This window comes from Hordeum vulgare, chromosome 6H (assembly GCF_904849725.1).
Source record: "Hordeum vulgare subsp. vulgare chromosome 6H, MorexV3_pseudomolecules_assembly, whole genome shotgun sequence".
NCBI classification, from domain to species: Eukaryota; Viridiplantae; Streptophyta; class Magnoliopsida; order Poales; family Poaceae; genus Hordeum; species Hordeum vulgare.
This window is the reverse complement of record NC_058523.1, coordinates 441,702,380-441,774,468: the sequence shown is the minus strand read 5'-3', so window position 1 is coordinate 441,774,468 and position 72,089 is coordinate 441,702,380. Positions and strand designations below refer to the sequence as shown.

Below are 72,089 nucleotides of genomic sequence, written 5' to 3'. Positions count from 1 at the left end.
TCACCCACGGGCATTAGTGGCACCCGACGGGGTTTTCATAAACCTTTATTTGAACTCATCATTATGCTCATGATAATATGCTCTATCTTTACTTGTCAACATGGTATTAGCTTGACCCTCAAGGGGTAGGGTCAAGCTCAATGCGATGATCTTATAACTTTACTAGTCAACATGACAGTAGCATGATCCTCATAGATGGTAGGGTCAAGCTCATCATGTTTGTGCTCCGAGGAGCCATGTGAATAACATCACTATCAAGCAAGTGCTTCGAAGAAGCCTTCGGTACCATCACACCAGTGATGAACCGGCACTGTGATGTCATGCAACGGAAAAATACTTGCTCTTCTAGCATGCATCAATGTATGTGCTCAAGTCATGGTCAAAGGGCTTCTTGCCTTGCTCACGTAAGTCCTCGGGGTCTTCGAGGTCTTCCGCTTCAACTTCGAATACTCTGTCTACCGTCAACTATCATCGGAAATAACTATAGTAAGCCACACATCAAGCAGAAATAAAAGTGTTCTAAAAATATAAGTTTTATTTTTCTTGGACCTCTCTGGTCATAAGAAAAATACCTGAAGCTTGATATAGGATATTTGGATCATCAAGGATTTTTGAATGGATGGAAGGAAGGAATAGGTGACCATTGAAGAAGCCAACAGAAATCATTCTGTTAAAAATGAGTGGAGGCACCCATTTAAGAGAGAATGATTTTAGAAATTTTTAGGAAGTGGTTTCACTGGATTTGGAGTTGGTATGAATATTCTAGGGATTTTACAATGAGGAATAAATAGCAATAGGAGCTATTTATTTATTGCAACAGAAATAAGTCACACAAAAATGTTGACCAAGGTTCTAGAAATAGAGAATGATTTTAGAAGGCCCTGGAAGTTTGGATCACTCCATTTGGAGTTGATTTGCATCCTATGGGAATTTCCAAAGTGGAGTCAAATATGGGTAGATTTGGATTTAAATGAAAATGCCAAAAAAATGGTAAGGAAAATTGTGCAAGGCACATATTTGGATAGGCCTCATTTTTAGGATCCTGTAGAAATTTGAATCATCAGATTTGGAGTTAGAATGGATTTAATATGGATTATATAAGATTAATCAACATAGAAAATGGGAAATGGCTTAGCTTCGGGGCTATCTTGTGCCACCGGCGAGGGAGAGGGAATGGGTCGGCCTGCTGGCCCGGCCTTGCGTGTAGGAGGGCCACGCCGAAGGCGTACTCTGTCAAGCGCGCCTGCTCTGTGGGGTGGCGCCTCCGAAGGAATCCGCCTCCACTTAACGGCGGGCCCGGGCGCTGGCTCGCTGACGAGGGGGCCCCGCGTGCAGGAGCTTCTCCTACCTCCAGCACACATCGAGAAGAGATGTTGGAGGGTAGACCGGTCGCGGGAGGATCTCTCCCAGGCGGTTCTGGCCACCCCCCGGCAGTGCATCGGCCGTCGGCGCGCTCGGGGCGGTGAGCCGCACCCGTTCCCCTGCTCAGCACCTGCAGGGGAGGGCTGCATGAGCGCCGGTCGACGAGGCATACGGGGAGGCCGTCTATCCCTGGTTTCGGCACCAGGAGCGAAGGGGAAGGGCAGGAGGCGATGGGGAGGAGCTGCGGTGGCCTGAGGGGTTGCCGGCAAGGCGGAAGGAGGCGGGGGAAGGCTCTGGGCATGCCAGCTGGAGCTCTACCCCGCGGCCATGGGGAGAGGATGGAGCCCGAGAGGAGAGGGGCACGAGGGGCTCCCTGGGAGGAGAGGAAGAGGGTCTTAGGAAGCCAGATAGGCTCTCGTAAGAAGAGATAAGAGGGAAGAGAGGGAGAGGGAGCTCGGGAGCTCTCTGGAGCTTTCGGTGCATGGATGCCATGCATACCTGAGGGGACTTGGAGGATAGCTGATGGTGGGGAATGACTTGAATGGTTAACATGATGCTCTGAGACATGGTGGGGCAACCTGCTTCTACGGGACACGAGCTAGGGAACAAGGAAATGGTGCAGAGCACCATTAGTGCAGGCTGACAACGTGGTCACCATGGCAACCCGTGTCTACATGGTCCGAATGGCCAGTCAAACGTGTCTAGCACGTAGGGAACACTTGCAGCAAAGGAACTCTGGAGTTTGGCAACTAGTGAAGGTGGTATGAATGGCTGCTGACTTTGATTTAGTTTGTAGAAGCAAACTTAGTGCTAGCAAAACTAGTTTGCACAGGGAGTTAATTGGAGGAAAACCATGTCCAGAACTCTTGTTTATAGAAGGACTACAAGACTGCAAAGGTTCAGCTTAAGAAGACAAGTGTAGCTGGTACTTGCTATACAAAGCCACATTTCAGCTAAAAATGAACTTGAAGAGGTGCTGCTCATTTTTCCTACATGAGCATGCCATATCTTGGTTCTAAATGAAGCCTTGGCATATATCAGATGCTCTGGAAATAGTTGGGAGTGATAGCTTAAGCAGAAGTATGAGAAGAGAGGTAAAACAGTGCTTACAAGGGTGAAAATGAGAGAAACTTACAAAGGAACCTTCTCCAATAATTGACCAGTGGCCATGGGAAAGTTACTGGAGGTAAAATATGACTATGTGAGGCTGTGGTAGAAAGTTGAGCTCAAGGGTAAAAGTGGAAGGGGCAAAAGAAACCAAATTAGTGAGTGCACACAAGGTGTTTAATCTGTGGTTGGGCCACCAGATGAATTCCAATGGCTATGACAATAGGCTTGCACACCAAATTTCGGATTTGCTGGAGGATTTTTCCAATGTAGACTTGAAAAACCCTAGAAGTGGGCAGAAATGGGTTTCTTCTTAGAACCCTATTCAAATAAATTCCCACAAATCCAATATTTGGTGTAGGGACATTATTTGAGTATTAAGGAATGCTCAAAAAGTTTGAGGTCAATTGGACCAACTTTGTAATGTAAAGTTTGTCAAAGTCAAAAATCAACAAAGAGGGTTTTGAGGGTCTTAGGACAAGTTACTCTATTTTCCTTGATGTACCACTTGGTGTGTATGCCTCATTGGAGTATTGGAACATGTCCAAGAAATTTGAGCACAGTTGGAGACACTGCACAATGTAGAGTTGCTCAAATTTGATTCTGGACAAATAGGGTTTTAGAGTGATTAGGGGAGCCAAATCAACTTGGATTGAAATGAAACTTGGCAAGATCATCAATAATATCATAGATGACATGCTAGAATTTTACTGGAATTTATTGAGAATATTTCTTATAGAAATATTCCAAAAGCTTGAAATAAGCAGGAATGGTTTTGGAGGGGTTTGCCCAATATTTTGAACATGACCATGTGTTGAAACTCATAAATATGGAATAAATATATCCACTGAGTTTCCCTAAATTTTCGGAAATATTTTGAAGGCAATAAAACTAACTTTCCTTCATAGGAGACCATTTCTGGCCTCATAGAAGGGCTTTTAAATAAAATAATAAAATAACTTTTAAAATAATAATATGGTGGTTTTTGAAAGTCATTTTGATAATGGTTTTAAATAAAACAATTTGTGCAAAAGAAACTCCCTAATTTGAGGACTTGTAGTACAAACCTCATCTCAGGGGTTTGAAAGTTTAATTCAAAGAAAAGCTTTTTGGTGAAAATAATATTTGGTAAAAATAGATATTTATCCTAAACACATGGCATGATCATTAGGCAGGAGATCATGGAGTGAGGAGGTGATTAGGAGAGTGACAGGATCTATTAGGTATCAAACACAATCATGCAAACAAGCAAGGCAAACAAGAATCACTCCAAGTATCACAAGCATTCACAAAAAAAAATTAATTGGTCCTAAATTTTGAAATAAGTTAGTTAGTCAGGGAAGCCAAAAACAGGGTGTTACATTTGGACTAACTAGTAAAAATTGTGAGTGTTTTGTTGTAGGGGGTTTCAATAAATTTGCAAAATCGATTTAATTCAAATGATTTTCTCTAGAAAATATTGTGGATAAGGTTGCACACATGGTGCTCTCTGATTTTCTCATACCAATTTGATTTAAGTGGATGGCTATGGTGTGTTGGATCTGGATCTAACGGATATGGCTTAATAGAGGGGATCCTCAGGAGAGCTAGATCGTCGGAAGGGCTTGCCTGAGACGCGGGCACAACGTTGGAAGATGATGCCACTTCGGTAAGTGGTTGGGACGATGTTTCTAGGGTCTTCGGCATGACGGAGGGCATGAGACTGCGCAGACGGCCATGACGAAGACGACCGTGGCCTCAAGAGGGTCGTGGATGATGGAGACGAGCGGGGCGAGCTGATACGTCTCCAACGTATCTTTAATTTTTGATGGTTTCATGCTATTATCTTGTCAAACTTTGGATGTTTTGTATGCCTTTTATATATTTTTTGGGACTAACTTATTAACTCAGTGCCAAGTGTCAGTTCCTATTTTTTCCATGTTTTTGACCCTTTTAATAGGAGAATTTTAAACGGAGTCCAAACGGAATAAAATTTGTGGAATGATTTTTTCCATAAGAGAAGACACGCGGGAAACTTGAGAACCAAGGCAGGCGACGTCGGAGGAGGTCACAAGCCCACCAGGCCCAGCCTAGGGGCGGGCCTAGCAGGCTTGTGAACTCCCCGTGGCTCCCCTGCCCTAGGTCTTTCGCCTATATATTCCCTAAAATCCCAGAAAAAATCAGGAGATCATCAAAAGTACTTTTTCGCCGCCGCAAGATTCTGTCTCCGCAAGATCCCATCTGGGGCACGTTCTGGTGCCCTGCCGGAGGGGGATTCAGATACGGAGGGCTTCTTCATCCACACCATGACCTCTCCGATGATGCGTGAGTATTTCACCATAGACCTACGGGTCCATACCAAGTAGCTAGATGGCTTCTTCTCTCTCTTGTATCTTCAATACAAAGTTCTCCATGATCTTCATGGAGATCTATCCGATGTAATCTTCTTTAGCGGTGTGTTTGTCGAGATCTCATGAATTGTGGATTTATGATCAGATTATTTATGAATCTTATTTGAGTTTCTTCTGATCTCTCTTATGCATGATTTCATATCCTTGTAATTCTCTTCGAGTTGTGGGTTCTGTTTGGCCAACTAGATCTATGATTCTTGCAATGGGAGAAGTGCTTGGTTTTGGGTTCATACCGTGCGTTGACCTCACCTAGTGATAGAAGGGGTAGCGAGGCACACATCGTGTTGTTGTCGTCAAGGGTAAAAAGATGGGGTTTTCATTATTGGTTTGAGATTATCCCTCTACATCATGTCATCTTGCTTAAGGCGTTACTCTGTTCGTCATGAACTCAATACACTAGATGCATGCTGGATAGCGGTCGATGTGTGGAGTAATAGTAGTAGATGCAGAAAGTATCGGTCTACTTGTCTCGGACGTAATGCCTATATGTATGATCATTGCCTTAGATATCGTCATGACATTGCGCGGTTCTATCATTTGCTCGACAGTAATTTGTTCACCCACCGTAATATTTGCTATTTTGAGAGAAGCCTCTAGTGAACACTATGGCCCCGGGGTCTACTCCACACCATATTTTCAGCCTTACACTTTTTCTTCGTTGCACTTTCCGCCGTCATATTTCACTTTGCAATCAATCTTGAAGGGATTGACAACCCCTTTATAGGGTTGGGTGCAAGCTCTTTGTGTTTGTGCAGGTACTCTGGACTTGACGAGATTCTCCTACATGATTGATACCTTGGTTCTCAAACTGAGGGAAATACTTACTGCTCCTGTGCTGCATCACCCTTTCCTCTTCAAGGGAATACCAACGCAAGCTCAAGAGACGACAGAAGGTTTCTGACGACATAGCAGAAGGATTTCTGGCGCCGTTGCCGGGGAAGGACTTTTGTTGCCGTAGCAGAAGAATTTTTGGCGCCGTTGTCGGGGACGATCAAGTCAAGAACTCATCCAAGTAAGTGTCGCAAACTCATCTCTTGCATTTACTTTTTTTGCCTCTTGTTTTCCTCTCCCCCACTTCTGAAAAACAAAAAAATTAAAAAAAAATCTTTGCCTTTTCATTCGCCCTTTGTTCCCGCTTGCTTTCTGTCCTCTTGTCTGCCTGCTAAGACCGGCATGGCCCAACCAAGGGATTTTGACGCTGACTATGCAAAGTTGGAAGAGATTGAAACTAGTGTTAAAGGCTTCGTGTCTACACAGTTTGAATACAGCAGCTACTTTCGTAGATAACTGAAGGAGCAAAATTATTTTTTGGATTTTATGAGTAAAGAAGTTGATGATATGGCCAAAGAATTCCTTGCACTAGATTCTCAGTTTGCTCATCTTGAAAAGTTGGTAGGCCAGATTTCTGATAAACAGGCTACTTTAGTCAATAAAATGGCTGCTAAACCTGAAATTTGTGATGAGAATCACGAAGATCTTAAAGTGCTTGGTGTGACTCCCATTGAATCTTTGTTTTCTTGTGTCAAACCTAATGATGATGGGGCTGGATATGAATCCACTTTGGTTGAAAAGCGCCCCAATGATTCGGAGTCCATCTATCTTGATGCTAAAAGCATTGAAAGTGGAGTAGAAGATATTAAAACTTTGAGTAGTAATGAAATTACTACTTTTGATTTCAAGGAATTCAATTATGATAGTTGTTCCTTGATTGAATGCATTTCCTTGATGCAATCCATGCTAAACTCTCCACGCGCTTATAGCCAAAACAAGGCCTTTACCGATCATATCGTCGGAGCTATGATAAAATCTCTTGAAGAGAAACTTGAATTGGAAGTCTCTATCCCTAGAAAGCTTCATGATGAGTGGGAACCTACTATCAAAATCAAAATCAAAAACTATGAATGCAATGCTTTGTGTGATTTGGGTGCTAGTGTTTCCGCGATTCCAAAGTCTTTATGTGATGTTCTGGGTTTTAATGAGATTGAAGAGTGTTCTCTTAATTTGCATCTTGCGGATTCTACTGTGAAGAAATCCATGGGAAGGATCAATGATGTTATTATTATTGCAAATAGGAACTATGTACCTGTGGATTTCATTGTTCTTGACATTGATTGCAATCCTACATGCCCTATTATTCTTGGTAGACCTTTCCTAAGGACTATTGGTGCTATCATCGATATAAAGGAAGGGAATATTAGATTTCAGTTTCCTTTAAAGACGGGCATGGAGCACTTTCCTAGAAAGAAAATAAGATTTCCTTGTGAATCCACGATGAGGGCCACTTATGGTTTGAGCAACAAAGACGACGATATGTGATTTTATCGCCTTATGCCTAGCTAAGGGCATTAAACAATAGAGCTTGTTGGGAGGCAACCCAATGAATTTATATTTTTATTTATGTTTTGTTGCGTCCACACCATCATAATTCTGTTGTGATTTTGTTGTTTGTGTTTCTTTTTGTGTTTGAGCCAAGCAAAACCTTTATGACTAGTCTTGGTAATGGTTGTTTGATCCTGCTGGAAAAATACAGAAACTTTTCGCTCATGAGATGATTTTTCGTTTTTATTCAGAAAGAGGTTTTGAGTTGATTCTTTTTTCTTCTGGTTTATATGCCTTTTTCCCAGGCAGTTGTAATTTTTCATAATTTTTGAGGTACCAGAAGTATACGAAGTATACAGATTGCTACAGACTGGTCTGTTTCTGACAGATTCTGTTTTTGTTGAGTTGGTTGCTTGTTTTGATGAAACTATGGATAGTATCGGGGGGTACTAGCCATGGAAAAGTGATAATATAGTAGCCCAACACAAATATAAATAGAAATAAAGATTTCTACAGTACCTAAGGTGGTGGTAGTTTGTTTTCTTGTGCTAATATTTTCACGAGTTTATGTTTAAGTTTAGTGTTGTGAAGTTTTCTAGTTTTGGGTGATGTTCTCATGGACAAAGAGATAAGGAGTGGAAAGAGATCAAGCTTGGGGATGCCCAAGGAATCCCCAGCCAAATTCAAGGACACCAAAAAGCCTAAGCTTGGGGATGCCCCGGGAAGGCATCCCCTCTTTCGTCTTCAATCCATCGGTAACATTACTTGGAGCTATATTTTTATTCACCACATGATATGTGTTTTTTTTGGAGCGTTTTGTATCTTAGGAGTGTTTTCTTTTTGTTGTGTCACAATCATCCTTGCGGCACACCTTTAGAGACAGACATGCACTCATCGTGATTTTGCTAGAATGCTCATCGTGCTTCACTTATATCTTTTGAGCTAGATAATTTTGCTCTATGTGCTTCACTTAGATCTTTTAGAGCACGGCGGTGCGTGACTTGGTAGTTGGCTTATGCTATGAAAGTAGTCCCAAAGGTGATAGGTACCCAAAGGGGATACAAAAACCTCCATCTTCATGTGCATTTAGTAGAAAGAGAAGTCTTGATTTCCCTCTATTAGTTTTGGGACGTGGATTTGGTAATATTAAGATTTATGTTAGCAGGGTGTTGTGAATCTAGAAATACTTGTGTTGAAGTTAGTGATTCCCGTAGGATGCACGTATGGTGAACTGCTATGTTAGGAAGTCGGAGCATAATTGATCTATTGATTGTCATCCTTTGTGTTGAGGTCGGGACCGCGCAATGGTTAACACCTACCAACCCTTCCCCTAGGAGTATGCGTTTAGCACTTTGTTTCGATTACTAATAAAAACTTTCGCAACAAGTATGTGAGTTCTTCATGACTAAAGTGAGTCCATGATATAGATGCACTTTCACCTTCCACCATTGCTATCCTCTCTAGTACCGCGCAATTCTCGCCGGTGCACAAACCCACCATATGCCTTCCTCAAAACAACCACCATACCTACCTACTATGGCATTTTCATAGCCATTCCGAGATATATTGCCATGCAACTCCCACCGTTCCGTCTCATGACTTGTGCCGTCACTCTCATATTGCCATTACATGATCGTAAGATAGCTAGCGAGATGTTTCAACGTCATACGCCAAGCTAGATCGTTGCACATCCCGGTACACTTCGGGAGGCATTTCCTATAGAGTCATCATCATTTTGAGCTTTGAGCTTTGAGTAAATAAAAGTGTGATGATCATCATTATTAGAGCATTGTCCCGTGCGAGGAAATAAAAAGAGGCCAAAGAGCCCAAATAAAAAAAGAGAAAAAGAGAGAAGGCAAAATTCTACTATCTTTTTCCACACTTGTGCTTCATAATAGCACCATGTTCTTCATGATTGAGAGTCTCTCGTATCGTCACCACCATATGCTAGTGGGAATCTTTACTATAAAACTTGGATTGTATATTCCAATGATGGGCTTCCTCAAAATTGCCCTAAGTCTTCGTGAGCAAGCAAGCTGGATGCACACCCACTAGTTATCCTTTTGAGATTTCACATACTTATAGCTCTAGTGCATCACTTGTATGGCAATCCCTACTCATTCACACTGATATCTATTAATGGGCATGTCCATAGCCCTTTGATACGCCGAGTCAATGTGACCATCTCCTCCTTTTTGTCTCACAACCACCACCACACTCTATTCCACCTATAGTGATATATCCATGGCTCACGCTCATGTATTGCGTGATAGTTATAAAAAGTTTGAGAAAGTAAGAGTGCGAAAACAATTACTTGGACAATACCGGGGTTGTGCATGATTTAAATTAGTTGTGTGAGGACGATGGAGCATGGCTAGACAATATGATTTTGTAGGGATAACTTTCTTTAGCCTTGTTATTTTGAAAGTTCATGATAACCTTGCTAGTTTGCTTGAAGTATTATTGTTTTCATGTCAATAGAAAACTATTGTTTTGAATCTTATGAATCTAAACATTCATGTCACACGAAAGAAGTTGCCAAGGACAACTATGCTAGGTAGCATTCCACATCAAAAATTCAGTCTTTATCACTTCCCTGCTCGAGGACGAGCAGGAGTTAAGCTTGGCGATGCTTGATAAATCTCCAACGTATCTATAATTTTTGATGGTTTCATGCTATTATCTTGTCAAACTTTGGATGTTTTGTATGATTTTTATATATTTTTTGGGACTAACATATTAACTCAGTGCCAAGTGCCAGTTCCTGTTTTTTCCGTGTTTTTGACCCTTTTCAGAGGAGAATTTTAAACGGAGTCCAAACGGAATAAAATCTGCGGAATGATTTTTTCCATAACAGAAGACACGCGGGAGAATTGAGAACCAAGGCAGGGGACGTCGGAGGAGGTCACAAGCCCACCAGGCCCAGCCTAGGTGGCGGGCCTAGCAGGCTTGTGAGCTCCCCGTGGCTCCCCTGCCCTAGGTCTTTCACCTATATATTCCCTAAAATCCCAGAAAAAATCAAGAGATCATCGAAAGTACTTTTCTGCCGCCGCAAGCTTCTGTCTCCGCAAGATCCCATCTGGGGCACGTTCTAGTGCCCTGCCGGAGGGGGATTCGGATACGGAGGGCTTCTTCATCAACACCATGACCTCTCCGATGATGCGTGAGTAGTTCACCATAGACCTACGGGTCCATAGCTAGTAGCTAGATGGCTTCTTCTCTCTCTTGGATCTTCAATACAAAGTTCTCCATGATCTTCACGGAGATCTATCCGATGTAATCTTCTTTTGTTGTGTGTTTGTCGAGATCCGATGAATTGTGGATTTATGATCAGGTTATCTATGAATCTTATTTGAGTTTATTCTGATCTCTCATATGCATGATTTCATATCCTTGTAATTCTCTTTGAGTTGTGGGTTTTGTTTGGCCAACTAGATCTATCATTCTTGCAATGGGAGAAGTGCTTGGTTTTGGGTTCATACCGTGCGGTGACCTCACCCAGTGACAGAAGGGGTAGCGGGGCACGAATCATGTTGTTGCCATCAAGGGTAAAAAATATGGGGTTTTCATCATTGGTTTGAGATTATCCCTCTACATCATGTCATCTTGCTTAAGGCGTTACTCCGTTCGTCATAAACTCAATACACTAGATGCATGCTGGATAGTGGTCGATGTGTGGAGTAATAGTAGTAGATGCAGAAAGTATCGGTCTACTTGTCTCGGACGTGATGCCTATATGTATGATCATTGCCTTAGATATCGTCATGACTATGCGCGGTTCTATCATTTGCTTGACAGTAATTTGTTCACCCACTGTAATATTTGCTATTTTGAGAGAAGCCTCTAGTAAACACTATGGCCCCCGGGTCTACTCCACACCATATTTTCAGCCTTACACTTTTTCTTCGTTGCACATTCCGCCTTCAGATCTCACTTTGAAATCAATCTTCAAGGGATTGACAACCCCTTTATATCGTTGGGTGCAAGCTCTTTGTGTTTGTGCAGGTACTCTGGACTTGACGAGATTCTCCTACTGGATTGATACCTTGGTTCTCAAACTGAGGGAAATACTTACTACTCCTGTGCTGCATCATCCTCTCCTCTTCAAGGGAAAACAAAACCAACGCAAGCTCAAGAGACGACAGAAGGTTTCTGTCGACGTAGCAGAATGATTTTTGGCGCCGTTGCCGGGGAAGGACTTTTGTTGCCGTAGCACGAGCTCACCGGCGTTCGGTTATGATGATAGAGCTCAAGGAGAGGTCGAGGTTCTGAAAATCCGGTGCCCCTGAGGAAAACTAATGTTCATGAAGGTGCGCTAGTGCACGGTGTGGTCAACGCACATGGCGTTAGGGTCGAATACGCTCGGTGATCGTCGGGGTGAAGCTCCCCGTGGAGGGGAGCTTCGGTCGATGTTGGGAACCGACTTCTAAGGGGTCTTGGGTTCAATAGCAATGTCCAAGAGGTGCACACAGAGTCGGGGAGTCAAGTTCTGGTGATGCTTAGTCGAGGGGACAGTTGTGCTCGCCGGAATCATGTCGGCGGTGAGCTAGGTCGGTGCGGTGGAGGTGAGGTTGTGGCGGTGTGGCATGTCAGTAATGTCGAGCGAAGGGAGAGGGAATATGGAAAGAGAGAGGCGCATGGTATTTATAGGACCTAGTGTTGCCAGAGAGCGTGTGGGCATGCGGGCTAGCATGGCGGTTGTGAGGTTATGGGCATCGTACACACGTGATGTGCGGGCGACCTAACAAGTGGATCCCACATGTCAATCCTTCACGCATGGGGAGTGGGCGACTGTCTGGGCTGGCTCGACGCTGGCAGGGCCGTCCTGGTTAGTTGGGAATTTTCATTTTGTTTTGCGTTTTCTGTTTGTTTGTTTTATTCCTTTTTCTTTTCTGTTTTTTCCAAATTTACAACGAGTTTGAACTTGAACTTCTATTCAACACAAAATAATTTTAAATTCCAAATGTAATATTCGTGAAATGTCACACATTTGTTTTGGGCATCTTGGGAAACTTTTTTATGCACTTCTATTTTAACTTTGACTTTGAATTCGTTTGCAAAACCAAATATATTTTAAATCCATTTTAGAAAGTTGGCACGGGATATAGGTCATCATTTGGACTTGTGCAATATTTAATTCCTGCCAAATTCAACGCAAAGACAAATTTGATTAAATTCCCTTTTGATTTAAATTGATTGCAAAAATATTCGCTTTCAAAACCTTTTAGGGAATTTATTTGACTTGAATATTCTTGGGAATAATTTTAAATTGCTTTGGCTAAACAATATTTTAAATGGCTTGATTCCACCTATTGGCTAGCTAGGTTTCCACTAGTTGCATTTAGATTTCAATCTTCAATTCGAACGAATAAGGAATTTCGACCATCAATCGAACATTGAAAGGGTTTTGTTTGAAAATTTTAAATTATGTGTGAAATTTTAACATGCCAAATTTGGAAAAAATCGGGGATGTGACATGTGTCGCAAACCATTGCAATATAAACCGCTACCCCACCCAGAGCCCAATCATCCGCCTCCGATCCATCTCCCACACCACTCCCCATTGATTGCTCCTCCGTCAAAGCTCTCTTGGGAGGGCTGATACCGGATCAAAATAAAGAGATGGCCGCCATTGCTGTAGGATGACTGGCTGGTAGGCAGCCGAAGGAGGACGACATCCCAATGAAGGACGCGTACCACAAGGAGCCAATGCCACTCTCCTCTTCCTCCACGCGACCCTCGTTGTTGCATTGTACCATGACCATCGACGAGTGCAACGGCGAGGAAGGCGTGGTGATTTTCAATGAGACCGGCGATGAGGAGGAGGATAACACCGAGAATGTGCCTCATGGCCACGACCACCAATCCAACATGTTCACGTGCACCTCCAGCAATGAGAAAGAGTAGTGCACGGTAGATCGCCACCGCTCACGTCTCAAGAAGGCCAGCACTCCTCCCTTCCCGTTATAGCCAAGCTTGATGGGCTGGACATCGTCGGCCGATTAGCCGCTCCATGCTAACATGGAGGCAGATAGATAAAACTTATTCAGCATATAATGCTAGATAAGCTTGGACTAACAACCTTTGTGCTTCTACATGAATAGTGTTTGCACACTCTTGTAAGCATTGATTCTGCATAAGATGCGAGATGGGTTTGTTCTGGTTACTACGTGGCTAACAATTGTTGGATTTCTACAAAGTTTGGGATCAAGAGAAGTAATGGTTAATGTCATTAATATTTTATAAGGGAGTGGCATCTGTGCTATTGTCGTCCCAAAAAACATACAAATCACGAACTCTCCTTAAAAAGGAGCTTTACTCCATAGCAGCGAGAACAAAGGCTCGATGAGAAGAATGATTCCATCAACGAGAGGAGTGTGGAAAGGTAACTATCTAACGCATAGCACTTAAATGATCAGTGGGATGTAGGTAATCCATTTTTGGAGGAGAAGGATGGGTTTTCTAGGTTTAGATTGTGGCAAACGATAGTAGCGGCAGAGAGAGAGAGAGAGAGAGAGAGAGAGAGAGATTTTGGGAGTAGGAGTAATGCGATTGAACTATTGTGGTGGCATTTTCAGAAGGAAATGTTGGAGCTAAAGTGTTTCTTGATGTGGTGTGCTGCGGGATATAGAGAAGGGATAAGCAGGTGCCCGTTTTAAAGCAGCCGATGAGATCATTCAGAGTTGAGGTAAGAAGTGACAGACTAAAATGTAGCGACGTGTGGCTTTCCACGGAAGAATAAAGTCTGTTTCAAACATTGAACTCGTAGCCTTCATCTGATTTAAACCCCAACCTTCTAATACCTGAAGTCTGTACCATCAACTCTCTAATCCTAGTCAATTTTGTCCTTATTGCCACATTCAAACGGGGAAAGGTGGGGATTGCTGAGTCAGCAAGGACAGGTGTCGCCCGCTCGGTCAATGGAGATAGTAAATGGTTTAATCGGACTAACTCGCTCCCCTCCTCTCTCACTTCGCCTTTCCCCCTTTCTCCCCTCATTTATCACCTCCCTCTACAGCGGCAATGGCGCGCTCAGTGGATGATCACTGCGAGCTCGGACCACCATCTGGCGACAAAGGAACAGGTGAGTAATCCTCGGCGGACGCAACTGATCTATGTTGTTTTTGTGTGCCATAGTGGACTTTGGTTTAGGGTTTTACAGGGGTATGAAAGTTCAGGTTTTGGGAAAATCAGATTCTTTTTAGTTGTTTTTTGGGGGCGTAGATTAGTAATGAGTGATAGATGATATGCATTACGTGATAGCTGATTTTGGAGCCATTTTAATCGATGTTCACTTTTGTTCCAACCGTCATCACTTTTCTTCTAACTGTCAGTACATGGCTTGCACTGCAGGTTTTCCTTTTAATCATGGACCCAACAGAAGTGTTGAATGTTAGGTTCCATTATGATGGGGAGTTCATCCGCATAGGCCCATCTCTTGATTATGTTGGGGGTGAAACTGCATTGTGAGAGATAGAGAGGGATAAGTTGTCACTTCCTGAGCTGAAAGGCTTTCTAGAGGATCATTTAACTGTCAAAGAGAGCATGAAGGTTTACTTCCTTATGCGTGGGAGAGAGTTGGTAAATGGATTACTGTTTCTATACACTGATGAGGGTTGCATGAGCATGTCAGAGCATATTACAGATGGAGGTGTTGCTGACATGTTTGTGGAGTACAATGGGGAGCAAGATGAATCAGAGGAAGAAGAAAGTGTCTCTGATTTTGAAGCCCATGAGCTAGATGACCTGATGAACAATGTCGGTGAGGAGGACCCAAATGCAGTGGTCACTTCACAGGAAGAAAATTTATGCCCATTGTAGAGCGTGTTCATGCAGTACCACAGTCAGACATTGTGGAACATATATTAGTTCCTAATGAGGGAAGTGTGGTTACTCATTTTATAAGCAGCGCTGGTAAGAACAATTGCAGAAATGATGATTTGTCCCAAACTTCTCAAATCATCAATCCTTCTCAGCCGTTTGCAGCTAGCCACATTGTACCTTCAATTCCATAAGTAATAGAAAATGGGCCAGACACTGAAGTTTCAGATGATCCATATTATATGGCACATACTGATGACAGTGGAGAGGAATCATAGGTAGTAGAGTTGAGGAATAATGCCAGAAAATTCAAGAAGAAGATGGAAGCTTCAAAAATTTGGTTTTCAAAGGACTCAACAGGTCCAGTTCTTATAGAGCTTGTTGCCAATGTGGAATACATTGTACAAGACTTGGAGTTTGAGTCATCTGATGAGGACTATAGTGTTCGAAATATTCCCTAGAGGCAATGATAAATAGTTATTATTATATTTCTAGTTTAAAGATAATCGTTCATTATCCATGCTATAATTGTATTGAATGAAAACATAGATACATGTGTGGATACATAGACACAACAATGTCCCTAGCAAGCCCCTAGTTGGCTAGCTAGTTGATCCAGGATAGTCAAGGTTTTCTGACTATGTGCAAAGTGTTGTTGCTTGATAACTGGATCACATCATTAGGAGAATCATGTGATGGACTAGAACCAAACTATGAACGTAGCATATTGATCGTGTCATTTTATTGCTATAGTTTTCTGCGTGTCAAGTATTTGTTCTTATGACCATGAGATCATATAACTCACTGGCACCGGCAGAATAACTTGTGTGCATCAAACGTCACAATGTAACTGGGTGACTATAAAGATGCTCTATAGGTATCTCTGAAGGTGTCTGTTGAGTTAGTATGGATCAAGACTGGGATTTGTCACTCCGTGTGACGGAGAGGTATCTCGGGGCCCACTCGGTAATACAACATCACACACAAGCCTTGCAAGCAATATGAATAAGTGTAAGTCACGGGATCTTGTATTACGGAACGAGTAAAGAGACTTGTTGGTAACAATATTGAAATAGGTATGCGGATACAGACGATCAAATCTCGGGCAAGTAACATATCGAAGGACAAAGGGAATGACATACGGGATTATATGAATCATTGACATTGAGGTTCAACCGATAAGATCTTCGGAGAATATGTAGGATCCAATATGGGCATCTAGGTCCCGCTATTGGATATTGACGGAGGAGTGCCTCGGGGCATGTCTACATAGTTCTCAAACCCGCAGGGTCTGCACACTTAAGGTTCGGCAATGTTTTAGTATAGTTGAGTTATATGTGTGGTTACCGAATGTTGTTCGGAGTCCCAGATGAGATCACAGATGTCACAAGGGTTTCCGGAATGGTTCGGAGACGAATACTGGTATATAGGATGACTTCATTTGGTTACCGGAATGTTTTCGGGCATTACCAGGAATGAACCGGGAGTGACGAATGGGTTCTGGAAGTTCACCGGGAGGGGGCAACCCTCCCAACGGAAGCCCAAAGGACCTATGGTTGGTGCACCAGCCCTTAGTGGGCTGGTGGGACAACCCAAGAGGGCCTATGCACCAGATAAAGAAAAACCAAAGAAAAAAAGGAAAGGTGGGAAGGAAGAGAATGACTCCACTTTCCAATCCTAGTTGGACTAGGATTGGAGTAGGACTCCTCCTCCTGACTAGCCTGCGCACCCTTGAGGGCTTGGCCCTCAAGGCAAGCCTCTTCCCCCTCCCTCCTATATATAGTGGTGATTTAGGGCTGATTTGAGACAACTTTTGCCATGTGCAACTCAGATCTAGACACCATAGTTTTACCTCTAGATCGTATTTCTGCGGAGCTCGGGCGGAGCCGTGCAGGAGTAGATCCTTCAGCACCACGGGAGTGCCGTCACGCTGCCAGAGAACTCATCTACTTGTCCGTCTTGCTTTCCGGATCAAGAAGGCCGAGATCATCGTCGAGCTGTACGTGTTCTGAATGCAGAGGTGCCGTCCGTTCGGCACTACATTGGAGCGGATCATGGGATGGATCGCGGGACGGTTCGTGGGATGGTTTGCGGGGCGGATCGAGGGACGTGAGGACGTTCCACTACATCAACCGCGTTTCTTAACGCTTCCTGATGTGCGATCTACAAGGGTACTTAGATCCAAATCTCCTCTCGTAGATGGACATCACCAATAGGTCTTCGTGTGCGTAGGAAAATTTTTGTTTCCCATGCAATGTTCCCCAACAGTGGCATCGTGAGTTAGGTTCATGCGTAGATGTTATCTGGAGTAGAACACAAAGGGTTTTGTAGACGGTGATGTTTGATTTGCTGCCCTCCTTAGTCTTTTCTCGATTCAGCGGTATTGTTGGATTGAAGCGGCCCGGACCGACATCATTCGTACACTTACGAAAGACTAGTTTCATCACTTGACCTGCAACCTCGGTTCATAAAGATGACTAGCGGGTGTCAGTTTCTTCAACTTTAGTTGAATTGGTTTTGATCGAGGCGGTCCTTGGAGAGGTTAAATAGCAATTTGCACATCTCCGTTGTGGTTTTTGTGTAAGTAAGATGCGATCTACTAGATACCCATAGCAGCCACCTAAAACATGCAACAACAAATTAGAGGACGTCTAACTTTTTTTTGCTGGGTATGCTTGTGCTATGATATGGCCAATGATGTGATGTGATATATTGGATGTACGAGATGATCATGTTGTAATAGTTAATATCGACTTGCACGTCGATGGTACGACAACCGGCAGGAGCCATAGGGTTGTCTTTAAACTAAGGTTTGTGTTTGCAGATGCGTTTACTATATTGCTAGGACGTAGCTTCTGTAGTAATAGCATAAGTAGCACGACAACCCCAATGGCAACATGTTGATGGAGCTCATGATGATGGAGATCAAGGTGTGGCACCGGTGACAAGAAGATCATGCTGGTGCTTTGGTGATGGAGATCAAGAAGCACATAATGATGGACATATCATGTCACTTATGAATTGCATGTGATGTTAATCCTTTTATGCACCTTATTTTTCTTAGAAGGACGGTAGCATTATGAGGTGATCTCTCACTAAAATTTCAAGACAAAATTGTGTTAGAGCATATATCTCCATATGTGGTTTTGGTAATTAATGACAATTCCTATGGACTAATGGTTGCCTTAAGTTATATTTATAGGATTTGTCCATGGGCACTTCTTGAAGTCCATCTGTTGGGTTCAAGGAGTTTATATGATGACCAAGATGGTATTCAAGGTATTATCCAAAGAATGGTCATAGAGACACAAGGTTGATCAAGATCTCACACAAAGAGTAAATCAAGGTGATCAACACACAAAGCGTACAAGATGTACCGAGAGGGATCAAGTGATCCCATGGTATGGTAAGCATTGTACATTACGTGTTTGTGTACTAATCCATGGTCTTTGTGAGAGTTCTATGTGGGGGTTAGGTGTGCTTCCATGGGCTTGCGTCAAAAGGAAGATCTCATACAACCCATGAAGGATGACGTCAAGTGGTGATCGTCATCAAGATTGCGGTGTGCAAGTTCAAGTAGATCAGCACGAATATATCATGCTTGATGCTTGCCGTCCATTGTGGTGGCAATGGACTTATGAAGATATGCTGAAGAGCGGCTCACCCATAGTGTGTATGGGGGAGAAATCAACTAGTCTTCATCAAGCCAACGCAATCAAGAAAGGTGGTCCATCTTGAGGAAGCCAAGATCATCGTCATCTAGCTCAATAGGACGAGTTGCAAGGTATAGGTTTGCCCTTGATAGGTTTTCTGTTTTAGGATAGATTGTCGTAATGTCAAGGGGGGCTCTAAAGTGAGTAGCTTGATCGTATCGTTCGTTGAGAGCTCAAACCATTTGCATCCTTGCATCATACTTCTTGGTTCTTGTTTGGTGTGTCTCTTTGTGGGTTTTAGAGCTTATGTTCATCTTCATGACAAGCTCGAGATCATCGAAAACGGAATCCATATGCATCTTCTATGATGTTTTCGATGTTGGGAGTTTTTACCAGTCTTATTCGAAGAAGGGTTCTCACCATTTTCTTATGGGACTTTTCTCACTAGCTTCTTATTGATATTTCTATCAATATTGTGTTAGCCCATGTCTTTAGCTTTCCAACAAACTTGGTTTCGTTGAATTCGGAGTCCGTATGCGAAAGTTACGGCACTTTCAGTATCCAGCGGTAGTACCGCTCCTGGTGCGAGGGGTACTACCGCTCGTGTAGCGGTAGTACCGCCCCGGAGAGGTAGTACCGCCCCCGGAGTGGTAGTAATTTTTTGCTACTGCTCCCTAGAGGTAGTACCGCTCTAGGAGCGGTAGTACTGCTCCGTCGGACTGTTTTTTTTTTGCATCCTTTTTGGCCTCGGCATGGTTGGTGAACCTACCGAGCGGTAGTACCGCTCTGTGCGGGCTGTGAGGCTTAACGGTTGGATTTTTCCCCACCTATAAAAGGGGGTATTCTTCCCCATTGAACCTTATCTCTTGAGCTTGTTTTCTTCCCCCATTGTTGACCTTCTTCGAGCTTGCTAACTCTCAATCCCTCCAATGATTCTTGCTAGTTCTTGAGGGAAAAGAGAGAGGAGATCTAGATCCACATTTCCACCAATCACTTTCTCCACTAAGTGAGGGGAACCCCTTGGGTCTAGATCTTGGAGTTCTTCGTGTTCTTCTTCGTTCTTCCTCTCATTTTCCTCCCTAGCATTAGTTGCTTTGGTGGGATTTGGGAGAGAAGGACTTGGGCACTCCGTGTGCCCTTGCCATTGCATTAGTTGCATCGGTTTGAGTTCTCCACGGTGATACGTGGAAGTGAAGTTTGAGAAGCTTATTACCTTTGGTACTTAGTACCCTAGATATTGTTCTTCGTGGATGCTTTGGCGTCCTAGAAGCTTGGTGGTGTCTCGGAGCTCAATCATTGTGGTGTAAAGCTCCGGGCAAGCGTCGGGGTCTCCAATTAGGTTGTGGAGATTGCCCCGAGCAATTTGTACGGGTATCGTGGACCGCCCGCAAGGTTTGCCATTTGTACGGGTTCGGTGATCGCCCTCAAGGGTCCCTTAGTGGAATCACGGCATCTTGCATTGTGCGAGACCGTGAGGAGATTATGGTGGCCTTAGTGGCATCTTGGGGAGCATTGTGCATCCACACTGCTCCAACGGAGATTAGCATCCGCAAGGGTGTGAACTTCGGGATACATCATCGTCTCTGCGTGCCTCGGTTATCTCTTACCCGAACCCTTTACTTATGCACTTTACTTTGTGATAGCCATATTGTTTATTATCATATATCTTGCTATCACTTAGTTGTTTATCTTGCTTAGCATAAGTTGTTGGTGCACATAGGTACTAGTTGTTGTAGGTTTTGTGCTTGACAAATTAAACATTAGTTTTATTCAGCATTTGTTCAATCCTAAACCATAATTATTCTAAAGCGCCTATTCACCCCCCCCTCTAGGCGACATCCACGTCCTTTCAATTGGTATCAGAGCTAGGTCTCTCTTTATTAGGTTTAACCACCTAGAGAGTAAGGATGTCGACTAGGGGTTTAGGATTCACTGACACTCTTAGTTTCGATGGCACAAATTTTGATGTTTGGGTAATTCGCATGCTTAATCACTTTTGGGTCTTGGACCCAAATTTAGAGCGAATTGTAGATATGGGTTTTTCTCCTCCAAAGGATTTTCAAAATATATCTTTATAGGATGAGAAAAACTCTTATCTCAATGCTCAAGCTTCTAATGTGCTTTTTGTTGCTTTGAGCAATGTAGTTATATTTCAACTCATGCCATTCCGGGATGCTCATGAGTTGTGGACAAAGCTTCAAGATAAATATGGTATGTCCAAGATTTGTGGGAATGATTGTTCTCCCTCCACCTCCGGTCGTGTGGTCTTCTCAACTTCATCTACTTCACCTACATGTGGATTGCCACAAGGTAATGATATGGTGAGTAGTGGTGATCATTGCAACGATGATAGTGGGTTTATTGTTGATGATCCTTCATCACTATATTATTGCAATGCTTCATCTTTGGGCATTAACACTTCGAGCACTCTAAATGTTTTACATGCTTGTGTTTATAGTCCTTGCATATCATGTAAAAACTGCATGACTAAATCTCATGATGATATGCTTCCTATATCTTGTTGCCATGATAAAAATGTATATATTTCCTCGAGTTGTTGTGCTAACAATGTAGAGGAAATTCATCACTCCATGGAACAAGATGTGGCCTTGAATGATGCTTCAAGGGATCCTACATCATCATCTATTGTGACTCACTTTTGCCTTATGGCTAAGGCTTCAAAGGTATCTCCTACTTTGAATCCCAATATATCTCATGATGATGATGTTGATGATAATGGGGATGAGAATAATGATGAAGAGAGTGATAGTATTGAATCCTTAAAAATTAAGGGTGAAATGATTTTTAAATCTCTTTATAAGAATAAACTTGCTTGTTCCAACTTCTTGGAAATCATGTCTATTGCCATTGAGGGCAAGAAATACATTGAGGAGTTGGAAGCTCATCTTGAGGAGCATGAGGCCACCATTGAGACAATGGAAGGTCATGAGCGTGAATACGCTAACGAGATCGCGGAGCTATCTCAAGCTCTTGAAAATGAACAAATCACCAAGGAATCTCTTGAGGAAACCTTTTCTATAGAATTATCTAGATTAAAGGAATCCCATGATAGAGCTCTCGAGGTGGCTAATGATTTTAGAACTAAAAACGATAAGCTTGAAGTTGCACATGCTAAACTCGTTGAGGACTATGAGCACCTCAAAAATGGCTCAAAGGCTATTAAGAGTTCTCTCATCGAACTCACCGAGTCTCATGCTCAACTTGAAGCTTCATATGCTAAAGAGCTTGCCAAGTTGCCTTCTCCTCTTATTGTTAATAATGATGCTTGTGCTACTAATTCTACTTCTTGTGAAGCATCCATTTTAAAGGAGAATGTTGAGCTAAGGGCTCAACTCGAGTTGCTATCTAACAATTATGGGAAATTGGAAGAAAGTCATGTAATGCTCACAAGCTCTCATGATGATCTTCTAGTATCCCATAATGTGCTAAACTTAGCTCATGAGGCTATTACTACCAAGGTAACATCGAGTGAGCCTCATGTGGACATTAGCACTACTTCTAGTCAAAAAGCTATATTGCCATGTGCTAGTCCTCGTAATTCATCTACTCACAATGTTGCTACATCTTGTGATGAATTACTTTCCATGCCTTGTTGCTCTAACAATGAAGCTTATACTTCCTCTAGTACTTGTGTTGATACTAACCATGTAGAGGAAATCAAAGAGCTCAAGGCCCAAGTCACCTACTTGAAGAAAGACTTGGAAAAGAGTCATGAAGCAATGTCCACACTCAACAATGTCTTGTGTGGGCAAAAATCCCCAAATGACAAATATGGACTTGGATTCAACTCCAACAAGAAGAATAAGTCCAAAAGCTTCAAGAAGAATGGACAAGAACAAGTCAAGAATTCGGCCAAGATTATTTGCTTCAAGTGCAAAATTGAAGGGCACCATGTTAGATCTTGCCGTCACAAGGAACAAGGGAAGAGGCCACAAGTGCACTCACATACTCAACTACAAGTTGAAGAAAGGCCCCTTCCCAAGAAGACCCAAGCCAACACTCCTCATGTTGCGAAATAAATAGGGAATAAATTAAAGGGTAGATGTTTCTACTTATGTCGTGAGAAGGGTCACTTCGCTTCTTCTTGCACGAGAGGTAATTTATCCAACCCAATCATTATTGATGATATCTTTTCACTTGGGAAGGATAAGGTTGGCAATGTGTTTGCCAGGTTTGTTGGTACTCAAAGTGGTGTCAAGAAAAGTACCATTTGGGTTGCCAAGCCTATTGTGACTAACCTCTTAGGACCCAACGTGGTTGGGGACCAACAAGCTCAAACTTGATCAATAGGTGTTTGTGGAGGACATTAGAGACTTGGATACATAATGAAGAATTAAGGGGTCTTCATTATTCATATTTTCTCAAGCCAAGTCATTTGGATTATCGAGTTTCTATCTTAGATCCAATGTGCCTCCTTATGGTAACTTGTACTTAAACTGTTTACATTGTTACTTGCTTGCCCCTTTGCATGTTGTGGTTTTGTACCTTGCATGTGTTTGTACATGTTGTGCTTCCAACTTGCTTATGCTGAGTAATCGAGTATGTGTATGTTGGTTTGCATATCATGTACATGTGAGTCTTGTATTGAGCCTTTTTGCATCTTGTTTGTATCTTTGTTGGCTCCTGTGAGAGATTAATGGATTATCCCAGTGTGGGGGAGTGATGTGCTTTGCACACCTCACAATACTATAAATGTGTATACATGGGGAATACCACTTAGTATTGATATTTCAAGATTATCTAGTTTCTATGTGGTATGTCTTACTCCTGAGAAATTTAAATTCTATATGGTCCATTAATTATCTCTTGTTGGTTTTAATTTGCCACTTGTTAATATTGTTGTGTTATCACATTATGGGGTAGTAATATGCTATGTGCATATTACAAGCCTAGAAAATGTGTACATGTGAGGTATTGCCACTTAGTGTTGATATTGTAAATTATCTTGTTCCTAGGTGGCACGTTTCCTCTACAAGTGTCATTTGCTTGCGTTTTATGGGTAAAGATGATCTTGGATATATTTGCGATCTACCAATGAGTATCATTTCCAAAATACTTCTTGTCCTTGACAATTGGTATTCCCATCATGTGGTAGGAATTGCTAATCGTCTTTACATTGGATTTTGTGTTTCGTTTGTCTTCCTTGCCTCTTGTGGATCTATTTTAACATGTCTAGTGTTTTTATAGATATAGAGAAAGTGATGATCCCATCTTGTTCATTTTGTATTTAAATGCAAATTCTATATAATGCACATCCCTTGGGGGAGCGATCCTATCTTCTTTAGAACACTCTCTTTATTCGCCCATCGTAAAATATTTTGATCCCCATCAAGTGTGTGTTGATGGGAGGCAAGTCTTGCTCTTTATGATTCTTTGTGCCATCTTGAAAATTTGTCGAGGGTTTGGTTTGTTGGAACCTAGCTCTCTTTTGGAAACTAGATACCTCGTGTTTGTTTTCCTTCAATTGGCATATTTTTTCCTTTTATTTGGCATGTGTAAATGGATATCTCATTCCTTGAGGTATCTTTTAATTGATATCCTTCAAGTGATAGTTTTTCGTTTGGTATCTTATTATCACTTGATACCTTGTCTTTTGGTGTATTATCAACTTTGTGTTGAGTTGATTCTTGAAATCCTTGAGCATGCATATTTACTATATATAGCTTCTTTTGCTTGCTTTCTTGCTTTGACCCAATATATAGGGGAAACTCCACCTTGTCATAAATTGGCTAAAGTGTGCATGAAATTCAAATTCATGTCCTTGTGCACATATGTATGTGGAGTTTGTCCTATGTATTGTTGGTTTTCGGACTCTTTGGTCCCAATGAGCTTGGGCACCATTTTATTTGTTTTGTTGTTCTAGGAACAATTGGAGATGCGTTGGATGCTCGGCTCAACTACAAGGAAGGTGTTGAGACCATGTGATTATTGGAGCCAAGTTAGGATGATCAACGAACAACTATCTACTACATCAATCCATTGTTGTCTCGGTAACAAGTATCTACTTCATGCATTCATTTCTTGCAAAGGCCCAAACCTGTCTTTTCTTTTCCAGGTTGCATCATGGCATGAATCTCTTGATTCGTTCTTGTAGTACTTGTTTCCTTTCTCAAAGCATCAAAACGATGATGTCTTATTGCTAGTTGGGATGTCTTTGATGTTCGTATGTTTCAATTTCATATTGTACAAGAAGAAAATATTAGACCATGTGCTATTCTTCCAAGCAAAGATCTTATTGATAAATTTATGACTTCCTTTTGGATATCTAGTTTGTTCCTTCTTGTAACCATTTCGTGTGTACATCCTTCTTTGTGGATATATATCATCATGATTGTCTTCTACTTAGAATCTTTTACACATGAGAGAAGTTACATCTCTTATTGATATCCTCTTTTCTTTCACGTCCACCGTTGCATGTCCTTTTTCAGTTTTTGGTGGCTTCGTGAAAGGATTTGTCTTGAGTGTGTATCTTATTTTCCTACATCTTGATGCACTTTTTGGCCGTGAAGATTATTTTTTCTCATGCTTGTCTTGATGAGGGTTTTGCCATTTTGATTGGTATCCCTCCTCTTGACAAGGTTCTTACTTCCTATCTTCACCATGGGTTGTCACAAGCGTTGGTTCTTATTCTGTTTATTAGTAAGTTTGTGAACCCATTTTCTAGTATGTGTGTGTGGGAATGATATGTCTTGCACTTTGTGTCTCATTTCATCAAGATTATGTTGATGAGTAATGCTCATCCTTATCTTAGTCTTCTCAAGTGCTTTGCCATGACTCACACACATTATTTTGGTTGAGCCTATTCTTAAGTTTCTTCTTTTACATGTTGTTCAACCATTTGTTTTGTGCAATTGATATGCTTATTGTCTCATCTATCTTCTTGCACTCGTTGTGTGTTTTTATTAATTTTTGGGTAGCAACGATCCTATTTTGTGCACTTGTATGAAATACAAAAATCTCGTATTAGTGCACAAATCATGGGGAGCTTCTCTAGTTTTGATAAAACACTCTGTTGCCTTTATCATAATATCTTTTATTCATGTGGTTCGAAGGACCATATGATTGTTTGTTCCATCTGGTATCTTTTGATTGCTTGCCTCTATTTTTAGTATGTCTTTGTGGCATACGACCCTTTTATTTGCAATCTTTGGGTCCTCAATATAGCTTGTTTTCCTCCAACTACTTATCATTGTATTTGTGTATTTGTTTGCACTCATGTGCTGAGAAGTACACACTTTTTGGAGGACCACCTACTATATTAGCTTTCTAAACTTTTTGTCCATTTTGGCAATCGATGCCAATGGGGGAGAAGTTTAGAGAGTTTACTTTGGATATGTTTAGAGGGTTTTGCTTTTATTGCGTAAGCATTTACATCTTGCATGCGTGCATTATTGCTTTGTATGTGTGCGCTTGGTTATGCTTATTTCCTTATATAAACTCTCTTGAAGTGGTTGTCATCAATTACCAAAATGGGGGAAATTGTTAGAGCATATATCTCCATATGTGGTTTTGGTAATTAATGACAATTCCTATGGACTAATGGTTGCCTTAAGTTATATTTATAGGATTTGTCCATAGGCACTTCTTGAAGTCCATCTGTTGGGTTCAAGGAGTTTATATGATGACCAAGATGGTATTCAAGGTATTATCCAAAGAATGGTCAGAGAGACACAAGGTTGATCAAGATCTCAGACAAAGAGTAAATCAAAATGATCAACACACAAAGCGTAAAAGATGTACCGAGAGGGATCAATTGATTCCATGGTATGGTAAGCATTGCCCATTACGTGTTAGTGTACTAATCCATGGTCTTTGTGAGAGTTCTATGTGGGGGTTAGGTGTGCTTCCATGGGCTTGCGTCAAAAGGAAGATCTCATACAACCCAAGAAGGATGACGTCAAGTGGTGATCGTCATCAAGATTGCGGTGTGCAAGTTCAATGTAGCGACCCGACTCAAGACGAGTCAAGCCTCTGTGTTTGTGTGCCATCCCTGGATCAGTATGCTGGCACACACACAGTACATCAATGTATATATCAAAGTGCAATCACATGTAAATAGCGTAAAACAGATATATACCTTAAATATCTCAGCGGAAGCGGTCAAGGGAGTGGAGTCCCAATAAACACCAACGGCAAGTTGAGTGTAGACCGTAACCCTGAATCATACTCTTACTCATCGAAGAAAAAAGTATCTGCAACATAAGACGTTGCAGCCGTGTAGGTCAGCATATTGAATATGCCGGCAAGTCACATGAGAGAGGGGTAAAATAATAAATTATCTCTACATGCATATTTGGTCGGTGGAGCTAAGTTTTGCATAAAGCCAGTTTTATCCTACAACAAGAGGGGTTGAAAGCAAAATGTTACTACAAGGTTTGTTGTTAACGAGATGGTTCCGCCAACCAGTTCTCGTACCCGAGTTGTCAATAGTTTCCCTCATCAAATATATTTAATGGTGTTGAGAAATCCAGATAACTTCAGTTCCTTTGGCTCAAGTTGTCCATGACCGTGGACACGGCTAATCAATTAGGTTTGAGTACTCTGCAGAGTTTTGCACACGTTCCCCACAAGATTTGATCGCCTCCGGGTTTGTCCTCGCACTTCAGGGTGTTTGAAGACCGAATGATCAAAACATGGTCTTTCAACGGGTCCCTCTGAATCCCTGTCGGTGCCCATCCATTCCTACCGTTCGTCTACATCTGCTAGCACCGCCTGTCCAGAGTCGCCGCGTTGTCCAACCAAGCCAGAGCCCATAATGACTTGTGGCTGTGCAGGTAAGCCTTGGGTCTTGAAAATATCCGTCCGTCTCTTTGAGCCTGGGTGAAGCTTTCCGCAGGATGACATGGCCTCTCCAGCATCCCGGGCATCCACTGGGTTTTCCAGGGAGCCGATCAACCGTCCTTCACCCAGTGTTGTATTGCGTCCGAGGTCTTGAAAATCTTGTCTTAGTCCGGTCTTGATTATTATATCAACCTCGCATCACTCGTGGTATACACTCAACCGATAACCCGCCTACTTAAGCATAGCAAATATAACATTGTCATCCCGGGGCCAAGTATCAGGGTTGTTGTGTTCCTACCACATGATACTACAACTTACAATAAAGTTTCCAAGTACCTAGGCAGCATGCAAATGGGCCTAGGATGGTAGAACTACAATGCATAAAACATAGGTGAAAATATGATCAAAGCGACTTGCGTGTGATGTTGACGAAGAAGAATTTCTCGAGAAAATAACTTGATAGACTACTCGTCACTCTCCGATGAAATCTATATAACAAATATATCATTCACATAAGCACTCATACTAGCAATCATTCTAACAATCAAAACAAAAGAGAGAGCGAATAAGAATCCGAAAGAAACTTCAAATAAGGCTAGGGAGTTTTCTACTATGTCAAACACTAAATAGTTTTGTCTAACAGAAAATAATAGCAAGGAACTAAGATGTAAGTTTAACTAAGATAAAATAAAGTATTTTTCACAAAACTTTTGAAAGTATTCCCAAACGGGATTTGAAACAACGGTGAAAACAATTGCACGTTACTACGGAGCTAGAATTGTTTTCATAAAAACAAATAAAACTAAAATAAAAACTTGTTGCAAAACTACTGTTAACTAACATAACCAAAACAATAATAATGTTTCTGAAATAATAAAGAAAATATTTTAAATCAAAAGTATAAAACGAATTAGCCGAAATCCTAAAAGCGGTGAAACAGAAATTGTTTCACATGAAATAATGAGTTAAAATACTCAAACAACTCTGATATTTTAACCACTGATAAATAGGATCACTAGTGATCAGTACCAAAAGGAATCAAATTAAAAGCTATTTTTAAACTCCTGGAATAGGCAGAACAAAGTTTAAACTAAATCTGATCTAACTTATATTTGCAAATTTCAAATATAGACAAATTATATGTTTTTAAAAACTACAAGGAATTTTTGAGCTACTGGAAAAAGAATCAATGTCATTGGACTTCGGGATCAAAAGTTGTGGGCAAAACAAGATTGAAAGTTGCTGGTTTTGCAGTCAAAACAGAAAAAACTGCTGCTACTAGTACTAACACGTGGCAAGCTGCGGTTGCTGTTTGTTTCTACGCTTCGGGCAAACGGCCGAGCTCTAACAAAGGTGCTGGTTAATTCCTAAGTGAAAATAAAACCCACTGGTTTTTTCTCACTAGACCGAAGGGGTACTAATGTTTTAATCCTAGCCGTTGCATGGGGATCTAAGGGCTAAGAATAGGATCAAAAAAAACAGAGAGAGAGAGAGAGAAACTACCTGCTGGGCAGTGTTGCACCGGCGATGGAGGAAGATGGCATCGCCGGCGAGGGAGAGGGGGAGCTCCGGGGCGTGGAGAGGATGGGGGCAGCGGCGACGGGGGTTCCTTCTCCTCCGCGGGGTGGCGCTCGGGGGGACGGAGGGGCTCCGGTGCTGGCTCCTGGAGGCGAGGCCGAAGGGTGCAGCTCGCTGCTGCTCCGGAGAGGTCTCGGCGAGGGGAGGGTCCTGGCGAGGTGGATAATGGTGCTGGCGGCGGCGGGGTTCGTCCTCCGCGGGGTGGGGGCGCTCGGGGAAGAGAGGGGCGGCGACGGGACGCTCCGGGGCGAGGCCGAGGGGAGGTGCAGCCTTGCAGCTGCTGCTGCACCGGCGAGGACTCGGGGCGGCGGCTTCGGGCGGCGGCGGCTCGTGGAGGCGGCGGGGTGCAGCAGGGGGTGGCGGGGTGGCAAGGGCGGCGGTGGAGTGGTGCAGCGGCTCGGGTGGTGCTGGGGCTGGCGGCGGTGGTGCAGCAACGGCAGGGTGGTGGAGGGGTGCAGCGACGGCAGGGGAGAGAGGAGGAGGCGGTGTAGGGTGGGAACGGGGTGGGAACGGGGTGGAGAGGTGAGGGCTTATATAGGCCATGGGGGAGGGGAGTAAGGAAGGAGAGGGAGGCGGTGGAGGAAGAAATCCCACGTTTCCTAGGAAGGGGCTCGGTCGTGAGCAGGGAGGAAGGAAAGAGACGAGGGAGGAAGAGAGAGGAGGGTGACGTGGAGAGGGGTTCGGTTGGGGAGCCCACTGGCCAGAGAGAAGGGAGGCACGGAGGAGTGGCTCGGTTGTAGGGGATTTCGGGCTAGGCTTAAGTGGCGCCCGGCGGCAGCGGTTAGGAAAGAAGAAAAAAAATAACCCTTTCCCATTTTAAACTTTTCCAAAACAGAGAACAAAAATTAAAAAAAAGAAATAAATCAGAATATCTATATAAGGTATTATATATAAAAAAATCAGAAAAAGATACACCATCCAAATAACATTTTTCTAAAGCCAAAATAAAAACTTTAGAAAAAAAAATTTCCAAAATCCCTAAAAGTATTAGTTCTTTTCGCAAATAATTGTCAAATGATCCTCTAAGTTTGAGGTTGCAAATAACATTCAAAATGCCCGGGTATCTTTGAGGGTCATGTTCCTCCGCTCTTTTCTGTTTGACAGAATGCATTTCCCGGCATTTTGTTGCACGAAGAAAAACGATTGGAAAGGCAAGGAAATTCGAGTGCAAACATCTCCGTTCAAATTCTTTATAGTTGAAGAAGTCATGTCATCTTCTCTCGTTGCTTTTAAAAGATTGAATTTGAATTCACCGGAGAAGGGGAAAGTCATTTCATTCCCTCTCATTCAAAAGTCTCGAAAAGTTTCAAATTTCACACAAGTTTCAATCACTCAGCAAACAAACAAACAATCAATATAATAATTATATTAACATTCCAAAATTTATAAGTTTGGGATGTTACAAACTACCACACTTAAAACGAATCTCGTCCTCGAGATTCGAAGAGGCTAGAAAGAAAGGTTAGGGTTTGGGGGTCTTCTAACAATCCAATCTCCGGCAAGGTGGGATGCTACCACACTTAAAATGAGAGATACTGGTCCCTCAAAATGCTTTAACGATCCTCTGGGGTTTTGGAAACTGACATCGCACAGTCTTCAGAATAAATCCTTTGGTGATGCTCTCCCGTTAATATAAGCTTCTTCCATCACTGGGTCTTCTTAACTGACAGTCTCGTGTTCAATTCTAAATAACCTATCGGTGATTCTCATGGTGGTCTACCATTTGTGGTTATCCTGCAGAGAGAGGGGTCTTGGTTTCATTCTCACCGTAAAATTTACTACGCATGACAACAAATGACATGTACATGGGGCTTTCATCATACCATTCTAAGGCTTAAACAAAAGCTTCAAAGAACGTCGTCTCTCACTATGGGTAAGTCTCTTAGATTTACCATTCCGAATAGCAAGATAAATGATAAGAGTAAGTCGTCATGGTGATCAATCCATTCCGCACCCAAATCATTTCTCTGTATAAGGTTTAGTGAATCTCGCATTCTAACACTTGGGCATCCTCACAAGCATTGCAGAATTTCTCTTGTCCACGAACGAAGTTCGGATAATCCATTGGTTCTGCAAGCTGAATGAAACTTCTATCGTATCTTCACAACTCTCAGGTTTTCGTATGCTCCTAAGAAAACGTTTGCTGATCCATCGTAGGTTCTTCCATAAATCATATGCATTTCATAATCAATCCTTTATTACATCCTTAATTTCTTCTCAAAACTCCAAATTCAAGATAACTTTATTACAAATGGTGCCATCCACATTGTTCGGTATGGTCAAGCTTTTCTGCCAACTTTATTCATCTACCTCTCTTGGAGGTACTTTAGTTCCACTGGAACTTTCCGAGGTGCTCCTTGTAATCATGGTACATTCCTACTCAATGGATCCAGTGGGTTTACCGATTACTACCACACTTAAATGAATTATACTCATGCCTGCATAGACCATATTTTCTCATATCCTCAAAATGGTCAGAGATATTTGCTCGTAGAGAAACAACGCATACATTTTCAACATAGGCAATCATGAGACAATAAATTCCATTTATTCATGATGTTATTACAATCTCAGGGACTTCTGTTACAAAAATTTCACTCCATGATCTCATGAAAACCAAGAGTGCTTCGGATCACACTTATTGCCCTGGTCAAAACTTAACTACTCCATTCTAGCTTTCTTCCTTTGCGGATAATCGCTAGTAAAATGTCCTGCTTCCTTGCAACGAAAGCAAATGAGTTCTGACAAGTCTTGAGGCTTCTTAGCTTTTGCTTTTGCTCCTTGGATTTCCGGCTTCCTTCCTGAGCACATGTATTTGTGGTGGCCAAATTCCATACACTTGTAACATCTCACATGACTCAGGTCTATATCTGCAGAGATTTGGCTCTTCCGAGGGTATTTTTTCTTCTTTCCGGACTCCTTCATTTTGGCCAGTTCTTCTATCTCAAGTCGATCAAACTCCACTTTTTCTGTCCGGAAGTTTCCTAGATACCCTTGGCTTCTCTTCGTGCAATCCTGTGAATAATGTCCTTCTTCTCCACATGAGTAGCATGCATTGGAAAAAAATCTGGTCAGACTTTGTCCATCAGGGTCTTCAATATTTTCGTTCATCACCGGTTCTTCTAGAATCTTCTTCTTGAGGGTTTCCTGCACTGCATCTTTCCGCTGCTTGACAACTTGTTGTACCTTGGGGTAAATGTGACATTGAGCTGGGTAGTGGGTGGTTCCCTCACAAAGGAAACAAGTCACCTGACTGCTTGGGCACTCCTCAGCTGGGTGATTTTCTTCACAATGAGTGCATCCATCCTTGTGTTCTTCCTGGGTGTGTCCTATTTCTCCACAGATCTTGCATGCACAAGTCTTCTCCTTCGGATTATCATAGCACTTTCGAATGAGACGGGATCTTAATAGAGTCTTCTTGAATTCTTCCCAACTTTCTGCTCCACTAAATCCTTGTATGGCATGATGCATTTTCCACCAGATAGCAGCACTTTGGGTAAAGTACTGAAGAGCGTGTTCCACTTCATACTTACTTGAGATCAAGTTGCTCCCGAAGTGCTTCTCCATGTTTTGAATCCATATATCAGCTTTCAGCTGGGTCATTGGTCCAGAGACTACAAGTCCAGCTTCATACTCCATCTGGTAGGGTTGAGGTTTTGGGGATGAGACGGGTAAGAGAGGGAGGGAGATACACACAATACAAACGATGTTTTTGAGAATAGGTTTTATTTGTGGCCGTCGAAAAACACACACCAATGACGGCTCACAAATCATCGTATCTAACGTGGGTATATAACAGGGGTTTGGACTTCTAATGGTCATATCAATATTCGAAAGCTTCAGGGTCTTCGAATTCTTCGGGTCTTGAGAGTCTTCAATTGGCGCAGCTTCAATGCTTCAATTGCATGATGAAATCCTCTTTACTTTGAAGTAGAACTCCGTTGATTCTTCATGAGGTCAAAGGGGTAAGGGGATTGTATAACTATTTGAGGTGAGAGAGAACATTCGGTGAAATCAGGAGAGATGAGAAGTAAAAGGTGTTGTTGAAAATAAAAATTTTGAGAGATCCTTTCCTAAGAAATTTGCAGTTTCTAGGGTCACGTCCTACAGTCAACATGTGCTCTGATACCATCTCTGTAGCGACCCGACTCAAGACGAGTCAAGCCTCTGTGTTTCTGTGCCATCCGTGGATCAGTATGCTGGCACACACAGTACATCAATGTATATATCAAAGTGCAATCACATGTAAATAGCGTAAAATTGATATATACCTTAAATATCTCAGCGGAAGCGGTCAAGGGAGTGGAGTCCCAATAAACACCAATGGCAAGTTGAGTGTAGACCGTAACCCTGAATCGTACTCTTACTCGTCGAAGAAAAAAATATCTGCAACATAAGACGTTGCAGCCGTGTAGGTCAGCATATTGAATATGCCGGCAAGTCACATAAGAGAGGGGTAAAATAATAATCAACTATCTCTACATGCATATTTGGTCGGTGGAGCTAAGTTTTGCATAAAGCCAGTTTTATCCTACAACAAGAGGGGTTGAAAGCAAAATGTTACTACAAGGTTTGTTGTTAACGAGATGGTTCCGCCAACCAGTTCTCGTACCCGAGTTGTCAATAGTTTCCCTCATCAAATATATTTAATGGTGTTGAGAAATCCAGATAACTTCAGTTCCTTTGGCTCAAGTTGTCCATGACCGTGGACACGGCTAATCGATTAGGTTTGAGTACTCTGCAGAGTTTTGCACACGTTCCCCACAAGATTTGATCGCCTCCGGGTTTGTCCTCGCACTTCATGGTGTTTGAAGACCGGATGATCAAAACATGGTCTTTCAACGGGTCCCTCTGAATCCCTGTCGGTGCCCATCCATTCCTACCGTTCGTCTACATCTGCTAGCACCGCCTGTCCAGAGTCGCAGCGTTGTCCAACTAAGCTAGAGCCCATAATGACTTGTGGCTGTGCAGGTAAGCCTTGGGTCTTGAAAATATCCGTCCGTCTCTTTGAGCCTGGGTGAAGCTTTCCGCAGGATGACATGGCCCCTCCAGCATCCCGGGCATCCACTGGGTTTTCTGGGGAGCCGATCAACCGCTCTGCACCTAGTGTTGCATTGCGTGCGAGGTCTTGAAAACTTGTCTTAGTCCGGTCTTGATTATTATATCAACCTCGCATCACTCGTGGTATACACTCAACCGATAACCCGCCTACTTAAGCATAGCAAATATAACATTGTCGTCCCGGGGCCAAGTATCGGGGTTGTTGTGTTCCTACCACATGATACTACAACTTACAATAAAGTTTCCATGTACCTAGGCAGCATGCAAATGGGCCTAGGATGGTAGAACTACAATGCATAAAACATAGGTGAAAATATGACCAAAGCGACTAGCCTGTGATGTTGACGAAGAAGAATTTCTCGAGAAAATAACTTGATAGACTACTCGTCACTCTCCGATGAAATCTACATAACAAACATATCATTCACATAAGCACTCATACTAGCAATCATTCTAACAATCAAAACAAAAGAGAGAGCGAATAAGAATCCGAAAGAAACTTCAAATAAGGCTAGGGAGTTTTCTACTATGTCAAACACTAAATAGTTTTGTCTAACAGAAAATAATAGCAAGGAACTAATATGTAAGTTTAACTAAGATAAAATAAAGTATTTTTCACAAAACTTTTGAAAGTATTCCCAAACGGGATTTGAAACAACGGTGAAAACAATTGCACGTTACTACGGAGCTAGAATTGTTTTCATAAAAACAAATAAAACTAAAATAAAAACTTGTTGCAAAACTACTGTTAACTAACATAACCAAAACAATAATAATGTTTCTTAAATAATAAATAAAATATTTTAAAACAAAAGTATAAAATGAATTAGCCGAAATCCTAAAATCAGTGAAACAGAAATTGTTTCACATGAAATAATGAGTTAAAATACTCAAACAACTCTGAAATTTTTACCAATGATCAATAGGATCACTAGTGATCAGTACCAAAAGGAATCAAATTAAAAGCTATTTTTAAACTCCTGGAATAGGCAGAACAAGGTTTAAACTAAATCTGATCTAACTTATATTTGCAAATTTCAAACATAGACAAATTATATGTTTTTGAACACTACAGGGAATTTTTGAGCTACTGGAAAAAGAATCAATGTCATTGGACTTCGGGATCAAAAGTTGTGGGCAAAACAAGATTGAAAGTTGTTGTTTTTGCAGTCAAAACTGAAAAAACTGCTGCTACTAGTAGTAACACGTGGCAAGCTGCGATTGCTGTTTGTTTCTACGCTTCGAGCAAACGGCCGAGCTCTAACAAAGGTGCTGGTTAATTCCTAAGTGAAAATAAAACCCACTGGTTTTTTCTCACTAGACCGAAGGGGTACTAATGTTTTAATCCTAGCCGTTGCATGGGGATCTAAGGGCTAAGAATAGGATCAAAAGAAAAACAGAGAGAGAGAGAGAGAAACTACCTGCTGGGCAGTGTTGCACCGGCGATGGAGGAAGATGGCATCGCCGGCGAGGGAGAGGGGGAGCTCCGGGGCGTGGAGAGGATGGGGGCAGCGGCGACGGGGGTTCCTTCTCCTCCGCGGGGTGGCGCTCGGGGGGACGGAGGGGCTCCGGTGCTGGCTCCTGGAGGCGAGGCCGAAGGGTGCAGCTCGCTGCTGCTCCGGCGAGGTCTCGGCGAGGGGAGGGTTCTGGCGAGGTGGAGAATGGTGCTGGCAGCGGCGGGGTTCGTCCTTCGCGGGGTGGGGCGCTCGGGGAAGAGAGGGGCGGCGACGGGACGCTCCGGGGCGAGGTCGAGGGGAGGTGCAGCCTTGCTGCTGCTGCTGCACCGGCGAGGACTCGTGGCGGCGGCTTCGGGCGGCGGCGGCTCGTGGAGGCGGCGGGCTGCAGCAGGGGGTGGCGGGGTGGCAAGGGCGGCGGTGGAGTGGTGCAGCGGCTCGGGTGGTGCTGGGGCTGGCGGTGATGGTGCAGCGACGGCAGGGGAGAGAGGAGGCGGCGGGGTAGGGTGGGAACGGGGTGGAGAGGTGAGAGCTTATATAGGCCATGGGGAGGGGAGTAAGGAAGGAGAGAGAGGCGGTGGAAGAAGAAATCCCACGTTTCCTGGGAAGGGGCTCGGTCCTGAGCAGGGAGGAAGGAAAGAGACGAGGGAGGAAGAGAGAGGAGGGTGACGTGGAGAGGGGTTCGGTTGGGGAGCCCACTGGCCAGAGAGAAGGGAGGCAGGGAGGAGTGGCTCGGTTGTAGGGGATTTCGGGCTAGACTTAAGTGGCGCCCGGCGGCAGCGGTTAGGAAAGAAGAAGAAAAAAATAATAACCCTGTCCTATTTTAAACTTTTCCAAAACACAGAACAAAAACAAAAAAAGAAATAAATCAAAATATCTATATGAGGTATTATATATAAAAAAATCAGAAAAAGAATCTCCATCCAAATAACATTTTTCTAAAGCCAAAATAAAAACTTTAGAAAAAATTATTTTTCCAAAATCCCTAAAAGTATTATTTCTTTTTGCAAATAATTTTCAAATGATCCTCTAAGTTTGAGGTTGCAAATAACATTCAAAATGCCCAGGTATTTTTGAGGGTCATGTTCCTCCGCTCTTTTCTGTTTGACAGAATGCATTTCCCGGCATTTTGTTGCACGAAGAAAAACGAATGGAAATGCAAGGAAATTCGAGTGCAAACATCTCTGTTCAAATTCTTTATAGTTGAAGAAGTCATGTCATCTTCTCTCGTTGCTTTTAACAGATTGAATTTGAATTCATTGGAGAAGGGGAAAGTCATTTCATTCCCTCTCATTCAAAAGTCTCGAAAAGTTTCAAATTTCACACAAGTTTCAATCACTCAGCAAACAAACAAACAATCAGTCTAATAATTATATTAACATTCCAAAATTTATAATTTTGGGATGTTACATTCAAGTGGATCAGCACGAATATATCATGTTTGATGCTTGCCGTCCATTGTGGTGGCAATGGACTTATGAAGATATGTTGAAGAGCGGCTCACACATAGTGTGTATGGGGGAGCAATCAACTAGTCTTCATCAAGCCAACGCAATCAAGAAAGGTGGTCCATCTTGAGGAAGCCAAGATCATCGTCATCTAGCTCAATAGGACGAGTTGCAAGGTATAGGTTTGCCCTTGATAGGTTTTCTGTTTTAGGATAGATTGTTGTACTGTCAAGGGGGGCTCTCAAGTGAGTAGCTTGATCGTATCGTTCGTTGAGAGCTCAAACCATTTGCATCCTTGCATCATACTTCTTGGTTCTTATTTGGTGTTTCTCCTTTTGAGTTTTAGAGCTTATGTTCATCTTCATGACAAGCTCGAGTTCATCGAAAACGGAGGCCATATGCATCTTCTATGATATTTTCGATGTTGGGAGTTTTTACCGGTCTTATTCGAAGAAGGGTTCTCACCATTTTCTTATGGGACTTTTATCACTTGCTTCTTATTGATATTTCTATCAATATTGTGTTATCCCATGTCGTTATCTTTCCAACAAACTTGGTTTCGTTGAATTCGGAGTCTGTATGCGAAAGTTACCGCACTTTCAGTATCCAGCGGTAGTACCGCTCCTAGTGCGAGCGGTAGTACCGCTCGTGTAGCGGTAGTACCGCCCCCGGAGAGGTAGTACCGCCCCGGAGCGGTAGTAATTTTTTACTACCGCTCCGTCGGACTGTTTTTTGCATCCTTTTTGGCCTCGGCATGGTTGGTGAACCTACCGAGCGGTAGTACCGCTCTGTGCGGGCTCTAAGGCTTAACGGTTGGAGTTTTTCCCCACCTATAAAAGGGGGTCTTCTTCCCCATTGAATCTTATCTCTTGAGCTTGTCTTCTTCCCCCATTGTTGAGCTTCTTCGAGCTTGCTAACTCTCAATCCCTCCAATGATTCTTGCTAGTTCTTGAGGGAAAAGAGAGAGGAGATCTAGATCCACATTTCCACCAATCACTTTCTCCTCTAAGTGAGGGGAACCCCTTGGGTCTAGATCTTGGAGTTCTTCGTATTCTTCTTCGTTCTTCCTCTCATTTTCCTCCCTAGCATTAGTTGCTTTGGTGGGATTTGGGAGAGAAGGACTTGGGCACTCCGTGTGCCCTTGCCATTGCATTAGTTGCATCGGTTTGAGTTCTCCACGGTGATACGTGGAAGTGAAGTTTGAGAAGCTTATTACCTTTGGTCCTTAGTACCCTAGATATTGTTCTTCGTGAATGCTTTAGCGTCCTAGAAGCTTGGTGGTGTCTCGGAGCTCAATCATTGTGGTCTAAAGCTCCGGGCAAGCGTCGGGGTCTGCAATTAGGTTGTGGAGATTGCCCCGAGCAATTTGTACGGGTACCGGTGACCGCCCCCAAGGTTTGCCATTTGTACGGGTTCCGTGACCGCCCTCAAGGGTACCATAGTGGAATCACGGCATCTCGCATTGTGCGAGAGCGTGAGGAGATTACGGTGGCCTTAGTGGCATCTTGGGGAGCGTTGTGCCTCCACACTGCTCCAACGGAGTTAGCATCCGCAAGGGTGTGAACTTGGGGATACATCATCGTCTCCACGTGCCTCGGTTATCTCTTACCCGAACCCTTTACTTATGCACTTTACTTTGTGATAGCCATATTGTTTATTATCATATATCTTGTTATCACTTAGTTGTTTATCTTGCTTAGCATAAGTTTTTGGTGCACATAGGTGATCCTAGTTGTTGTAGGTTTTGTGCTTGACAAATTAAACATTAGTTTTATTCAGCATTTGTTCAAGCCTAAACCGTAATTATTTTAAAGCGCCTAGTCACCCCCCCTCTAGGCGACATCCACGTCCTTTCAAATTGTGTTCTCCCCGACTGTGCACTGTTACTACAGTTTGTTGTTTCGAGACACCACGTGATGATCGGGTGTGATAGACTCAACGTTCACATACAACAGGTGCAAAACTGTTGCACATGCAGAACACTTGGGTTAAGCTTGACGAGCCTAGCATGTGCAGACATGGCCTCGGAACACATGAGACCGAAAGGTCGAGCATGAATCATATAGTTGATATGATTAGCATAGAGATGCTTACCACTGAAACTACTCTCAACTCACGTGATGATCGGACTTGAGTTAGTGAATTTGGATCATGCACCACTCAAATGACTAGAGAGATGTACCTTTTGAGTGTGAGTTTAGCAAGTCATTTGATTAGTTAAACTCTAATTATCTTGAACATAGTCTAAGTCCACTTTGAAAATATTTGTGTTGTAGATCAATGGCTCACGCGACAGTCACCCTGAATTTTAATACGTTCCTAGAGAATGCTAAGTTGAAAGATGATCGAAGCAACTTTGTAGACTGGGCTCGTAATCTTAAGTTGCTCCCGCAAGCTGGGAAGAAGGACTATTTCCTTAATGTTGCGCTAGGAGAAGAACCACCCGCTATGGCTAACCAAGATGTTAAGAACGCTTGGTTAACACGTAAGGAGGACTACTCAGTAGATCAATGTGCAGTCTTGTATGGTTTAGAGCCGGGACTTCCACGTCGCTTTGAGCATCATGGAGCATTTGAGATGTTTCAGGAGCTGAAGTTTATCTTTCAGAAGAACGCCCGGATCGAGAGGTATGAGACCTCCGATAAATTCTATGCTTGCAAGATGGAGGAGAATTCGTCTCTCAGTGAACATGTGCTCAAAATGTCTGGGTACTCAAACCCTCTAGCTGAGCTGGGGATTGAACTCCCGCAAGAGGCTATCACTGATAGAATTCGTCAATCACTGCCACCAAGCTACAAGAGCATTGTGTTGAACTATAACATGCAAGGGATGAACAAGTCACCGGCGAGTTATTCGCGATGCTGAAAGTTACAGAGTCAGAACTCCGTAAAGAGCATCAAGTGTTGATGGTGAATAAGACCACTAGTTTCAAGAGAAACGACAAAGGAAAGAAGGGTAATTCCAAGAAGAGCGGCAAGCCTGTTGCCAATCCGACGAAGAAACCCAAAGCTGGAGCTAAGCCTGAAACGAAGTGTTACTATTGCAAGGGTATGGGTCACTAGAAGCGCAATTGCCCCAAGTATATGGCTGATAAGAAGGCGGCCAAGGAAAATCGGGTATATTCAATATACATGTTATTGATGTGTACTTAACCAGCTCTCGTAGTAGTGCATGGGTATTCGATACCGGTTGTGTTGCTCATATTTGCAACTCGAAACAGGAACTGTGAAATAAGCGAAGGCTGGCGAAAGATGAAGTGACGATGCGCGTGGGAAATGGTTCCAAGGTTGATGCAATCGCCATCGGCACAGTTTCACTTCAGTTACCATCAGGATTAGTTATGAACTTAGATAATTGTTATTTAGTGCCTGCGTTAAGCATGAACATTATATCTGGAGCTTGTTTATTGCGAGAAGGTTACTCGTTTAAGTCAGAGAATAATGGTTGTTCTATTTCTATGAGTAATATATTTTATGGTCATGCACCCAGTGTGAGAGGATTGTTCATATTGAATCTTGATATCGATGATACACATATACATAACATTGAGACCAAAAGAGTTAGAGTTAACAATGATAGAGCCATGTTTTTATGGCACTGCCGCTTAGGTCATATTGGTGTAAAGCGCATGAATAAACTCCATACCGATGGAATTTTGGAGTCACTTGACTTTGATTCACTTGACACGTGTGAACCATGCCTCATGGGCAAGATGACCAAGACTCCATTTTCCGGAACAATGGAGCGTGCAAGTGACTTGTTGGAAATCACACATACCGATGTATGCGGTCCGATGAGTGTCGAGGCGCATGGAGGATATCGTTATTTTATCACCTTCACTGACGATTTGAGTAGATATGGTTATGTCTACTTGATGAAGCACAAGTCTGAAACGTTTGAGAAGTTCAAGCAATTTCAGAGTGAAGTTGAAAATCATCATAACAAGAAGATCAAGTTCCTACGGTCTGATCGTGGGGGTGAATATCTGAGTTTCGAGTTTGGTGCTCACTTAAGACAATGTGTAAATTGTTTCACAGCTGACACCGCCTGGAACACCACAGCGTAATGGTGTGTTCGAACGTCGTAATCGTACTTTATTAGAGATGGTGCGATCTACGATGTCTCTTACCGGTTTGCCGTTATCGTTTTGGGGTTATGCATTAGAGACAGCTGCATTCACTTTAAATAGGGCACCATATAAATCTTTTGAGACGACACCATACGAACTGTGGTATGGCAAAAGACCAAATTTGTCGTTTCTTAAAGTTTGGGGATGTGATGCTTATGTCAAAAAGCTTCAGCCTGAAAAGTTGGAACCCAAAGCGAAAACGTGCGTCTTCATAGGTTACCCAAAATAGACAGTTGGGTATACCTTCTATCTCAAATACGAGGGCAAACTGTTTGTTGCTAAAAACGGAGCTTTTCTTGAGAAGGAGTTTCTCTCGAAAGAATTGAATGGGACGAAGATAGAACTTGATGAGTTTGTCGAACCTCTAATCCCTCTAGATGGTGGCGCGGGACAAGGGGAAACCCCTGTTGCTGCGACGCCGGTTTAGGAGCAAGTTGATGATGATCATCATGAAACTTCGGATCAAGTTGCTATCGGACCTCGCAGGTCGACAATTTCATGTACTGCTCTTGAGTGGTACGGCAATCCTATCTTAACGATTATGTTGTTAGACAACAATGAACCTGTTAATTATGAAGAAGCAATGGTGGGCCCGGATTCCAACAAATGGCTGGAGGCCATGAAGTCCGAGATAGGATCCATGTACGAGAACAAAGTGTAGACTTTGGAAGTACTACCTAAAGGCCGCAAGGCTATTCAGAACAAATGGATCTATAAGAAGAAGACGGACGCAGACGGTAATGTGACCGTTTATAAGGCTCGACTTGTGGAAAAGGGTTTTTCACAAGTTCAAGGAGTTGCCTATGATGATACTTTCTCACCGGTAGCGATGCTTAAGTTCGTCTGAATCATGTTTGCAATAGCTGCCTTTTACGATTATGAAATCTGGCAGATGGCTGTCAAAACGGCGTTCCTTAACGGTTTTCTTAAGGAAGAGTTGTATATGATGCAACCCGAAGGTTTTGTCGATACAAAGAATGCTAAGAAAGTATGCAAGCTCCAACGATCCATTTATGGAGTGGTGCAAGCATCTCGGAGTTGGAATAAGCGCTTTGATGAGGTGATTGATACGTCCATTTTGCAGCATGCTTTCATGTTGATATTTATTGCTTTTTGGGCTGTTATATTACTTGTGGTACCATATTTATGCCTTTTCTCTCTTATTTTGCAAGGTTTATTTGAAGAGGGAGAATTCAGGCAGCTGGAATTCTGGACTGGAAAAGGAGCAAATCCTAGTCCACTATTCTGCACATCTCCAAATGTCCTAAATATTTACGTGGATTTTTTCTGGAATATATTGAAAATATTGGGCGAAAGAACTATCGGAGGGGGGCCACCAGGGCTCCACAAGCCCCCACTCCGCCACCACCCCCCTGGTGGCGGTGGGCAAGCTTGTGGGCTGCCTGAAGGCCCACTAGCTCCCCTCTTTTGCTATATGAAGCGTCCTGGTCTGGAAAAAAATCAAGAGGGAGCTTTTTCGTGGTTTCGCCGCCGCCACGAGGCGGAACTTGAGCAGATCCAATCTAGAGCTCCGGCAGGACGATCCTGCCAGGGAAACTTCCCTCCCGGAGGGGGGAATCGTCGCCCTCGTCATCACCAACACTCCTCTTGTCGGCGGGGAGGCATCTTCATCAACATCTTCATCAGCACCATCTCCTCTCCAATCCCTAGTTCATCTCTTGTAACCAATCTTCATCTCGCGACTCCGATTGGTACTTGTAAGGTTGCTAGTAGTGTTGATTACTCTTTGTAGTTGATGCTAGTTGGATTACTTGGTGGAAGAGTTTATGTTCAGATCCTTGATGCTATTCATTACACCTCTGATCATGATTATGATTATGTTTTGTGAGTAGTTACATTTGTTCCTGAGGACATGGGATAAGTCATGTTAATAATAGTCATGTGAATTTGATATTCGTTCGGTATTTTGATATGTTGTATGTTGTTTTTCCTCTAGTGGTGTTATGTGAACGTAGACTACATAACACTTCACCATATTTGGGCCTAGAGGAAGGCATTGGGAAGTAGTAAGTAGATGATGGGTTGGTGGAGTGACAGAAGCTTAAACCCCAGTCTATGTGTTGCTTCGTGAGGGGCTGATTTGGATCCACTAGTTTAATGCTATGGTTAGACTTTGTCTTAATTCTTCTTTTGTAGTTGCGGATGCTTGCGAGAGAGGTTAATCATAAGTGGGATGCTTGTCCAAGTAAGGGCAGTACCCAAGCGCCGGTCCACCCACATATCAAACTATCAAAGTAACGAACGCGAATCATATGAACATGATGAAACTAGCATGACAGAAATTCCCATGTGACCTCGGGAGCGTTTTTCCTCCTATAAGACTTTGTTCAAGCTTGTCCCTTGCTACAAAAGGGATTGGGCCACTTTCTGCACCGTTGCTACTACTTGTTGCTTGTTACTCTTTGCTTGCTACGTTTCACCTCGCTACACAATCACTTGTTACCGCTACTTTCAGTTCTTGCAGTTATTACCTTGCTGAAATCCGTTTATCAGAGCCTTCTGCTCCTCGTTGGGTTCGACACTCTTACTTATCGAAAGGACTACGATTGATCCCCTATACTTGTGGGTCATCAAGACTCTTTTTTGGCGCCGTTGCTGGGGAGTGAAGCGCCTTTGGTAAGTGGAAATTGGTAAGGAAACATTTATATAATGTGCTGAAATTTATTGTCACTTGTCACTATGGAAACTCTTCCTTTGAGGAGTTTGTTCGGGGTATCTTCACCATGAATGGAAGCACGAGGATTTTCTCCTCAACCTGAGGTACCTACTGAAAATATCTTTTATGAAATTCCTTTGGGTATGCTTGAGAAACTGTTGGCTAATCCTTTTACAGGAGATGGATCTTCACATCCAGACTTTCATCTAATTTATGTAGATGAAGTTTGTGGTTTATTTAAGCTTGCAGGTTTGCCCGAGGATGAGGTAAAGAAGAAAGTCTTTCCTTTATCTTTGAAGGATAAGGCGTTGACATGGTATAGGCTATGTGATGATGCTGGATCATGGGGCTACAATCGGTTGAAATTGGAATTTCATCAAAAGTTCTATCCTATGCATTTAGTACGTCGTGATTGGAACTTTATTTATAACTTTTGGCCTCGTGACAGGGAAAGCATAGCTCAAGCTTGGGGGAGGCTTAAATCAATGCTATATTCATTCCCCAATCATGAGATCTCGAGAGAAATCATCACTGAAAACTTTTATGCTCGGCTTTCTCATGAAGATCGTACCATGCTTGACACTTCTTGTGCCGGTTCTTTTATGAAGAAGGATATTGATCACAAGTGGAATTTATTGGAAAGAATCAAACGCAACTCTGAAGATTGGGAGCTGGAGGAAGGTAAGGACTCAGGTATGAATTTCCAGTTTGATTGCGTTAAATCTTTTGTTGAGACAAACACTTCTAGAGATTTTAGCGCTAAGTATGGACTTGACTCTGAGATAGTAGCTTGTCTATGTGAATCTTTTGCTGCTCATGTTGATCTTCCCAAAGAGAAGTTGTTTAAATATCATTCTCCTGTAGAAAGCAACATAGCCAAAACCAATCTAGTTGAGGAGAAAATCATAGCTTTTAGTGATCCTGTTGTTCCTTGTGCTTATTCTAAGAAACCACCATACCCTGCTAGGATGAAGGATTATTCTAAATCTCCAACTGTGATACGTAGGGGTTACATTAGACCACTTGCACCCTTTGAGGAGATTAGAGTTGAACCTAGTGTTGCTATTATCAAAGATATCTTAGCCGAAGACATAGATGGGTATGTTATTAAATTCTGTGAGGACTCCGCTAGAATTGCTAAACCTCACGCGAAAGACAAACACAGACATGTAGTTGGCCTGCCCGTTGTTTCTGTTAAGATAGGAGATCACTGTTACCATGGTTTATGTGATATAGGAGCTAGTGTTAGTGCAATACCCCGTTCCCTATATGATGAAATCAAAGATGAGATTGCACCTGCTGAGTTAGAACCCATTGATGTCACTATTACGCTAGCTAATAGAGACACTATCTGCCCTCTGGGAATTGTGAGAGACGTAGAAGTCCTGTGTGGTAAGACGAAGTATCCTACTAATTTCCTCGTCCTTGGTACTGCACAAGATAGCTTTTGTCCCATCATATTTGGTAGACCCTTTCTCAACATTGTTAATGCTCACATGGATTGCATTAAGCAGACTGTCACAGTTAGTTTCGAGGGTGTGTCTCATGAATTTAACTTCACCAAGTTTAGAAGACAACCCCATGAAAGAGAGTCGTCTGGTAGAGATGAAATCATTGCTCTTGCCTCTATTGCCGTACCTCCTACGGATCCTTTAGAGCACTATCTTCTTGAGCATGAAAATGATATGCATATGGAGGAGAGAGATGAGATAGATAGAATTGTCTTAGAACAATATCCTATTCTCAAGAATAATTTGCATGTTGAACTGCTTGGGGATCCTCCCCCACCAAAGGGTGATCCTGTGTTCGAGCTTAAACAGTTGCCTGATACTCTTAAGTATGCCTATCTTGATGAGAAGGAGATATATCTTGTCATTTTTAGTGCTCTCCTCTCAGAGCGTGAAGAGAAGAAGTTACTAAAAACTCTGAGGAAGCACCGCGCTGCTATTGGATATACTCTTGATGATCTTAAGGGTATTAGTCCTACTCTATGTCAGCACAAGATTAAAACCGATCCTGACTTTAAACCAGTTGCTGATCATCAAAGGACACTAAATCCTAAGATGAAAGAGGTCGTTAGGAAAAAGAAATATTAAAGCTTCTGGAAGCAGGAATCATTTATCATGTTGCTCATACTGATTGGGTAAGTCCAGTACATTGCGTACCTAAGAAAGGAGGTATCACCGTCGTTCCTAATGATAAGGATGAACTAATCCCACAAAGGATTATTACCGGCTATAGAATGGTGATAGACTTCCGGAAACTGAACAAAGCAACCAGGAAAGATCATTATCCTTTGTCGTTTATCGACCAAATGCTAGAAAGGCTATCAAAGAACACACACTTCTGCTTTCTAGACGGTTATTCAGGTTTCTCACAAATACCTATTGCACAATCTGATCAAGGGAAAACCACTTTCACCTGCCCTTTCGGTACCTTTGCCTATAGACGTATGCCTTTTGGCTTATGTAATGCACCTGCCACCTTCCAAAGATGTATGATGGCTATATTCTCTGACTTTTGTGAAAAGATTGTCGAGGTTTTCATGGATGACTTCTCCGTTCATGGGTCTTCCTTTGATGATTGCCTCAGCAACCTTGATCGAGTCTTACAGAGATGCGAAGAAACCAACCTCGTCTTGAATTGGGAGAAGTGCCACTTTATGATTAATGAAGGTATCGTCTTAGGACACAAAATCTCTGAAAGAGGCATTGAAGTTGATTAGGCTATGGTTGATGCAATTGAGAAAATGCCTTGCCCCACAGATATCAGAGGTATACGAAGTTTCTTAGGTCATGTTGGTTTCTATAGAAGGTTCATTAAAGACTTCTCTAAGATTTCTAGCCCTCTTACCAACCTCTTGCAGAAGGATGTTCCTTTTGTTTTTGATGAGGATTGTGAGGAAGCCTTTGAAATACTTAAGAAGGCTTTGATAACCACACCTATTGTTCAACCACCTGACTAGAACTTTCCCTTTGAAATCATGTGTGACGCTAGTGATTACGCTGTTGGTGCTGTTCTAGGACAAAGAGTTGACAAGAAGTTGAATGTCATTCACTACGCTAGTAAAACTCTAGACAGTGCCCAAAGAAACTATGCCACTACGGAGAAGGAATTTTTAGCAGTCGTGTTTGCATGTGAAAAGTTCAGATCTTACATAGTTGACTCCAAAGTCACTATTCACTCTGATCATGCTGCTATTAAGTACCTCATGGAGTAGAAGGACGCTAAGCCTAGGCTGATCAAATGGGTTCTCCTGCTACAGGAATTTGATTTGCACGTCGTTGACCGAAAGGGTGCTGATAACCCTGTAGTAGATAACTTGTCTAGGCTAGAGAATGTCCTTGATGACCCACTACCTATTGATGATAGCTTTCCTGATGAGCAATTAAATGTCATCCGCACTTCACTTAGTGCACCGTGGTATGCCGATTATGCAAACTATATCATAGCCAAATACATACCACCCAGTTTCACCTATCAGCAAAAGAAGAAATTCTTCTTTGATTTGAGACACTACTTTTGGGATGATCCTCACCTTTATATGGAAGGAGTAGATGGTGTTATTAGATGTTGTGTGCCTGAACATGAAGAGGGACAGATCCTACAGAAGTGTCATTCCGAAGCCTACGGAGGACACCATGCTGGAGATAGAACTGCCCATAAGGTATTGCAATCAGGTTTCTATTGGCCCACTCTCTTCAAGAATGCCCGTAAGTTTGTCTTGTCTTGTGACGAATGCCAAAGGATAGGGAACATCAGTAAGCGTCTAGAGATGCCTATGAACTATTCACTTGTCATTGAACTATTTGATGTCTGGGGCTTTGATTATATGGGACCCTTCCCGAGTTCCAATGGGTACACTCACATCTTAGTTGCTGTGGATTACGTTACTAAGTGGGTAGAAGTTATCCCCACTAAAAATGCTGATCACCACACCTCTATTAAGATGCTTAAAGAAGTTATATTCCAGAGATTTGGAGTCCCTAGATACTTTATGACTGATGGCGGTTCACACTTCATTCATGGTGTTTTACGCAAGATGCTAGCTAAGTATGATTTCAACCATAGAGTTGCATCGCCTTATCATCCTCAGTCTAGTGGTCAAGTGGAGTTGAGTAATAGGGAGATCAAGTTGATCCTATAGAAGACCGTCAATAGATCTCGGAAGAACTGGTCAAGCAAACTTGACGATGCACTATGGGCTTATAGGACTTCTTACAAGAATCCCATGGGCATGTCACCGTATAAAATGGTTTACGGTAAGGCCTGTCATTTACCTCTTGAGCTGGAACACAAAGCTTATTGGGCAATCAAAGAGCTCAACTTTGATTTCAAACTTGTCGATGAGAAGCGGTTGTTTGATATCAGCTCGTTAGATGAATGGAGAGCCCAGGCATATGAGAATGCCAGGTTGTTCGAGGAAAAGGTTAAGAGATGGCACGACAAACGAATACAGAAACGAGAGTTCAATGTAGGTGATTATGTCTTGCTATATAATTCTCGTTTGAGATTCTTTGCAGGCAAGCTTCTGTGTAAATGGGAAGGTCCCTATGTTGTCGAGGAAGTATATCGTTCCGGTGCCATCAAAATCAATAACACGGAAGGAAATTTTCCTAGAGTGGTAAATGGGCAAAGAATCAAGCATTACATCTTTGGTACTCCCATAAATGTTGAGACCAATATCATCAATGTCATAACTCCAGAGGAGTACATAACGGTTGTTTATCAGCCTGTTTCAGACCGTGAAAACGAAGATGTATCTGTTTCGGAAAAAAATTGGACTCCGATACTTTTCCAATAGGAAATTTCTTCCGTTTTGGAATTTTTGGAAAATTAGAAAAATAAAAAGCAGTCCGGAGAGCAAACGAGGTAGCCACAAGGGCCAACTCCGCCACCACCCCCTGGTGGCGGTGGGCAAGCTTGTGGACACCTCGTGTGCCTCCCGGACTCCGTTTTCTTGTGGAGGACTCCTTCTGGCCCAGAAAAAATCAATATATAGTCACCCGAAGGTTTTGATCTCCGTATCGCGTAGTCTTCCTCTGTTTTCGTTTCGAGCCTGTTGTCTGCCGCAGATTTAGGTCAAGATGTCTTCTCAAGATTCAGAAGAAGAGATCTATGTGGCCGATGATCGTGCTAACTCTAGGATTAATGGGGACTTGGAACCATATGGCTGGACCACTGATGAGGAAGAGGACTATGAGCCCAAAGGGAAGGAGCAAACGAGTTCCGATGAACAGGAGGCTCCTCTACCTCAACCTGCAAACACCCATGTGGAGTTCAAGAATTCAAGCCTCTCTGACCATAGGAAGAAGCCTAAGACCTTATTTATCCCTTCTCGTTTCTTGCAGGAGAGTAAGCAGGAACTTTGCCATAGAGTGTTGAAACTTGAGGAGGAAAATGACGATCTAAGGGAGCAGAACTTTTTGCTCAAGTGGAAATTAGACAAGCTCAAGACTGCTCCAACAACAACACCATCACCACCAAAGGAAGACAACTAAGCATTGGTATGGGCAATCCCCTTGGCTTCTGCCAAGCTTGGGGGAGTTTCCATGGTATCGTATCGCCTTTATATCTTTTGCTTTTACCTTTGTTTTAGTTCTTTCCTTTTCAGTTTTTATTTCTTCTTTTAGAGGAATAAGTCTTTAGTTTTTAGTTTGAGTCTTTTGCTTTTGTCTATCCCCCGATGTATTCAAGCTTACGAGCTATATAATAAAGAGCGTCTTAGTCAAGGGCTTTGCTTTGTGCCATGATCAAAAGTATGAAAAGAATGATAGCATGAAAGATCATGAGACGATCTTATGGAAAGTGATAACTTCACTTATGACACGTATGATGATTGAAACTTGTTGAGAATAAATCAACATAGACCTCAGTCATTGTTGAAATTAATAAGAAGTAATAAGGAAAGAGAGGTTCACATATAAATATATCATCTTAGACACTTTTTACAATTGTGAGCACTCACCAAACTATTACATGCCTAGGAGTAGATGTTGGACAAGGAAGACAACAATGAATTGTGTTTGCTTGGTTCCAAACAATGTTATATGATTAGAGATCCCTTAGCATGTGACGATTGCTTCCACCTCATATTAGTCAAAACTCCCGCACCAAGTAGAGATACTACTTGTGCATCCATAAACCTTCAACCCAGCTTTTCCATGAGAGTCCACCATACCTACCTAAGGATTGAATAAGATCCTTCAAGTAAGTTGTCATCGGTGCAAGCAATAAAAATTGCTCTATAATATGTATGATCTATTAGTGTGTGGGAAATAAGCTTTGTACGAACCTGTGATGAGGAAGACATAAAAGCGACAGACTGCATAATAAAGTTCTTTGTCACAGGAGGCAATATAAAGTGACGTTCCTCCGCACTAATAGGACACGCATTCAAACCTCAAAAGTGCATGACAACCTATGCTTCCCTCTAGGAAGGGCTTATCTTGTACCTTTACTTTTTACCCTTGTAAGAGTCATGGTGATCTTCACCAATTCCCTTTTTGCCTTTGTCTTGGCTACCGTCACATGCTTGGGAAAGATCTATATCCATATATCAGCTTGGAGTTGAGTACTTATGCTTTATTGTTGTTGACTTTACCCTTGAGGTAAATGGTTGGGAGGCAAAACTATAAGCCCCTATCTTCCTCTGTGTCCAGCTGAAACTTTGACACCATGAGTACCACGTGAGTTGTAAAAATTGTGGAAAACAAAAGAGATGATTGAGTATGTGGGTTTTCCTTACAAGCTCCTATTTGACTCTTTCTGATGTTGTGATAAATTGCAATTGCTTCAATGACTACAGACTATTGTTGGTTACTTCTCGGTAAGGTTTTTTCTTAATGCTTTGCTTTGTGAAGGAATTGCTACTTTCCCATAAGAATCTTTATGATATATTGATGTCCTATGTGTGATCATGATGCCCTCAACATGTGGATATGTTGTTGGAACTTGGTTTTCGCTTGAGGACAAGCGAGGTCTAAGCTTGAGGGAGTTGATACGTCCATTTTGCATCATGCTTTCATGTCGATATTTATTGCTTTTTGGGCTGTTATATTACTTGTGGTACCATATTTATTCCTTTTCTCTCTTATTTTGCAAGGTTTATTTGAAGAGGGAGAATTCAGGCAGCTGGAATTCTGGACTAGAAAAGGAGAAAATCCTAGTCCACTATTCTGCACATCTCCAAATGCCCTGGAAATTTACGTGGATTTTTTCTGGAATATATTAAAAATACAGGGCGAAAGAACTACCGGAGGCAGGCCACTAGGGCTCCACAAGCCCCCACTCCGCCACCACCCCCTTGTGGCGGTGGGCAAGCTTGTGGGGTGCCTGAAGGCCCACTAGCTCCCCTCTTTTTCTATATGAAGCGTCCTGCTCTGGAAAAAAAATCAAGAGGGAGCTTTTTCGTGGTTTCGCCGCCGCCACGAGGCGGAACTTGAGCAGATCCAATCTAGAGCTCCGGCAGGACGATCCTGCCGGGGAAACTTCCCTCCCATAGGGGGGAATCGTCGCCATCGTTATCACCAACACTCCTCTCGTCGAAGGGGAGGCATCTTCATCAACATATTCATCAGCACCATCTCCTCTCCAATCCCTAGTTCATCTCTTGTAATCAATCTTCGTCTCGCGACTCCGATTGGTACTTGTAAGGTTTCTAGTAGTGTTGATTACTCTTTGTAGTTGATGCTAGTTGGATTACTTGGTGGAAGATTTTATGTTCAGATCCTTGATGCTATTCATTACACCTCTGATCATGATTATGATTATGTTTTGTGAGTAGTTACTTTTGTTCCTAAGGACATGGGATAAGTCATGTTAATAATAGTCATGTGAATTTGATATTCGTTCGGTATTTTGATATGTTGTATGTTGTTTTTCCTCTAGTGGTGTTATGTGAACGTAGACTACATAACACTTCACCATATTTAGGCCTAGAGGAAGGCATTGGGAAGTAGTAAGTAGATGATGGGTTGGTGGAGTGACAGAAGCTTAAACCCCAGTCTATGTGTTGCTTCGTGAGGGGCTGATTTGGATCCACTAGTTTAATGCTATGGTTAGACTTTGTCTTAATTCTTCTTTTGTAGTTGCGGATGCTTGCGAGAGAGGTTAATCATAAGTGGGATTCTTGTCCAAGTAAGGGCAGTACCCAAGCGCCGGTCCACCCACATATCAAACTATCAAAGTAATGAACGCGAATCATATGAACATGATGAAACTAGCATGACAGAAATTCCCGTGTGTCCTCGGGAGCGTTTTTCCTCCTATAAGACTTTGTTCAGGCTTGTCCCATGCTACAAAAGGGATTGGGTCACTTGTTGCACCGTTGCTACTACTTGTTACTTGTTACTCTTTGCTTGCTACGTTTCACCTCGCTACACAATCACTTGTTACTGCTACTTTCAGTTCTTGCAGTTATTACCTTGCTGAAATCCGTTTATGAGAGCCTTCTTCTCCTCGTTGGGTTCGACACTCTTACTTATCGAAAGGACTACGATTGATCCCCTATACTTGTGGGTCATCAGTGATCAAAGCATTTGGGTTTATACAAGTGGTTGGAGAATCTTGTATTTACAAGAAAGTGAGTGGGAGCTCTGTGGCGTTTCTAATATTATATGTGGATGGAATATTGATGATTGGAAACAACGTGGAGCTTTCTAAGAGCATAAAGGATTACTTGAATAAAAGTTTCTCTATGAAGGACCTAGGAGAAGCTTCTTGCATTCTAGGCATTAAGATCTATAGGGATAGATCGAGACGCCTGATAGGACTTTCACAAAGCACATACCTTGATAAAGTTTTGAAGAAGTTCAAAATGGATCAGTCCAAGAAAGGGTTCTTGCCAGTATTACAAGGTATAAAATTGAGTAAGACTCAGTGCCCAGCAATTGCGGAATATAGATAACAAATGAGTTCCGTCCCCTACGCTTCAGCCGTAGGTTCTATCATGTATGCAATGTTGTGCACTAGACAAGACGTCACCTTGGCCATAAGTATGGCAGGCAGCTTTCAGAGTAATCCAGGAGTGGATCACTGGACGGCGGTCAAGAATATTCTGAAGTACCTGAAAATGACTAAGGAAATGCTTCTCGTTTATGGATGTGACAAAGAGCTCGTCGTAAAAGGTTACGTCGACGCAAGTTTTGACACCGATCCGGATGACTCTAAGTCTCAAACCGGATACGTATTTATTCTTAATGGGGGTGCGGTAAGCTGGTGCAGTTCCAAGCAGAGCGTCGTAGCAGATTATACATGTGAAGCGGAGTACATGGCTGTCTGGATGAAGCAGTTCATGACAGATCTTGGAGTTGTGCCGAGCACACTAGATCCATTAACACTGTTATGTGACAACACTGGTGCCATTGCCTTAGCAAAGGAACCAAGGTTTCACAAGAAGACCAGACACATCAAACAATGCTTCAACCTCATCCACGACTACGTCAAAGGAGAGGACGTGAATATTTGCAAAGTGCACACGGATCTGAATGTAGCACACCCGCTGACTAAACCTCTTCCACGGGCAAAACATGATCAACACCAGAACTGTATGGGTGTTTGATTTATTACAATGTAAATTGCATGGCGATGTGAGGACTAGATTATTGACTCTAGTGCAAGTGGGAGACTGTTAGAAATATGCCCTAGAGGCAATGATAAATAGTTATTATTATATTTCCTGTTTAATGATAATCGTTTATTATCAATGCTATAATTGTATTGAATGAAAATATAGATACATGTGTGGATACATAGACACAACAATGTCCCTAGCAAGCCTCTAGTTGGCTAGCCAGTTGATCAAGGATAGTCATGGTTTTCTAACTATGTGCAAAATGTTGTTGCTTGATAACTCGATCACATCATTAGGAGAATCATGTGATGGACTAGACCCAAACTATGAACGTAGCATATTGATCGTGTCGTTTTCTTGCTATAGTTTTCTGCGTGTCAAGTATTTGTTCCTATGACCATGAGATCATATAACGCACTGGCACCGGAGGAATACCTTGTGTGCATCAAACGTCACAACGTAACTGGGTGACTATAAAGGTGCTCAATAGGTATCTCCGAAGGTGTCCGTTGAGTTAGTATGGATCAAGACTGGGATTTGTCACTCCGGGTGACGGAGAGGTATCTCGGGGCCCACTCGATAATACAACATCAGACACAAGCCTTGCAAGCAATGTGACTAAGTGTAAGTCATGGGATCTGGTATTACGGAACGAGTAAAGAGACTTGCCGGTAACGAGATTGAAATAGGTATGCGGATACCTACGATCAAATCTTGGGCAAGTAACATACCGAAGGACAAAGGGAATGACATACGGGATTATATGAATCCTTGACACTGAGGTTCAACCGGTAAGATCTTCGGAGAATATGTAGGATCCAATATGGGCATCTAGGTCCCGCTATTGGATATTGACCAAGGAGTGCCTCGGGGCATGTCTACATAGTTCTCGAACCCGCAGGGTCTGCACACTTAAGGTTCGGTGATGTTTTAGTATAGTTGAGTTATATGTGTGGTTACCTAATGTTGTTCAGAGTCCCGGATGAGATCACAGACATCACGAGGGTTTCTGTAATGATTCGGAGACGAAGATTGACATATAGGATGACTATTTGGTTACCGGAAGGTTTTCGGGCATTACCGGGAATGTACTGGGAGTGACGAATGGGTTCCGGAAGTTCACCGAGAGGGGGGCAACCCTCCCAGGGGAATCCCAAAGGACCTATGGGTGGTGCACCAGCCCTTAGTGGGCTGGTGGGACAGCCCAAGAGGGCCTATGCGCCAGATAAAGTAAAATCAAAGAAAAAAAAAGGAAAGGTGGGAAGGAAGAGAAGGACTCCACTTTCCAATCCTAGTTGGACTAGGATTGGAGTAGGACTCCTCCTCCTCCTCCCTAGCCGGCGCACCCTTGAGGGCTTGGCCCTCAAGGCAAGCCTCCTCCCCTCCCTCCTATATATAGTGGTGATTTAGGGCTGATTTGAGACAACTTTTGCCACGTGCAACTCAGATCTAGACACCATAGTTTTACCTCTAGATCGTATTTCTGCGGAGCTCGGGCGGAGCCGTGAACGAGTAGATCCTTCACCACCACCGGAGCGCTGTCACGCTGCCGGAGAACTCATCTACTTCTCCGTCTTGCTTGCTGGATCAAGAAGGCCGAGATCATCGTCGAGATGTACGTGTGCTTAACGCGGAGGTGCTGTCCGTTCGGCACTAGATCGGAGCGGATCGTGGGACGGATCGCGGGACGGTTCGTGGGACGGTTTGCGGGGCGGATCATGGGACGTGAGGACGTTCCACTACATCAACCGCGTTTCTTAACGCTTCCTGTTGTGCGATCTACAAGGGTACGTAGATCCAAATCTCCTCTCGTAGATGGACATCACCATGATAGGTCTTCGTATGCGTAGGAAGTTTTTTGTTTCCCATGCAACGTTCCCCAACATACAGTTATGATGAAGATGGATATGGGAAGATGGTTAGGAGAAAGAGCCAATATGTGGGAATAGTTTTGAAAATCAAGAACCAATTAGTTAAAGCATTGAAGAGGTATGGGCTTGCTACTAAGAGGAGCATATCATTTGTAAATTCTAAGGAGCAGAGGGTGAGAGCAAAATGTAGCTCGCATGGTTGCCCGTGGATATTGTATGGTTCCAAGACAAGTAGATGTTCTAGGTTTCAAATAATTACTTATGATGATGACCACTAGTGTGCACAGAACAGGGAGAACAAGCTTGATGCTGCTAAGGTAATTGCAAAGAGATATGAACACATTATCCTAGCAAATCCATTGTACAAAATTGGCAGCATTAAAGTCATAGTGTTAAAGCATATGTTTGTTGATGTGTTAGTTTCTAATTGCATGGCAACAAAGCAAATTGTGGTGGATAAACTCATGTGTGGAATGAAAAGTGAGTATACAGAAGTGTTTGATTACCAACTAGAACTGCTTAGGAGCAACCCTGGCAGTACAGTGGCAATCACATTAGATCCAACAGATGTGGAAAATAACATATTTCAACAATACTATGTTTGTTTTGATGTTACGAAGAAAGGTTTTAAAGCAGGGTGTAGGAGAGTTATTGGACTAGATGGTTGCTTTTTCAAGGGAGCTTGTCAACGTGAATTGTTGGCTGCAACTGCAAGACATGCTAATAATCAGATGTACCCAATAGCTTGGGTTGTAGTGGAGAAAGAGACCAATGATAGTTGAAAGTGGTTTATTGCTCTATTAATCAAAGACTTGGATATTATGACCAAGGAGAAGGTTGGGTCTTCATTTTTGATTAGCACAAGGTAATGCAATCTAAGTAACTAGCTTTCCTTCAATGCAAAACTTAAATGCTTTTCTTGAGTGCAGTAACTTAGTGGCTTTTCATGTCTGATCAGGGCTTGATTAATAGTAAGAGGGACTATTTTCCTAAGGCAGAGCACATGGTGTGTGCTAGACATATTTATGCCAATTGGAGGAAGAAGTACAAGGACCATGAGTAGCAAAAGAGATTTTGGGAAATTGCTAAGGCTACAAACAAAGAGGATTTTAACTACAACAAGGCAAGGCTTGCTAACTCCTGATGGTGCAAAGGATATCATGAGGACAAAGCCAATTCACTCGGCTAGGGCATTTTTTACAACAACAGAAAACTGCGAATCAGTTGTCAATAATGTGTGTGAGTCATTTAACAATGCCATTATTGAATCAAGGTTCTATCCCATTAATACACAACAAGAGATGATAAGAACGAATATGCTTGTTAGGGTGGAAGAGTCGAGAGCAAAAGGTGGAGCATGGAAGGGCAAAATTTTCCCAAATATCAAGCTCATGGTTCAAAATCTTTAGCTCCTAGTAGACCAAAATCTACAAGAAGTAAAGCACGAACAGCAAGCACTCAACCTCCTAAAACTACTGCAGCAACAAGCTCTCAAGCTAGCACATCAGGTTCTCAAGATACAACATCAAGGTTCAAAGCTCCTAGAGTGGCAACTAGCTCTACCCCTCAGAGAGGATCACAGAGAGGAGCATGGAGAGGAACAGGAAGAGGATCAAAGAGAGGAAGCTGAACGGTGGGAAAGCTACTTTAATGCTAGTGGCAATTTCTCAAGATGTTGGATAGTGAGCTTAGATCACTTTTGTGTTTGGCTGTCCATTTTAAACCATGTAGTGTAGTGATAACTTGTGGTTTTGGTGTCACTTTTGGTTTGACTGTCCCTTTTAAACCATGTGTGGCTGCCACTTTTGGTTTGGCTATGAAATGATATACATGTCACTTCCATGTATGCTGCCAATTTGGTTTTGCAATTAACTGTGTATGTTGTCTTATGCTTCCAATTTTAATTTCACACCGTATGATGCCAACATGATCATTTCCATTTAATTGCAATACCAAACAAGTACATCACCAGAGACCACTAATTTGTCCCGACACATGAACTACTGAAATAAAATGAAGCCTCCAACTAAACCAGCAACAAAGACCACCATGCAATAAAAACATATACTTGTACATCTGCATCTCATCTTTCCTGTGACATCTAGCTCTCTTTTCTGGAACTAATGCATTTTTCTTCTGTAGTTCCTATCTCCGAACAACAACCTCTCCTTCCCTTGACTATCCAGCAATCTCATCTTCCAGCATCTACACTTCGTCTCGTAGATCTCCTAGCAATTCACGAAGAAATGGCGTCGTGGGGTCATCATGCCGGTCGATGGATCCATGTTATTTAGTTCATGGCAGAGAAATAAGAGATTCAGACCAAAAAATAGAGAAAAGGAGGACATCTGAGAAAGCATACCTGAGAAACTACGCACGCATAATATGTCCTGCCAAGTTCGCCGGACTCCAAGATATCCACCGCGGCGCCTTCCTACCGAAGCGAGCGCAGTTCACCGTCGGCTGGTAATCCATCGCTTGCTCCAAATAAGGTACAGGAAACCTTGCGGCCCCGCCTCTCCTTCGAAGCCCACCGCTGCGAGAAGAAGATGAATCAGCGGAAAGCGAAGCCATGGAGGATTGCACCGGCGACGTCGGTTGCGTCATCGGCAATCGCCAATCGCACCTCAAGAACCCTAGCTCTGTTCCCCACCCGAGCCGCTCCTAACAGAGAATGGGGAGAGGGGTAACCCACTTGGAGCATTTAAGTACAAAAGCGACCTACCGCGCTGGCACGTCACCTAATTCTCTCATTAGACGACAATAAGGACAAAAACGACTAGAATTAGAGAGTTGAGGATACAGACTTCAGGGATTAGAAGGTTGGGATTTAAAACAGACGAAGGCTACGAGTTCAAGGTTTAAAATAGACTTTACTCTGTAGGGAAAGACTGGAGAAGAGGATAGTGCATAAAGGAGAGATGGAGAGGAATTTGGCCCAAGGGAGACTTTTGATCTTATAAGATATTATATTGGTTTTTGAAAGTCTAGAGAAATTGCATACCTTTGTTCAAACAAGAAAAAATGAAAAAAATTAAGGTCCATACAGAGTGCAGAGCCAAGATCAGAATGGAACTAAATATGGACGGTATTATTTATTATTGTTGGCTGGAAAGAATATGGCATAAGCACATCACGTAATAATACTTCAACAAGCTCAACAGCTTGGGCCAAAGGAGACAATACTTCATTCTGTTCAATGGGGGTAATGGGAACTCACAAAGTTTAGTCCATGATCATGGCACACTCTAAAACAGTGATAAATACAGTGCCAACCTGGGAGCTTTTCTATGACGTGTCTTGGCAAACAGTCAAATACGGTCGCCTGATAGGAGCTCAACTCGGGGAGATGATGGAGGTTGATGTCGACCCGCCAGGTTGGAATTCAGTGATTATCTCAGGATCCATATTTCATTGCCTCTGAATCATCGGCTGAAAGCAAAGCTCGAGACAACAAGGCAGGGTCGTCGTACCAACGTGTGCCACCCTTTTGTTCCATTGTGGTTTCATTGGGCATAAGAAGGAGAGATGGAAAGGAATTTTGGCGAGGGGGAGTTTTGAATTTAAGATCTTATATTTTTTTTGGAAGTCTAGAGAAATTGCACACATCTGTTCAAACAAGCAAGAATGCAAAAATTAGGGCCGTGTTTATTATAAACACGATACAAACGCAGACGTTCATAATGTGTACATACACTCAGCTTTATAAACACACATACACATACACTACCCTTGAATAACTCAGAGATACTCCCTCTGTAAACTAATATAAGAACGTTTAGATTACAAAAATAGTGTTCTAAATGCTTTTATATTAGTTTACGGAGGAAGTACTTAGTCGGCTCATCAGGTCTTGAAATTGAGAAAGTCTCGCTCCCTTAGGAGGCAAACAAACATGGAAAGTACTAGGAATCAGTCTACTAATTCCCAGCCTACCATCAGACCAGTGTCTTAGCGTTGGATTACGCCTGGCGGGCCGTTGGATTACGCCTGGCGGGCCGTTGGATGTAGTATTGATAATGGAAGCAAGTTTGTTCAGATATGCAAGCAAGTAATTTGAGATAACTAATTCCAGATATTTAGAAATGGATCGAGCAGTTTGAGGAAATAAATTATGGCACGATTAATGTGGCATAAATTGTTTCCGAATCTAATTTTATTCCTTATGAATTACATTTTCTCCTAACAAAGTACTTCATGTTTCAAATATTCCTGAAAATTGCATCGAGAGCAAATATTTCCTTACCAAGCATTTCTTGTTTCCAATATTCCTTCAAATTCATTGAGAGCAAATATTTCCTTACGGAGCACTTTGTTGAGTAAATAGTCAATTTTACGAATAGATTAATCCGCGAAATAATCACTAACATGGCATTGACTAGATTCGTGACATACTAATTATAGAGCATACTAGCAAGTACTACGCATACGGTAGAAACATCTACGTATATAGCTAATACTACTAGGACTAAAATAAACAGGAGCGGGACAAACGAGTTATACCCTCCGATCGACCAGTTGGCCGTAGCGGCGACGGCGGCGACAACATCCTCTGTCGCCTTCTTCTCGGCTTCGGCCTTCTCGCGGACGTGACGGTCTGGTTCGGTTGGTGAAGACATGGCGATGACGAAGGCGACACGGACGTAGATGAAGCAGACGGACGGAGGCGAACATTCGCGCGATCGCTCCGGAAAAACCTAATTGCCCCTCTCCCGTACAGAATCCAGAGATGTGGGGTATTGGAGGCCTGCTCTCCCGTCGACCGTGTACGCGGTGAACGGGACGGAGTAACCGGCGGCAGCAGCTGCAAAGGAACGAGCGCGTGAGGCAGAGACGATCTGATCTTGTGACGTCTAGGGTTGGCGTTAGCCCTACTTATATAGGCGGTCGGATGGTTCCAGACCAGCAAAACTAAGAGCGTACGTATGAGCTCGGCTCGGCTCAATCCCACAACCCGTGGTGCGCTGCGGCTCGTCGTGATGAGGCGGGCGGCGGATGAGGAGTGCACGAGGGCCTCTTCTCTTCTCATGCTCCAAGAGCATGTAGAAGAGAGACCCTTATAAAAGGGTCCAACTCCCTCTCCATCCACTATCAAGCTGGAACTAAACTTTCCACCGCCCCTTGTCAATGCCACTACCTACATGGCCCTTGAAGATTTCTAAAATTGTCTCATGGGCCTTAGGCCCATCATAGATTTCAACACACTTCTTGTTTTTAGTATTGCTTCAAATTGCATCGAGCACAAACAAACTGTGCTTTGATCTAAAAGTTCGTGTTGCTAGTTATTAGTTGACGACTAAAATTTGCTTCCATATTGAACAAAAATTTGTTTCCGTGTGGACTCCAAAAAATTGTTTACATGGTGAACAAAATTTGGTTCCATGTTGACTGGAAGTAAATTTGCTTCGATATCAACAGAAAAATAAATATGATTCATATGTTCATGTTACATGCTTGTGATAATTTACAAATGTGCCTTCAAGTTGTTCATATAACAAATTAACAATACATCATATGTTCCTATCGCATGCTTCTTGCGTGATACATATTTGCAGAATTTGCTTTTCAATAAGAACGTTGCATCAGGCACAGTTCAAACACCACCGAGCCGATGGCCACCGTGCGCCCTTTCGATGTTGGTTGTGCTTCCTTGTGATGTTAACATGCTTCCATTGTTGGATTACGCGTCATTTATGATGGTAGTCATTCTTCCTTTCAAAACCGTCCATGCTGGTTGTGCTTCCATTGAATTACGCATCATTTAGGACACCGACGACGTGTTAGCAGTTGTAGTTGTAGTGCTGTTGTTGGTGCGGAGCAGGGTGGCCGCGGTGGTTGTAGTTGTGTTGAGAGAGCTCGGCGTGCTCGGGGATGAGTTCGCCCATGGGATGCCAGACGGGGTGGGGTGGGCGGATCGGCCAGGTGAGATTTACTCGCATCAGACGTGGTAAGGAGGTTGGGGCTGGGCAGCAGGCAAGATTTACTCGGAGTGAATTAATACGTGCAGTTAATGGAAATGGTCGGAGAATCACTAGCCAGGGATTGAAGAAGAATCCACCATTGTGTGACTCGTCTGATGAAAATTTTCTGTCAGACTACTAATAAAAAGCGTTTCCAAACAACAAACACACTTGTAAGTTTTTACGTATAGTAAATTAAGTATTGCAGTAGTATAGTATTTACGAGTATGAAAAGTCTTAAACTAGAAATATGTAATTCATACAGGCCAATAAAGAATGGAACTAAATATGGAACGGATTTATTTATTATTGCTGGCTTGAAAATGATGGCATCAGCATACATCACGCAACAAGAACCTCAACGATCTGTCGCTACAACAGCCATCGATCGCTCAACAGTTTGGGCCAAAGGAGACTAGCTTGCATGTGGAACTGCCCGAAGAGTTCTGCTCGACCACCTCCACCTGATATATTTTGTCCGAGCCGTCGAGCCGCAGTGCGTCGACGTCAAGCAGGTATGTAGTGCTGCCTGTGTTTTGAACCTTGCCGCTCACAACCTTGGCGAACCTGAGCCCGCAGTTTGTCACCTTGTTTTGCTCGTCCACCGCGCACTTGCCGATCCCTTGGACATGAGCGTCGACGACATTGGGGATCGGTTGCCATTCCCCACCAAGCGCTGCAGATGGTGAGACAGCGAGGTATAGAATAGCAGCACCGGCGAGGAGGAGGAGGAGGAGGAAGCTAGTAGTTCTCATTGTGTGTTGGCAGCGGCTATATATGTTACCTTGGAGTAAATTGTCAAAAACTACCACATTTCGCGCAACCGTGTCTAGTATCTACCACATTACAATTTTGTGCGGAAACTACCAAAATCTTCCTAATCTCTGGCAAAAAACTACCAAAAGTTATAACTGCCCGATTTAGCTCTTTTAACCGTTTATCTGGCAATGTTGGCCCACATGTCACGTGCCAGGCTGGCCACCTTTGACGCCCCCGGGCAGACGGCCGTTAACGATGCCCGTTCTACGACGACAGGAACCCCATGTCCTGCTCGAACACCTTGCACGCGTTCTGGTGCAGGTACCATTTCGGTAGCACCTTCACCAGCGGTGAGCTCGCCGTCGACCCGAACCGGACGAGCAGCATCGACTTCCCCTGCCCGGCCGGCCGGCATAGGAACTGTGCTGAGAAGCACTGCTCCTTGCCGTCCTTGTCGATGAACTCGAGCATGTTGGAGAGCACGCAGGGCGCCTCGAAGCGGAGCAGGTTGCGGAGGTGCGGCGCGCGCTCGCGCCACCAGTGGCCGGCGAAGCCCCGGGCGGTGCGCTCGGCGACGTCGAAGGCGAGCGGCTGCGCGTCCTCCCGCTTGGCCGTCCAGTCGGTGCGGTCGTGGGAGATGGGCATGTGCGCCGGGTCCATGAGGTTCTCGAGCAGGATGTGTGATGAAGCGTAGAACCCTTTGTCTCGGGCCGCAATGTATTTATATCACAAATATCTTGGAGTACAAGGCAAGATCTTATCAAGAGGTTACATGAGATAAGGGAGATCAGAGAAGAGATAGAATCGGGTTTAAACTACAACAACCAACAACCGTATCCTATACAATTGTCTAACACTCCCCCTCAATCTAAACCCTATTTAGCAAGGTTGAGATTGTACTTAAAATCATCTAGCCTCCTCGTTGTGAGCGGTTTGGTGAACCCATCAGCAAGTTGATCACCTGTTGGAATGAACCTTATATCAAGCAATTTGCGTGTTACTCTTTCTGTGACAAAGTGAAAATCAACCTCAATATGTTTTGTTCTTGCATGAAAAACGGGATTAGCTGAGAGATAGGTTGCACCAAGATTGCCACACCATAATCTGGCAGCCTGAGGCACCTTGATTCCAAGTTCATGTAGCAAAGTCTGAATCCACATTACCTCAACTGTTGCATTTGCTAAAGCCTTATACTCAGCCTCAGTACTAGACCTTGAGACTGTTGCTTGCTTCCTTGCACTCCATGACACAAGATTTGTTCCCAGAAATACAGCAAAACCACCTATTGATCTTCTGTCATCAGCACATCCTGCCCAGTCTGCATCAGAGTAGGCTGACACAAGCATAGATGGAGATTTTACAATTTGAAGACCAAGTCCTTCTGTAAACTTAAGATACCTCAAAATTCTTTTTACTGTTGTCCAATGAGAAGTAGCAGGAGCATGTAAGTATTGACATACTTTGTTAACAGAGTATGAAATATCAGGTCGTGTGAGAGTCAAATACTGCAATGCACCTACAATACTCCTATAGTTTGTTGCATCATCTGGCCCAAGTGCTTCTCCACTCTCAATGGTGAGTTTATCTGAGGTAGAGATAGGTGTACTAACTGGCTTACATTTTTCCATACCTATTCTTTTGAGAATATCAGTAGTGTACCTTTCTTGTGTAAGAAGTATACCATCTTCTACCTTCTTTACCTCGATTCCAAGAAAGTAGTGAAGATCTCCTAGATCTTTGAGAGCAAACTCTAGATTTAAATCTTTAAGCAGACAAGTGGACTGGAGCTGACAAAAATTATATCATCAACATAGACAAGGACAAATATAGTAACATTGTTCTTACTGTAGAAGAATAAGGAGGTATCTGCCTTTGATGGTGCGAATCCAAGTTTTTGTAACTGTGTACTTAACCTGGAATACCAGGCTCTTGGGGCCTGTTTCAACCCATACAAAGCTTTATCCAATTTGCAGACATGATGTGGTGTGTTCTTATTTTCATACCCTGGTGGTTGCCGCATGAACACTTCTTCCTCAAGAACACCATAAAGAAACGCGTTCTGGACTTCTAGCTGTCGTAGGCTCCAACCTCTCGAAATAGCAATAGATAGTACAAGTCGAATACTGGCTGATTTAATAACAGGGCTGAAGGTATCCTCATAATCAATACCAAACCTTTGTTTAAATCCTTTTGCAACCTGTCTAGCTTTGTATCTATCTATACTACCATCAGCTCTTTTTTTGATTTTATATACCCATTTGCAATCTATCACATTTGCACCTTTCTTTGGTGAGACTAACCGCCATGTTTTATTTTGTATTAATGCACCATACTCAACATCCATGGCTTTCTTCCACTCCTTGTGAGCAAGGGCATCATGCAAGGTTATTTGTTCACCAGAACTTGTGAGGAAAGCACGTTTGTGTGTGTCATACCTGACTGTACCGTCTGTATATTTCTTATCCTTGACAATACCTGACCGAGACCGTGTATGACGAGGAGGGGTTGTAGTTGCGGCAGATCTGTCCACAGAGAAGTCACCCGCAGAGGATCCAGTCGAGGCGGTTGGGCTGGCCCCCGCAGCAACAGGGCAAGAAGGCGGCCCACTGTTGGTGGAGCCAATGGGCGCCGCGCTTGGGATCTCGTCGAAGGCGGCGCTGACGCGGGTGGGCGCCGCACGTGGGGCGTTGTCGGTTGGCGCGGGAGGATCCTCCTCGGATCCGCCGACGCAGGTGGTTGGCGCGGGCGTTGGCGTGGCGCAGCTGGCGGTTGGCGCGTGGGAGCCGCCGAGGCGGGTGGACCCCGCAGGTGGGGCCCTGTCGGCCACGCGGTTGTGAGCGGTTGGCGCGGCGCTGGCGGTTGGCGCGGCGCTGGCGGTTGGCGCGGGAGAATCCGCCTGGGGCTCCGTGGCGGGCAGACTCGCAGCCTCGGATCGCCCGCCGACAGGAGCTGCAGCAGCCAGAGGATCAGCTTGGAGTTCCGCGACAGATTTGGCTGCATCTGAAGACATGAAATAACACCCAGTAGCTGCATTTTCAGCGTTAGTTTCAGCAGATTCAAAGATATTTTGCACATGATTAGTCCTAATTAATTCACCCCCATGACTGGAAGATGGAATAGGCTTGGAAAGGAGGGAGATTTCGGCACGCAAAAGAGCTCCCGCATTAGGATGGAGTTTAGCAAAGGGAAACATTGTTTCATCAAAGATAAGATCACAGGAAATATAGATATGATCGGATGAGATGTGTCGACACTTGTAGCCTTTATGGAGATTACTATAACCAAGGAACACACATTGTGTGGACCAAAACTCTAGTTTATGATGGTTATAGGGACGAAGATTTGGGTAACATGCACACCCAAAGATTTTGAGAGAATTGTAGTCTGGTTTTTGATGAAACAAACGTTCCAATGGAGTAGTGTTGCCAATGACTCGACTAGGCAAACGATTTATAAGGTATGTGGCTGTGATAAAGGCCTCATCCCAATATTTAAGTGGCATGGATGCGTGAGCTAGAAGAGATAGGCCAACTTCAACAATATGACGGTGTTTTCGTTCGGCCGAACCATTTTGTTGATGATCATGGGGACAAGAGACATGGTGAATAATTCCAATGCTACGAAAGAAGGAGTTAAGTTTTTCATACTCTCCTCCCCAGTCACTTTGGACTCCAAGGATCTTTTTATCAAATTGTCTCTCCACAAGTGTTTGGAATTCTTGAAAGACAGAAAAAACTTCAGATTTGTTTTTGAGCAAATAGATCCATGTGAACTTGCTATAATCATCGATAAAACTGACATAATATTTATTTCTACCAAAAGAATCTCTTGCATGACCCCATACATCACTAAAAATAAGCTCTAAAGGAGCATGAGACACACTATTTGACAAAGGATAGGGAAGTTGGTGACTCTTGGCACAGTGACAAGCTTCACAAACAGACTCTGTATTGGAACTATTTGACAATGCAAGATTTCCTTTATTAACTACTTGCTTAACTATATTTGAGGAAGTATGCCCTAATCTCTGGTGCCATCTGGCTAGTGACGGCTTGGTGGTGGAGTAAACTTGGCGACGACGCTGTCGATTAAAGACTCTTGATGTGATGGGGTATAGTCCTCCAATGCATCTACCGCGATGGATGAGTTCCCTCGTTGCCCGATCCTTAATGAAAAAATAGGTAGGATGAGTTTCAAAGAAAATATTGTTGTCGGATGTCAAACGGGACATGGAAGCTAGATTCTTATCGGCTTGTGGAACATGGAGAATATCTTTAAGAACAAGATCACGTTTGAGGCTAGGGGAATTAATAGAGGATTGCCCAATGTGAAGAATATCCATACCTCCACCACTTGCGGTGTGAATCTGGTCGTTGCCGTGGTACCTCTCCCAGAGAGCCAGCTTCTCTAGCTCATTTGTGACGTGATCTGTGGCGTCGGAGTCGACGCACCAAACCGTCTCACCATCGGCTCCACTGTGTTCCCGTGTGGCGGCGGCAGCTTGCCGTGTTTCGGGCGTGTAGTCCTCATCATATCGGTGCCAGCAGTCAATGACTTCGTGGCCCGGCTTCTTGCAAAGTTGGCACCTTGGTCGGCGATTGTTGTTGTAGCCGCCGCCGTTGCAGCCGTTGGTGTAGCCGCCGTCACCGCCGCCGCGGTCACCACCACCACCAGGGCGAGCCTAGCCCTGGTGTCCGGCGCGTCCTCCACCGCCGGTTCCGCGTTCGTGCCCTTGTTGTCCACGCCCACGGCCACGTCCGCGAGAGGCGGCGTTGACAGAGGATTGACGTAGATTGGATCCTTGCAGCATACTGAGCCGGGCGTCGAAGCTCACAAGCTGGCTGTAGAGCTCCTGAACCGTGACCGGTTCGACCCGCGCGGCCAAGGACGAGATCACGGGATTGTAGTCGATGTCGAGGCGGACGATGACGTGAGAGATGATCTCGGCATCTCCGAGCGGTGCACCGGCGCACGCAACTTCATCGGTGAGGGTTTTGATCTTTCCAAGGTATTCTGCCATGGTTAGATTACCTTTTTGCAGATTGGTGAGGGTCATCCTTGTGTTGATCTTTTGGGCTTGTGTTTGTGCAACAAACATGGCATGGATGGAAGTCCATACCTCGGCTGACGTCCGGAGCATCGCCACTTACGCGAGAACTTCTCGAGAGAGAGATCCCATGAGGTATCCTTGTACCTGCTGTTCCTGCGCATACCAGATTGATCTGGCGTAGTTGAAGACCTGCTCTTCCTTCCCATCCTTGGTGATGGCGATGGTGGCGGGAGGCGCCGGGCTTGCAGCATCGAGGAAGTGTTCCATCTGTGCTCCCTTGATCTGGGGTAGCACGACGGCCTTCCAAAGAAGAAAGTTTGTCCTGGTGAGCTTCTCTGATGGAGGTGGACTGAGAGAGAGTGAGGTATTGGAGGAGGATGTGGGCGCGGCGGATGTGATTTGGGTGGATGCGATGGTGGGGAGCGCGGGGCCTGTCATCGTCGACTCTCTCTGCGATCGATGTAGCCATTTCTCTTCTCGGTAGCTAGGCGTCGAGGGGAAGGGCTCTGATGACCATGTGATGAAGCGTAGAACCCTTTGCCTCGGACCGCAATGTATTTATATCACAAATATCTTGGAGTACAAGGCAAGATCTTATCAAGAGGTTACATGAGATAAGGGAGATCAGAGAAGAGATAGAATCGGGTTTAAACTACAACAACCAACAACCGTATCCTATACAATTGTCTAATAGGATGGAGTGGTCGTAGGGTAGCTCGTGCACCGTGGACAGGTCCGTGAACCCCGGCCACGCGTACGGCTCGAACCACGGCAGCTTATTGGCGTCCGCTGGGCTCGCCGGCGACATCCACACCCACACCACCCCCTGCGAGTCCCGCACCTCGTAGTTGCACGCGCACGCGTTCCGCGGGATCTTGGCGCCCTCAGGCAGCTGCATGCACAACAATTAAGTGTTGATTTTTCTCATGCATTCGTGCTGATTCATGAATGAACTTGTTCAGAAACAAGTGCAGGATGTGAGACCTGTGGGATCTTGACGTACTTGCCCTGGCCGTCGAACTGCCAGCCATGGTAGAGGCACTCCAGCTTGCCGTCGACGAGCTGCCCTTTGACAGCTTGGCTAACCTGCAGACCCGTCGGCCATGTTTGGCTCGTGTGATCAGTTACAAGATCGGAGCTACACAGTATTACAAGATCAGTTATACATCATGGTGGTCTCTGATCTGGTTTCATTTCATATGCTAGAATGGAAATTGATTTCTACGTTTTGATGCACGAAATGGGCTATTGTTAATCTGAATCGAGATGAATACTGGGTTACTGACACGATCACTCCTCGAATGACTGAAGACTAGTGATCGAGCACGAAAATCAACCGGGGATTATCAGACAGAGAGAGTCGATGATGGCTGGTGGCATGGCAGGCACTCAGGTCATGCATACTTGTACGGGCATCGGTCCTCGTGGGAGCGGAGCACGCCGCCGGCGTCGCGGGAGAGCACGAGCTGGCGGTTGAACACGGTGAGTGGGAGCCCCGCGTCGTCGGGCACCTCCTTGGAGAGGTAAAGCGGGTACCACTCCTCCCGCCAGTCGTACCTCCCGGCCGCCTCGCTCCCGTCCTTGGGGAGCAGCACGCCATCCTCCTGCGCGTCGGCCTCCTCCACCGCTGCCGCCCGGCACCTCCCGACGTCCCGGCTCCTCTCACTCCTCCCCCCGACCTCCACCCCGTGCCACCGCACGCCGCGTGCCGGGCTCGTCGCCGCCGCCATGAGCGGGCGCCGTTAACGGCCGTCTGCACGGGGGCGTCAAAGATGGCCAGCCTGGCACCACATGTGGGCCAGCATTGCCAAAAAACGGTTAAAAGAGCTAAATCGGGCAGTTATAACTTTTGTTAGTTTTTTGCCACAGATTAGGAAGATTTTGGTAGTTTTCCGCACAAAATTGTATTGTGGTAACTACTGGACACGGTTCACTAGTAGAAAACATGGCTTTGGTTCAGGCCTCGCGAGCCCATTAGTCCCGGTTCTTCACGGACCGGGACCCATGGGGGCATTAGACCCGGTTCATGAGCCTAGGGGGCAGCCGGGGCCTCGTGGGCATTGGTCCCGGTTCGTTTGGACCCATTTCTCCCGGTTCTAGGCACAAACCGGGACCAATGGGCCGCGCTCCTAGCCCACATCCATTGGTACCGGTTCGTGCCTTGAACCGGTTTAGAAGGGGGCGCTTTAGCCCCGGTTTATGCCACGAACTGGGACAAATAATTTGCCTATATATACCCATCGCCGTGGCAGAGCACTCTGTTTTTTCTGGCCGGTGAGGGGAGGGCATTTGGGTGCTCTAGCTCACCTCCTATGCACATGAGGTGTTCGATGAAATGCCCGAGCCACACTAGTTAAGCTTTCTCCTCTCGAAGCTCGACCTCGGAGCTCCATTTTCCCCGAGATTTGTCTAGATTTAGCGGTCCGTCACGCCCCGTCCCCATTTTCACCGCTGGGGCACGTCCATGTGTACGTCCGCAATGTCGTGTGCAAGCTCCTCCGCAGACAGCGAGGTAAGTCGATTTGGATTTTTGGTTGACATTGGATTTGGGGATTTCTCATCTAGGGTTTCGCGGGATGGGCCATAATATGCGCCTTTCTGGCTCGTAGGTGGATGGTTGCGGGATTGTGCAGTTCTGATCCAGGTTTTTCATTCCCAATCCAAGTTTCTACGGCCTTGAGGAGCGCTCGAATCACCGTTGCCCGGGGCATGGGCTAATTCCTGCTCGCCGTGTTTCTTGGGGTGGAGCAAGCACGGGAAGAAGGTTTTTGGGTTGTCCACTCGATGTAATTCCTCAAAACATCATTTGGTACTCTGTTTTCATCGAGTTATTGCAAAGTTATTAATTTCACCTAATTATGTGAACTCTGATTTAACAGCTTCCTGATGAGTGTGATTGGGTTGTTTGGATTGACCCCCCCTCCCACTGAGCTAGTGGGGCAAGCTTTTGAGGAGCTCCATGGTGGCCTTGAACGTAGTTGGATCAAAGCTAGTAGGATGGAGAAGAAGGTTATCGATCTGAACAATGAAAACAAGAAAATGCAATTGAAATTGAAGAAAAGGAATGAGCTCATGGAAACAATGGGTTTTCTCTTTGTTCTTGGCATCAGCATTGTGGTTAGTTTAGTTTCTATTTGGTCTAAGCAAGCCAATTAAGTGGAAGTGTGTGTGTTATGTTTCTGCTAGTGTGTTGTGCCCTAGATGTAATTCTATCATTTGTGCACTTTTGTGAACTTGAGAAAATGTAATGTTGTGCTCTAGATGTAATGGATATCATGTGTTGTGTTAAAATTGTCACCAATGCCTCGTAGTTCAACACAGAATGACATCAAAAGGTGCAATTTTGAGCACCTAGCAAGATATTTAGGGGCAAAAGTGGGCAATCATATGATGATGTGGCTTTGAATGGTGCATTTTGAACACAGAAAAACTATGGAGTTTAAATAAGTTCAAAAAAATGAAATCCCTTTGTAACAAACGAGTTTCCGTATGAAACCCTGATACTTCGAAAGAGATTGTCCGTTTTGTACACGAAGTGCATCCAGTTTTTGTCGTAACCCTCTCAACTTTCTCGCACATGCTATGTGGGTGAAATGATGATACCATGCCAACTTGGAACCTTTTCAGAGTTCATTTCAAATGCTTTTCAATTTCATGGTCTTATAGCTCAAAATAATCAGTAAATGCATGAAAAATAACAAATGAAGTCAGAAAGGGTTGTAAATTGATGATGTGGCTTTGAATGGTGCATTTTGAACATAGAAAAACTATGGAGTTCAAATAAGTTCAAAAAAACAAAATCCCTTTGTAAAGATGAGTTTCCATATGAAATTGTGATACTTCGAAAGAGATTGTCCGTTTTGTACACGAAGTGCATCTAGTTTTTGCCGTAACCCTCTCAAGTTTCTCTCACATGCTATGTGGGGGAAATGATGATACCATGCCAACTTGGAACCTTTTCAGAGTTCATTTCAAATGCTTTTCAATTTCATGGTCTTATAGCTCAAAATAATCAGTAAATGCATGAAAAATAACAAATGAAGTCAAAGAGGGTTGTAAATTGATGATGTGGCTTTGAATGGTGCATTTTGAACACGGAAAAACTATGGAGTTCAAATAAGTTCAAAAAAATGAAATCCCTTTGTAACAGATGAGTTTCCGTATGAAACCGTGATACTTCGAAAGAGATTGTCCGTTTTGTACAAGAAGTGTATCCAGTTTTTGCCGTAACCCTCTCAACTTTCTCGCACATGCTATGTGGGTGAAATGATGATACCATGCCAACTTGGAACCTTTTCAGAGTTCATTTCAAATGCTTTTCAATTTCATGGTCTTATAGCTCAAAATACTCAGTAAATGCATGAAAAATAACAAATGAAGTTAGAAAGGGTTATAAATTGATGATGTGGCTTTGAATGGTGCATTTTGAACACAGAAAAACTATGGATTTCAAATAAGTTCAAAAAAATGATATCCCTTTGTAACAGACGAGTTTCCGTATGAAACCCTGATACTTCGAAAGAGATTGTCCGTTTTTGTACACGAAGTGCATCGAGTTTTTTTTGTAACCCTCTCAACTTTCTCGCACATGCTATGTGGGTGAAATGATGATACCATGCCAACTTGGAACCTTTTCAGAGTTCATTTCAAATGCTTTTCAATTTCATGGTCTTATAACTAAAAATAATCAATAAATGCATGAAAAATAACAAATGAAGTCGGAAAGGGTTGTAAATTGATGATGTGGCTTTGAATGGTGCATTTTGAACACATAAAAACTATGGAGTTCAAATAAGTTCAAAAAAATGAAATCCCTTTGTAAGAGACGAGTTTCCGTATGAAACCCTAATACTTCGAAAGAGATTGTCCGTTTGGTACACGAAGTGCATCCAGTTTTTGTCGTAACCCTCTCAACTTTATCGCACATGCTATGTGGGTGAAATGATGATACCATGCCAACTTGGAACCTTTTCAAAGTTCATTTCAAACGCTTTTCAATTTCATGGTCTTATAGCTCAAAATAATCAGTAAATGCACGAAAAATAACAAATGAAGTCAGAAAGGGTTGTAAATT

General features: G+C 43.4%; 1 protein-coding gene, 1 long non-coding RNA gene and 1 pseudogene across 2 annotated transcripts; all 3 read right to left on the bottom strand.

The window, feature by feature from the left end:
- Positions 1–57,162: 57,162 nt before the first annotated feature.
- Positions 57,163–57,896, bottom strand: LOC123406189. Its single transcript, XR_006612029.1, has 2 exons — positions 57,609–57,896; positions 57,163–57,474 (listed from the first exon to the last, which is right to left on the bottom strand). It is a non-coding gene; the product is annotated as an uncharacterized LOC123406189 (long non-coding RNA).
- A 3,702-nt stretch (positions 57,897–61,598) lies between these two features.
- LOC123404375 (cysteine proteinase inhibitor 8-like) lies at positions 61,599–61,961 on the bottom strand. Its single transcript, XM_045098293.1, has one exon. It carries the CDS (start codon positions 61,959–61,961, stop codon positions 61,599–61,601), a length of 363 nt encoding a protein of 120 aa, XP_044954228.1.
- Positions 61,962–62,229: 268 nt separating this feature from the next.
- Positions 62,230–68,745, bottom strand: LOC123405575 (annotated as a pseudogene).
- Positions 68,746–72,089: the final 3,344 nt, after the last annotated feature.

What these genes read in the sequence shown, in the direction of transcription:
- LOC123404375 (XM_045098293.1), bottom strand. Translation starts at nt 61,961, where the DNA reads ATGAGAACTACTAGCTTCCTCCTCCTCCTCCTCCTCGCCGGTGCTGCT.